This window comes from Sceloporus undulatus, chromosome 6 (genome assembly GCF_019175285.1).
Source record: "Sceloporus undulatus isolate JIND9_A2432 ecotype Alabama chromosome 6, SceUnd_v1.1, whole genome shotgun sequence".
Taxonomy (NCBI): Eukaryota; Metazoa; Chordata; class Lepidosauria; order Squamata; family Phrynosomatidae; genus Sceloporus; species Sceloporus undulatus.
In genome coordinates this window covers 127,463,978-127,536,066 of record NC_056527.1, presented here as the reverse complement: position 1 = coordinate 127,536,066, position 72,089 = coordinate 127,463,978, and the positions used below count along the sequence as shown (strand labels likewise).

At 39.7% G+C, this 72,089-nt stretch overlaps 1 protein-coding gene across 1 annotated transcript; it reads left to right on the top strand.

Moving 5' to 3' along the window:
* Positions 1 to 12,459: 12,459 nt before the first annotated feature.
* Positions 12,460 to 67,032, top strand: KCNU1 (potassium calcium-activated channel subfamily U member 1). The gene is made up of 28 exons (XM_042475997.1): positions 12,460 to 12,648; positions 13,673 to 13,774; positions 14,569 to 14,630; positions 15,867 to 15,957; positions 16,668 to 16,779; positions 17,315 to 17,390; positions 18,619 to 18,694; positions 19,996 to 20,166; positions 20,792 to 20,883; positions 22,584 to 22,694; positions 23,646 to 23,751; positions 24,217 to 24,299; positions 26,035 to 26,104; positions 27,234 to 27,386; positions 29,114 to 29,226; positions 30,127 to 30,195; positions 31,067 to 31,153; positions 32,289 to 32,386; positions 37,324 to 37,423; positions 49,687 to 49,786; positions 53,843 to 54,067; positions 55,456 to 55,633; positions 58,401 to 58,457; positions 61,120 to 61,221; positions 63,159 to 63,286; positions 63,462 to 63,662; positions 64,124 to 64,224; positions 66,792 to 67,032. Exons 1-28 carry the CDS (start codon positions 12,460 to 12,462, stop codon positions 66,961 to 66,963), a joined length of 3,225 nt encoding a protein of 1,074 aa, XP_042331931.1. The 3' UTR covers positions 66,964 to 67,032.
* The last annotated feature ends 5,057 nt before the right edge of the window (positions 67,033 to 72,089 follow it).

The window sequence follows — 72,089 nt, the reverse complement described above, 5'->3', positions numbered from 1 at the left end:
TTTATCTGTATTTAATTTAGCATGGTTACATGATTCTTTCTGCAACATTTTAAAACACTGTCGGTCCTTGTAGCATATATTACAAAGTTGGAGGATGGGATAAGGGGGAAAGAGTGAATTAAGCTCAACATCATAGAAAGAGAAAAGTTTCTTCCTCCCTCCTCCCCCCAAACTGTGTTAATCAGAAAAAGCTGAAATATAGAATATCATTTCTCTTGAATAAAACTGACAGAATATAAATCACTCTTAATACCTCCAGTCCTTCACAAGAATACAGAAGAAATAAGGCTGTCGCTGTTCTACACACACTTTGTATGCTTCAAAGCCTTTCGCTTTGTCTGGCAATTCTGAATAATAGAGGATCTTGAGCCATGTATATGAAAGTTGGATTAATGTGCAAGATTTAATCTACAGTTTGCAAGGAACAGGCAAATTCCAGGGGAAATCAAGAGTTTAAAAAATGAGACTCTTTCCTGGTTGGGAGGCACAGGTCTGACTTGTAGAAAAGGCCTGGCAGTGTCCTAGGTCTCCATTTGCTGTGAGGGCAGGATTTCAGTCCCATGTTTAGCTGAATCTGCTAAGAGCTGAACAAAATCATAGGACATATCAAGGCTTCACTTTTTCCTGTATTCAGGAATTAGTTATTTTTATTCCAGTTTTGAAGTCATTTCTTAATTTTAGTAAGTTCTAATCAAATGTGACTCAAACAAACTTCTCACCCATGTACAAGTAGGACAAAATCTTCCATCTCGCCAAATTCAATGAGTACAACTGGCCATAGCACAGGGAGGGGGATCACTTTGAATATGTCACACAGCTGTCAGGAATAAAGGAGAAGGTGACAAATTCAGCACCACAAACATCATCTGGCCCTTGCGCATGCTGAACAAATCCATTAGATATGGTAAGCACATGTATGTTGCTTAGATGTTTCCATGTGTTCCATCTACCCCTGGGATACACAAGACATCAGCTCCTTTGATAATTCCTTCACTGAGAATAACATTGTTTTCAAAACAGTATGTAACACCCTGAAGAAAGTGTTTGCAGTTCATGGGGTGCTTGTGTTGACTAAATATGATGGGGTAGCAAGCTTGACCATCAAAGGCAAAGTCAGGTTGACCCTTTTTAAAAAACCCTATCCTCCAATATTGCATTGAGAGATGGGCATTTCTTTTGCTAGAAATCACACATTCAGGAACTATGAGCATTCAATACCTATGAGCAAGAGCCAGCATGGTATAGTGGTTTTAGTATTAGATTATGACTCTGGAGACCAGGGTTTGATTCTTTTCTCAGCCATGGAAAACCACTGGTCCATTCTCAGCCCCCCAAACCCTGTTATAGGTTAACTTTAAGGTCACCATAAACTGGAAATGACTTGAAAGCACCCAACAGCAAAGCTATGAACATGGAAAATATCATCATAGGATTTTTGAATGTCCCTCGGCAGCTGCCCATACCCTCCTTCCAGCCAGCCCTGTATCTCTGTGGGTGAGATGGAATGGGGGATGTGAGTGAGATGGATCCTCCATTATGTGCTATGATAGCTGGCAAGGTGTGAGGAATGGGACTATGCTGGGAAGATTGCTTGCTGATAACTCATACTACTGCTTGGTTGTCAAAACAAACGTTTAAATAGTTCTCAAATGCATCCTGGCAAATGATAATTGCTACCAGAATGGGAAGCACTCAAGAATATTAGGTCCTTTGTTAAATTTGTCACTAACCATCACACTGATTATTGCTAAGCACAACACCAGGCTCTTTGAAATTAACCTCCAAACTAATGGATCTAATGACTGTGCCTTAGTTGAAAAGTGCTAGACAATCCTTCTAGATTTGTATATCAGCCTATGTAACCCTCACAATGTGAACATAATATTGTGAAGGTGGGATTCCATCCATAATCCTTGTAAAATGGGCACAAGAGATCCTGCCTTGAGAAAGAATATTACACCAAAAGAAAATAGAAGTCCAAATTACCAAATAAAGAGATATTAATAGGATAATGAGTAATACCATGAAAAATCGTGAGTAATGCAAAACAGCAGAAGCCTATAAACAATACAATATAACAAAAAATAACAACTTATAATGCCATATATGTGCAAATGACAACTATATAATTGGTTCAACAACAAAGTAAAAATAAGCCAATATGTAATGCACAACAGCATCCTACAGGCAGTGCAATGTGACAATGCGTAATTACAGTACAAGAAACATTTAAAATGGATTAGGAGTACCTGAAAATCCTTCGGGGTACACTTTTTACAGACCACAGTTTTCTTGATGGAGCTTGAAGGAACCCCAGCTTCTCTTTTGGGATGCAGAATGCATGTTCGGTTGAGTCAAGATAAATACCCAGATAAACAAGTTGGGTAGAAAGGCCACTGGTTTTGTCTTTTGCTTATGGAATCCTTTTTGGACACAAAATACATATCTGAATAATAAGTAACAAGAGGTGATACCACCCAATTTTGCAATCTGTTCCAAAAATGTACTGAAAATCTCAAATGCTTCACAAGCTACTGATCGTTCCATAGGCATCAAGATGTCTCCATAGGGACGGCTTTTAAAACCAGCAGACAAAATCCTGCAGCTAAGCCAGGAGCTGGTGGAAAGAAGATTGGATATCACATTTGCCCACAAAAGTCCTCATGCTACATGACCTAATAATCTCCAATGACTGATGTTGTCAAATGAGGGTTAAGATCCTGCATTGTTCTATCAGACATAAATCTTTAGCACTCTACATTTGCAATCCTGCATTTGGGAGCTAATCAACACTGTAGAAACAAAGCAGTTTGACACGACTTTAACGGTCATGACTCCATTCTGTGGAATCCTGGGATTGGTAGTTTGGTGACATATTGAGCCTGGTCTGTGAGAGAGCTCTGGTGCCTCACCAAGGTACAAGTCCCAAGATTTTACTGGACAGAGTAGTAACAGTTAAAGTAGTGTCAAACTGCTTTATTTCTGCAGTGTGGATACACTCTGGGTCATTCTCCTGCCATGGGCATTTAGTGGCCAACGGAAGATGGAATAGCAATGTGGCAACATGTGGCTGAGTTTCTGAAGCCAGACTCACAGGGACCCAGAGGAGGCCCAGGTCTAAGCCTCATGTTGGGACAAACCTGTGCTGCTATAAATGAACATAGTTGTGGCTTCTTCATCTATTTGAATGCATTTTTAAATGAAAATGAAAATGTAAACAGAACAAAGGAAGAAGCAAAGCACTGAATCATTAACATAAACACAATATGCAGAGCATTCAAATGGTAAATCAATGTATTTTTACTGGTAATTTTATTCAAGGTATGCAGACAAACTACAACATTTATTATGCTAATACTTTGTAAGTACCCAAAGCCGCAATTCTTCTTTCTAATTATTCCACAGTATTTCACATATTCAGACTGAGAAATAGAAAGAAACATTTTTTGCAAGAAAATGTCATAAATGGAGGTCAGGTCACCTCAGTCTTGTCTCTATTATTGTGTTTGTTTGCTAACCATTGTTGATGAGTCAGTTTCTCTACAACTACCACCTACTAGCCCCTGTTTATCAAGGCCTACAAGTAATCCTTACCATAGCCTTCAAGTTTTTAGCAATTTCAATTCATCTCTCTGCAAAAAAGCAATGGCATTAAACCTGGCCTGGTCTCCCTTTCTTGCACAATTTTCTGAGCAATATTCTGAAATCCTGGTTGCAGGAGGGTCCCCTCCTCCTCAGTCCCACCATAAAAGCAGTCCTAGATGAAAAGCTTTCCACTGAGATTTTGGGAGACACAAACCCCTTTTAGAACCAAAAAGTAATTATTCTTCAAAGTTCTTTGAAAAAAGGAGTTTAAGGTATTTAGTGATTAAAAACTTGATGTCCTTGAGTACAAGTCAGATAAAGGAATTACCAGGGACCTTAAAGCTGCCAAAATGGCAAACATAAAGGCAGCAATAATGAGTCTGTCTGAGGTGATTACTTTTTCTAATTAGAAGAACATGTCTCATTTAGGCGTGGTAATCTCAGCCTATCTTTGATGTCATTTGGTTTGCCCCATCTCCCATTAACTCCTTGGATTCTAAAAGGGAGCACTCACACAGGCCATCCCCTTATGAAAGTCTGGACCATGCTGCTTAATGTTTGATTTCTAAACTAAACTGTATGGTTGAAATCCTATTAAATTAATTCAACCTAGAGTAAACCTATTAACTCAGTGGGATGTTCCTATGTGTTGACCACTGAGCAATTGTTTCATTGTAGGCTAGTCAACAGGATATTAATCTATGTCTGGGGAATTCCATGTAGCACTTAAAACTGTTGAGGAGCTAGACTAAATGCACCAAACAGCTACTGAGCAGCAGTAGTAGTAGAAGGTGACACTAGCAGAGGATCTCTCAGAGACAACAGCAGTGAAAGCATAACTAACAATTCCTAATACTGCACAGAAGAAGGCATGGGAAGCCTCCTTCTGATGATCTTTACCACAAGGCCTTGAGTCTGCAAGACATGAACAGGGCTGTTGAAAATAGGGTAACTTGGAGGTCGCTCTTTCATAGGGTTATTAGAAGTTAATAAGTTAACAACAACAATGTGTTTACTATTAGGAGGCATGGTTGTGAGGATCATGTACAAGTAGGACCTGCAAAGGATTATGGGCGCAGAGGCTGTACTAAATTAAAGGTATCTATAGGAATAATTAATGTATGATAATACACATACGTATTTTCCTTGTCTTTATGTTCACAGATGTGTTGTTCCTTGTCATCATATCCAATGGCATTGAGAAGCATACAAGAAAACCAGCTATCCTATTAGGCAAAGCTGGATGGGAGCATCAGGTTGCAAACTGGAGAATGAGCTGTTCCACTCAGCTTCCAACATTTTGGAGAGTTATTTTGGGGCTACTGTAACTACTGTTCTGGTCATCATTTTTGCAAAGTTGCAAGCTAAGCTTAGAGGGAACAGGGAAAGCTTAAAGGAGTGGTAGGTGACATTCCTGTGCATGTTAATGAAAAGTTCCTTTTTGCCTTAACTCTTTGAGCCCTGGTTTTGTGCTCATTCTGGGCAAAACTCTCATCTGATTTACAGTGGGCCCTTGCTTTACGCAAGAGATCTGTTCTGAAACACACACACCCCTACATAAAGCAAAAATGTTTATGGTTGAGCTCCATTATATCCAATGGGGCTTGTGCTCACTGCATGTCTGTACACACATGTGGGGCATTCACCCATTTCCCGGGCAGCTTCAGCGTATGCTGAAAGCTGCCTATAAGGAGCCCGCGTATGGCGTGGGCTCACTGTATTTAAGGGCTGTGCTCTTCACTTGCAAAACTGTTGGGCACCTGTGTTTGAAGGATCACTTCGAAACACTACAAACTCTTCTGTGTTGTGTCTGTAACCATTTCTTAATCATATGCTTTGGCTGTTCCTCTCCCAGAGGCATTTGGTCTCTTATTATCCCTTGCAAGTGGGATTTATTTTTTGGGGGGGAGGTTCCCTCATTAGGCTTAAGAGGCCGATCAGATAAAAACACGATTTCTAAATCAGGCTGATTGAAGCAATCAAGCTGCTTGCATAAGGCTTTTTAAAAAATCCTTCATTAGCCTCAAGGATCCCTTTGTAATGAACATGGCAGCAGAGGAAGCTCATTGATCAAATGAAAAGAGCAGCTCAGCCAAAAAATCCAAAAAGATGGGCAATGACTGGTGTCCAAAATGAAAAAATTACCACAATTCAAGGAAATGATGGATATTTTTTTCTGAATGCACTTTCCCACCTTTATTGCTGAGTAACTATAGCATGGTATAATATTTCTTGGCAGGAATGGATACTTAGCCCAGAATGCTGACCAGGGCTAATTATGGGGAGCATAAATGCCCTTCTTGAAACAGTTTCACTGACTACCTGTTCTGGTCATGACCTATAAAGCCTCATACTATTTGAAAGACCTTTATCTCCCCATATGAACCTGCTAGGATTCTAAGATCTATGGGGAAGGTTTTCTTTCCTTCCCTCCCCATCACAGGCTCTTTTAGTGAGGACATGAGAGAAAGCCTTGTCAGTGGCTGCACCCACCTTCTGCAATGCCTTCCAATGGGAGACTAGCCTGGCCCCCTCTCTGCTCTATTTCCACCAGCCAACCTTTTTGTTTAAGCAGGCTCTTTATGTATAAGCAGGAAGGCTTTTATTGGGAGGTTTCATCTATTTTTTTGATTTTTTGTATGTCTTTTAAAATGTTATATTATTTTATCTGATTATTTTATTTGTTTTTATTTGTTTATTTTCATTTCAGTTTTTTAATTGACTCTTTATGGGAGCCACCTTGTGCCCTACTATGCAAATGAAATTATTAAATTTATGACATAAATCATAAAATTAATATGGGTTCTGTTCTGAAGGGAACCCCTTCCTTCTTACCAATGGTCAATGGTATCTGGATGGCCACAGCTTGAAGTGGCTACCACTTTTGGTATCCTTGCTAAGGAGCATAAATCAAGGCAGACTACTCATCTTTGAGCAAACGACAAGAATGTAAAGAATTATTATTTTCATAAAGGGAATGTGAAACACAATCTCATATTCCCTATTTGATGCGACTATATACTGATATGAGTTCTTGCCTGCATTAGCTAGAGTAATGGTCTCTTCGAAAATATATTAGCAGGAAAATTTCCCCTTGAATTCCTCTTAAAGTGGGTGCCAGGAAGATGAGATGCCTTGGCTATTAAGCTGTCAGTCTGCGTAATGCTTATTAGGGAAATAGATGATTTCTGTTAAAAAGAACTGATGGATGACCCATTAGAAATAGATGCGTGTTTATTAAATTGGAAGCTGAGGAGGAACAGAGCTGACTGGGTCATTTGCTTCCAATGGCTACTCTCTTTATTTTAATTCATGTTTTTAATCTAGAAGGTTCAGTAGCCTTTTTAGAAAAGGGAGAGAATTTAGCTGCATTTATTTTATTTCTGTATCTTCCCAATAGGAGGAAATATATAGGTTTAAAGCAAACAGTTATGGCTGCAGCTATGTCTCCAAACCAAGCCAATTTGGATCACACGTTAGCCTTCCCATGCCAACTGAAAACAGACGCAGAGTGAAGGATTCCCCTTTGACATTCCTGGTGTGAAATGATTATGGGTCTATACAGACTGTCACTTTGTGCCAGCCTTTGGGCAGAGCCAGGGCGCAGCATCCTCACTCTGGATGCCCTAACCCTGCCCCAGGGTGCCATTTTAGCTTGCACCGGTCCACACAGAGTGCGCCATCATGGCGCGACTCCGGCGCTGCATCCACATGATGCAGCCCCAAAGGGGCATCATAAAGCTCTGCCAGAGATGTATCTGGTATATATATCTCTTTCCAATTTTGAGATAAAATAGTAAAAATAACCACTTGATAAGTAACATATGGGAGTGCATCTGCCAGTAAATAGTTGATACATTCCTCTTTGGACCCTGAAAATCTTCTGATAAACTGGCTCAGAAATCTCCCCCTTATGTTTCTATTATGAAAAATATAATGTTTAATATCTTCCACATGACCAAAATGTTCTATAATTTTAAAACAATGATACAAAGGCCTAGCACTTTCCATTGGGCTTTGCAATAGACCCCCTCCCCATTCAGACTGCTTGTATTTGCAATGAAACAGGATTAATAATTGGATTGAAATGTCAGATCTGTCTGTCTTGATATTCTTTGGGAGTTTGATGCATGAACCGCCCACTCATTTACTATGCCACTCAACAATGTTCCAGGATATAACTTTTATGCTGCCAGGATATTTGCATAATCAGTTGGTGGAATTTAGATCTATAAGTCAATTTCCACATAGAGTATAAGTGTAACCAATAAATAGTTAATCCAAATAAAACATTCACTTAAGAGCATATGCAAGATACACAGTGAGAGAAAAGGGTTATGGCTGGAATTCTGTTGTTTGCATTGAGAAATAAACAGTGGTGGCCTTTGGCAGTATAGGCAGGGGTTTGCTGCCATCTAATGGTAAGGCCAAAGCATGGCATCTGGTTAGCTTTCCCAAAACAAGTCAAAAGATTATTCTGATTATCTTAGTCTTTTTTGCTATATTGGTATCAAAAGGCAAACAAACCTATAGTAGCAAGCAAATAAACAGAATACTGCAACATGACAGGTGAGAATGCAGGTGACATGGGTAGGAATGGGTGGCTCAAATGGGTGGCTCAATAAATATGTTCTGTCCCATTCCCCTCAACTGCTCTTTGCATAACAAAAGATGTGCAGGCTGAGTGCATTCATATAATTAATTTCATGTCTATTTATCCTCAGGCTAATTCAGTTGTTTATTTTGATGCTTGTTGTGCCCCTGATCCTAAGCATAAGCCAGGACTTAAATATGGAAGACAAGAGTTAGTTAACTCTGTTTCTCCCTCAAATGCCCAGCGTAGGCCCACATGATCATAAGTCTGATGCTAAAGTCTGACAAAGTGAGGCCTCCTAGCTAACGTTGATTACCTTTTGCCAATATAACCAGAGAAGTATCATGAGAAATGTAGTACAATAGGATCTGAAGGCCCCAGTAGCCTATCCAGAATGAACCAGGTGGGAAACAAAAGAGAGGAATCCAAAGTGCCACTGCAATAGCAATAGCAATAGCATTTACATTTCTATGCCACTTCATACTGAACTAAGTCATCTCTAAGCAGTTTACAACATGCAAGTTAATTGCCCCCAGCAAGCTGGATACTCATTTTAGCAACCTACAGAAGGATGCAAGTCCGAGTCAACCCTGGACTTCTGGGATAAAACTCACAACCTTGTGGCTGCAATACTGGCTGAAGCACTGGCATTTAACCACTGCGACATCAGAGTCCCATACCATAGGCTTTATTAAAAGCATAGGCTTTTTAAAAAATCTCTACTTCTCAGACTATGAAGCTGCAGTAGCAGAGGGGAAAGGTACTCCCTTGGAAGTGAATGAAGCATTCCTTGGAAGTAGGATTCTGGTAGGCTTGAGTTCCTTACTCCAACCATCTGTAAAGAGTGCTCTGAACCATATGCTGGGCCAAAGGTACACCTTTGAGAATATACCCTAAAGACAACTCCATGTTCATGTCTGTGTAGTACATCCTCCAACTGTCCCAATTTGACAGGAACCGTCCTGATTAATCATCTGTCATTGCACTTTTTCAGTTGCTTCAGCGGCTGCAGACTGAGTCAAAGTGCTAAAGTAGATTACACTCACTTAACTCAACTGTGGGGAGACAACAGGCGGGGGCAGGATCTTGCCCCCCCAGTAGAAAAATGCAAAAGCAAGCTGCTGCAGCTTCTCCTACCTTGTGTATTATTTTTCACCAATAACTTTTCCTATAGTGACCACATTCTGAAGTTGCCTGGCCCCATGTGTCTTAAGTTTCCATCTGTGAAATGTTGGGATGTATGACATATTCACAATTTACAAACCCTTCCAACAGATATTGGTTTAGGCATTAATTTGTGTGTGAAGGAGATCTGATTATAATTGCTCTGAGTTAGCCAGAAAGGACACACATATGCAAACACAAATAAGAAGACCTACTTTGCGAAAATTGCAAAATGGCCACCCTAGGCCCATTGTTTCATTGCTATTCAGAGCTGCAGCTGGCTACAGCTGGGGCCCCTTTGGTTTCAGTTGGGAAATGATGGGCATTTAATAACTATTTATTGAAAGGCCATGATATTGTATTTTTTCCCTCACCAGCCCTCATGCCAGTGAATTGATGTTTTGCTACTTATTTTTCCTGGACATGTGTCCCCTTTTCAGACGAAATCACCACTTTCCCACTCAGCTGCTCTGATTGCGTGAAGAGGAACCTGATTGCATTATTATTCATCCATCACTTCCATAAAAGATTTTTGAACACTCTTCATGAACCCTAGAAGCTGTGATGAAATTATATTTCATTGGGGAGTGAACTGTTGGGATAACTAGCTAGATCTGATCCCAGCAGGTGCAGAAGTGGGTTGCAAGGCCTGCCACTGAACAATTTGCAGAAAATTGTCCTTTGTTTTTCTCTGTCCTTTCCCTCTCTTTGGGGCCTAGTCTATAAGTGCCAAACTACACATGGCACAAGAGATCTATGAACTTTGTGAGGTCTTGGGGGTCTGTTGATGCAGCTGTAGTTTCACCGAAGGGGGGTGGGTTCAGGAAAAGTCATTCCCTTGTCATCCCCCCACCCCCATTTTTCACTTAATACAATTTATAAAACATTCTGTTTACGAAGCAGTTTGGAACAGGATACAATAAATTAAGACAACCAAATAGGGGGAGAAACCATATATGCACATTAAAAATGTGTACCTTTTGGGAAACTGGTTTTCTGGAGAAGCTGCACAGCTGTGTGCAGCTGTACAGTTTTCTGTCGCTGTGGCAGAAAATATCCCCAAGTGCACCAAAGCCATGGGATGAAAAACTGCTTCCTTTTTCTTGACATCTCCTGGGAAATCAAGATTCACCTCTTACCAGATTTATTTAGCAGATTTATTGGTACACTGCTGAAGACCACATATGACAATTACATAGATGGCATGCAATAATTTTTGACTACAGCTCCCCCTTGCTGTGGCCTTAAACAGAATAAAAGGCATGCATCATTTCCTCTTTACATAAGGAAAAGGGAATAAAGATCTCCTGAATGTTTACTCAAATCCTTACTGGCATAGTTTCTTTCTTCTGTTTCGATCTCCATGTCACAGATGTTTAGGTTGCGACCTGGTGCTGGCCTTGTCTATTTGGAGAGAAGGATTTGTCTCCTGGAGTGTGATCTCACACCACTCTTACATATATCCCTGTGGTAACTGTCACAGAAAATGACTGTCCAGAAGCACCATGGTTGGAAAAGTTGGCGTCATTCACTTACTCCTTGAACTTTTTCACTGCTAGGCCTAACTTCTTAGTGTAACAATAATTGGCAGCTTCTTCAAAATTTCTCTTTAAAGGTGTCCCTGTTCCTTCTCTCCATATGTGTGTATTTGTGATCTTATCTATGGACATCCCCTGCCTGCCCCCCCCCCCCCCCGTGCCCTGTGATGTAATTGTCACTCAAAAGGATTAACTTTGCATTGATTGACCTCTGAGATATATTTATTTATTTAATTTTATTTAATCCATACCCTGCCTTTCTTGCAAATGGGACTCAAAGTGGCTCTCAGTGGTTCATGACTCCATGAGAATCTCAATTCATTCCAAATTTGAAAAATGCTATACATCTACATGAATGTTTTTTGGGCCATACCCAAATGTCCACACCTGGAAAACGCACGTTCAGATATGGTGTTCTGAACAGCTGAAAGATTATCTAGGGTAGGGGGGAGGTAGCCAAAACAATTTCTACCTATTAAAAATTGTACTCCAGTTATCTTCCCTTCAAATTGACAAAAATCATCTTTGGAACTCACAAAATTAGGAGCATAAACACAAACCCTGAAGGAATAATATATGTGTATCATATGAATATATATAATGCAGCCGGGGGGGGGGGGTCTTTTTTAAAAATAGTATTTCTGACAAGTTGGTTCTAGATTCCTGAAGGATAGAGAAAACCTTCTGGAGGGCAAAACCCACCATGGCAAATGGTCCATGATTTGGAGAGATTCCAAACAATCAGAAGATTGGTTTCCAATTTGCTTCAGAATTGAATTTAAGGTGCTAGTTTTGACCTACAAATCCATAAAGGCATAGGGCCAGGATATCTGAAAGACTACCTCTTCCCATAGGAGCCTGCCTAAAATCTGAGATCCCTGGAGGAGGCTCTGTTGTGGGTCCCAACATCTTGTGAAGCTAGGTTGGTAGGTACACATAACAGGGTCTTCTCTGTAGTAACATCACAACTGTGGGACTCCCTAACCAAGGAGGTTAGGCTGGCTCCATCTCTTTTAGGCTTCCAGCAAGCAGTCAAAGCAGTGTTGCTCTGCATGGCTGCTAATGTATGAAACTGGTCTATTTTCAAATTGTTAGGATTTTTTAAAAGTTGATTTTTAAATAATAATAATAATAATAATAATAATAATAATAATAATAATAAATAATAATAAAAATTATTTTTTTTATATCCCGCCCATTCACAGGAAATCCAGGCAGTTTACAGCAATAAAGAATACAACTAAAAATACAAGTTTTTAAAGAATATTTTAATATGTTTAAAAACTTTGTGTACAATTTTGTTCCTATTTGTTCATTGATTCAGAATCTCCTGTGGGCTGGGGAAGGATCCAGAAATCTCTTAAATTTAAATAACAAATAAAACACTGGGACAACAACAGGTTGTCTACCTCTCCTCAATGGTTTCTAGGTAATGTTTCCAGCCCACAGTCACACTAGGATTACTATTATGCCCTACATGTTGGCAGTGACATCACAAAGATTCTGCCAAGGCATAGGCCCTTTCAGAACCTGTAAGTGATCAGTTGGGAGGAGAAGACAGACAGGAAAGGAGGAACCATGGCTCAGTACATACCAGAAGAAGACTGGATTGAGGAGATTGCATCACACTGTACAGATTATGTCCAAGTAGCCTTTATCACTGCCTGTCTGTCTATTTTTGTGGGAGGCCTCATCCTCATCATTTTGTATAGGATAGTTGAGAGCTTTGTGAGCTACATCTTCTCTCTAATTGCTAATCATTTTAAGGTAAACAGATGCTGGGAGGGAAGGAGAACTCACAAATATACAGCGACTAACTAACAACTTAAAGCCGGTTATCACTTAAATTAGAAAGCTTCCTACAAAAAGGGGGCAATTTCCATTTATCTTAAAGCTTAATTGTTTGTCTTAAATTGTACTTTTTAGCATTCACTTCTTTCCAAGTTAATTAAGTTATTAATTGGCTTTTGATTAAATGTTTCTTTTCAACATTGCCCAGCTGGTTCTTTAATAATTGCTATAGGAATCATTGGCCAGCCAATATGTCTTGGTGATATATGGAGATATAATTCCAAATTATGCCTACATATTATCTTTTTTTTAGTTACCGTGAGTGGAGTTGTCCAGCATATCTATCCACAATTACCTCCCGGCCACACCACAGACATATAGGGCCCATACAGACAGGCCAAAATAAAGCTGCTTTGGGTCACTTTGGAGGTATGTTGTTTAAATGACACATGCATCTTAGTTCTTAGGGCTGGAGTGTGGCTTTGGCATGGCTTCTGGCCTCTTAGGACACATGCATCATTTAAACTGCATAAATCCAAAGTGACCCAAAGCAGCTTTACTTTGTCTGTCTGTACAGGCTCATAGCTTCTCAATGGGTGGTGCAGGCATCCTTGGTGAACCTATTTTTCAAATGTTTGGCTTTGGGTGGGTCATTGGATCCAGGGTTTCTATGGAAGTCTAGCTTGAAAATCACCCATATGTTAGGGCAGGTGATTTTACAAACCAGCCTTATCAAAACACCCAGGATTCAGAGAGTCACAAAGAAGCAGGCATTGGATAAATGGGCTTTTCATGATCAGCATCCATTTCTTCCCACTACTCCTTTTTCCCTCCTTCCTTTGCCATCATTGCATGACTTCTATAAAAGTGTAGCTGCTAGTGTAAATGACAATGAAGTTAGCCTAGTGCATCAAGAAGATTCAAACTTTTGCTCATACTATACATCAGTGCATAGAAAGGTACATTACAAGGACCATTTCCCCCTTTTTACATTGCATAGATACAATCTGTAAAATTCCCTCTCCTGGACCGCTGGAAGGGATACTTTCAAGACTGGGTGGTGAGGATGCTCTCAGCTCAGACTTCTGTAGGACGTGTTGTGGTGAGTAGTTCCATGTGTATATATTCCCTTAGTGCATATCTGAAACCTATCGTGGAAAGCATCATCATATGGTAATTAAGTTATCCTCTATATGGATCCAAAAATTATGTAACCAACAGAGCATACTGTAGGAAATTTGTTTCCAATCTTCACCCTTAGATCTTGGACTACAGACTTGGAATCTCTGAGCATTGGTCATGCCACCTGAAGGTTTTGGTTTGTTTGTTTTAAGCTGAAGTCCAGGAATGTCTAAGAATGTCGGTTTGGAGACCACTGCTCTAAGAAGAAAAGGCTGGGAGAAAGACATGTTGTGGAATGTTCTTCCTTCTCAAAATGTAGATGGGAAGAGAGTGGACAGTTCAGTCTGGGGCGGTTCTTTTCTTTTACAACAGTTTGCACTCATGTTTTTGGGATAGATGGCTGACAGAGAAAGGAAAAGCAAGCATAAAAGGAAGACAAATGATCCTAATCCCTTTCTGCCTAAGGCATCCCATCCATAGTGAACAGGGAAGCAGCAAGAACAAATGCAGAAGCTGCTGTTTCTTCCAGCAATTCAATGGTTCAACAATTCAGTGTTCAGTGATTACTCCCTTTTGGTTACATGTATTACAACATGTTCATCTTGCATTAAGACAGTGTGATGAACCTCTTCTTTCAATCAGCAAGGTACCAATCACAATAAAGTAATCTAAAGTAGCATCCAATTTAAAACCAATTTGTGTGGCTCTACCCTTCATTATTGGGGAAAACTTTAAGGAGATCTAGTATGACTGACATACTGATTTTTGTTTCAGGTAATACTGGTGTTCCTCTTTAGTATTGGATCACTCGTCATTTACTTTATCAACTGCTACGGGTAAACTGAACTTTAACACTTCTAAAGCTTTATTTTAGTTTGCACACTTTATTTCCATATTTCTCTTTGTGTGTGGAAACTCTTCCCAACTCTCCAAGTCATCAGAAAGATGGTGGACCTAGGGCACTAGGGAAGACACAAAAGATTAGCCAAACTGCTAATCTTTTTGCAATTTGTTTTGGTCACTCTTTGCCAAATGGCAGCAGCTACAACTAACATGAAAGAACGAAACAAACTGTTCCCCCGCCTCTGAGAAACTGTTAATGAATTTCTTATTCCTCTTGCTCACAAATAGGGTAGGTAATTTCAAAAGGGAGTCAGGGTTTGGAGACCGCATGATGCATGCCCTGACTCCATCCCTGGGGTGGTCTGGCACTGCACACTTCTCCATACAGTACACGGCATCACAGTGTTCTTCTAGCGATGTGTCCACATGACGCAGTGCTAAAGGCGTGCCTTAAAGCTGCAGCACTGTGGCTATCACACCCTTTCCAGGATGCAAAAAGGAGCTGCTTTTTGTAGTTCCTTTTTGCTCCTTGGAAATGCCAGATCAGGGCTGCGGCATGAGGTTACCATAGCCCCATCCAGAACAGCTGAAGGTGGCTGCAGACCGTCCCCTGGGGTGGTCTGCACAGCCCCTGAGTATCAAAGGTGCTACAAGATCTCTCTACTTATATATTATTATTGCTGTTGTTGTTTTGACAAGTTACATACACCATTAAGGATGCCATTCGTTTTCCAGAAAAACCTCCAGAGTAGCCCAGAATATCCTGGTCCCACAATTTCCCCAGTCTCCCCCATTACCTGGTCTTCCATTTCAGCCACTGTGGTGGCTGCCTGCATGGGCATCCCACTGTGTGATGTTGTGGGTTGCTCACTTCTGAGGTCAGCATGAGATAAACAGAGACAAACATATGTTGAGCACCTTGTTCTGACCTCAGAACGAGAGACTCTTGGCAGCCGCAAACATACTGGGTGGCTCAGAGGGACATCTGTACAGACAGCCACATTGGTACAAGAACAAATTTTCCCAGAAGATCCAGAGCAGCACATCAGGGGTGTGTGTGTGTGTGTGTTTGTAAATTGTTTAAGGCTCTTATAGCCCAGTTCTGGTGCAGAACATGTTAGATGTTGTCCAATACTGATTTCAAGGGTTGTTTGGAAACCTTATATCTATAAAAGATAATGAATATTTGATTAATTAATTAATTAATTAAAATATCCTGTTTCTTCCAGTGTTAGTGAATTCTGTCTCACCTTTGAAGACAAGACAATTAATATAGACCTATTCTTCAATGTATTCTTCCTCCTTTACTTTGGATTACGGGTAAGAGATCCTTGTTGTAATAACAACAGCAAACGTCAGTAACAAAAATAAATGTCCACCTAATGCAAATTTTAATTCTCTGACTCTTGCTAGGCTGCAACTCCCAACAGCCGTAGTGTGTGATACAAGTTGCAGTCCAACAAAGCCTGGCATCACCTTTTCCACCTTTAATCCTGTTATTTAAGGGTTACTCCTGGATTTCATTACAATCATAACTATAGCTTGGTATTATTATTATTATTAAGCAAACATTTCCATGTTGAAGAAAAGAAACACTAACTTTACTCTGGAATCTTGGGAGATCTTCTGTGCTGGAAATAAAAGTACTAGATTGCTCTCATCTTTATAGTGGGAGACATATACACAGTGTTTATATCCATTGTCTCCATATGATGGACAGAGGGCAGAAGGGGAAGCTGATGTGATCATAAAACTATGCTGACTTTGTGTGGAGAAGCTTCTACAAGCAGAAACAGCAACCCTTTTAGACCTTTCTTCAAGGTACAGATACTGAGCTGATGCAGTGGCCAAGACATGCAATGTTTGCAAGGAGTCCAGAAAGCATGTTCTTACTAATCTTCCATGCTTTCTGGCCCCCTTGCAAACATGAGCTTTTAAGTTAAATTTTGTGAGAGACTAGTTTGGAAATAAAGGAAATTTAGGGAGATAATGACTATTGTGTCATCTGATTGTGTGCATTTTTTCCCTAGTTCTTGGCAGCAAATGACAAGCTGATATTTTGGCTTGAGCTTAATTCCGTTGTAGACTTCTTCACCATCACTCCAGTCTGCATAGCCTTCTATTTGGAAAGAAATTGGCTTGGTGAGTACACATAGAAACAACTCTGCATCTTTCAGGTGTGATCATAAAAAAGTGCAGGTACTCATCATGAAAGGTTTGCCATCACTACTGTAGCCTAAAAACTACCAGCCAATCAATGGGATTTATATAGGTGTTGACTTCATACAGCAGTTGAGTCAATTGGTCTGCTTTAACTGGGATTGTCAACTGAATTTAAACGTATGAGTTAGCATTCCATTATTCAAAAGAGCCCTGTCAAACAATCATCTGTACAATCTGTGAATAGTTATAGGGTCCAACTGAGAATCGTCCCTGACCCCTTCATATACTTTAAGCTAACATTCCTCGAATACTCTCACAACAATGCCATCCTCTTCACAGGATGGGATATTGTGGCTAAATACTTTTCTCAGAAGGAACTATAAGAATTCAAAGGGACCTTCACAGACATAAATATAGGGGATTGACACCTAAATGCTGACTCCTTGATAACAAATGGAGTGTTAGTGCAAGAAGGTTCTTTCTCATATGCGTCTCCTCACTTTCTCCTCTGTAGGTTTGCGGTTTCTGAGAGCACTCAGATTGATGGAACTTCCCAAAATAATGCAGTTCCTTCACATCACCACAAGTGGGTAAGCAAAACATGGACTGGGTTATCCAAGGTTGGTGACTATGGTCTATTTCTGTCTCACAACCCTCTGTAGATTACAAAGACCACCAAAACTGTGGAGAGGAAGAACCCACAAATGAAAGCAGAAACAACTAAAAGTCTACTTTTTGGAAAAACAGTTCCCCCCAAAATAAAGCTATACAGAGGGTTCACACAATCCATTTAAAATGTGAATTACAGCTCCTAGAGGTTCCAAGAAAGAGAGTTTATCTCATTTCCCAGAGAAAAATGTAACCAGGATTGTCGTTGGAGGCTAAAGGCTACAGAAAAAGCCAAGGAATGCTGCATGTTCTCCTCTTTGATAAACAAACCATTCCAACCCCCACTTTGAGTTTTCTCTTGCTTGCTAAGTAGGTCATACTCTTACATGACCACTGAATGATATGATCTTCTGTGCTGAAAAACAAATAACTGCAAGATAGGGTGTGAGGATGTTTTATGATGGAGAGAAACCGTACTGGTTTTCTTTTCATCAGCAAATCAGTAATTTGTGAAAGATGGACTGTGTTTGTGTGGCTTCCTCCTCCTGACATTGTCATTTATCCTGCTGGAAACCTCGTCTGCACTGAGACAGCACCATATCAAAAAATCTCAGCTATATATACTATATCGCATGAGTGCACAAAGATTTTTTTTTAAGTGCATCAAAGACAGAGGGGAGAAGATGCAAATAAGAAAAAGTGAACTGTTGCAAACTCTGTGATGACTGTGTGCAACATTTAGACATTAAAACCACAACAAAGCAATGAAGAACGTCTAATACATTTGCTCCATTTCGGAGACAAAAGTAGGATACTTGGAACTCCAATCTAAGGAGAGAAACTAGAATGAAGATAATTTGCTGCAATATGTGTGACTGTTGTTGGGAAATTTATAATTTAATATTATTTTTGATAGCCACTGTGGAAGCTCCACGATCAAAACACAGTCTGAAATATAAATCTAAAGGGAGCGGGGAGATTTGGAACAGGGGCCTTGCATCTGTGCTGGGAGAAAAGGTGTGGCTCTGAACACTCTTCCATTTGATGCACAATACACACTTTTCTCAAATAGGGCTTAGAGCAGTTGCTAATTGATAATGCAATGTGCATCGCAGCATTGAGCTAAGATACTGGGAGGACTAAGTAGATGTGTCATTGGTGTCTGTCCCTGTTTTATCACTCACACTGTATCTTTCCTTTCCTTTCCAGTACTGCAATCAAGTTGACCAAACTACTAGCTGTATTTGTCAGTACCTGGCTAACTGCTGCAGGATTTCTTCATTGGGTATGTAATAGGGATGGAAAGAGTATTTGAAAATATTCAAGAATTTTTTTTAAAACAAAAACAAACCCATTTTTTAAGTGTTGGGAAACCCTGATGAGAAGAATCTTTGACTCATGAAAATATTAGTAGTCTATAACTTATATATACTTTCATATTGCAGTTAAGATTTACTTAAGGTTAAATCCATGAATGCCTGTGTTTCACAGAAGCCCATTAGGGTTGTACAAATGCTCAAATGGATAAAAATGGTTAAGAATAAGATAAAAGACAAGACGGAGAATATATAAAAGCCTGTAAGAGTTGTTATAATAACATAGCAGACACTATGGAAAATTATGTGATTAGGGAGAACCTAAGGACAATGCTAACTGTAAACTGGTTTAGAAGGCAGATGTTCTACATGAATTATTCATTGCCAAACCTGTTAAAAAACTGAATAGATGGATAAAGCCCCTATATTGTTTTGATGAATATGACGTCTATATGACTTAAAATAAGAGAAGCTATATGTAGTATAACAGAATGGAATAAGAGAATGGCAATGGCAAACCCCCTCTGAAGAAGCTTGCCATGAAAACTCTATAATAGGTTCTCCTTATGGTTCCTTGAAGGAACGCAACAGCAAACAAGATAATATTATGTGTGTGTGTGTGAATAATAATAATTACATTACATTTTTTTTACATTACATTACTTTATTTCAGCCAACAGGCCATGAATAATAATAATAATAATAATAATAATAATACACATTTTAAATGACATGAAGGCAAACAATACCACACCACAAGGTAGAAAAGGTAAAGTAATCAAGATAAATAAGGTATAACTGTGGGTCAGTGGGTCAGTGGTTAAGACATTGATTCTGATGGTTGCAAGATCGTCAGGTCAGCAGTTCAAGTCACTAGTCCCAGCTTCTGTCAACGTAACAGTTTGAAAACATGTAAAAGAACAAGTAGATAACTAGGTACCACTTTAATGGGAAGGTAACAGCATTCTGTGCAGTCATGCTGGCCACATGATGACAGGGATTTCTTTGACAATGCTGGCTGTTCATCTTAGTAACATAGATGGACACTGCCTCCTACAGACCGACACAACTTGAAAACCTTATCAAAGGGAAAACCTTTATCTTTTACATTAAGGTGTAACAAGAGTGCTAAATACAGTCTGAGTTTCTCCTATTTAAAAATAAAGTATATATATACTTAAGGAGTGTAATGCAATTTTAACAAGGATTGCTTATACCAGTTCTGCATCTTATGTTTTCTCCATTTTTGTTTTTATTGTTTATTCTGTAGATGGAAAATACTGGTGATCCATGGGAAAAGCAGAAGAATTCCCAAAACCTGACTTATTTTGAGTGTTTATACCTGATTATGGTGACCATGTCTACAGTTGGTTACGGGGATATAATTGTCAAAACCAATTTAGGACGTGGATTCATCCTTTTCTTCATCGTTGCTGGTTTGGTAAGAACATATATTAGGATTTGAATTAGCAAATAGATTATTTTCACATATCTCTTCTGTTCTCTCCAGATGCCTGTGAATAGTTTCCCAGTGGAAGAGATGATGGGGCTTGCAATTAACAATATGGGAAGCAATGTGTAGGCAGCCTAGCACATAGCTACCTCCTTTCAGAGAGGGCAAAGAGACAGTTTGTTGGGAAATTGAGAAGGTCTTGCCCCACTACAATGTTTTCTTCAGATACATATCTTTATTGACCCTCAATTCATGAGCGGCTAATAATTATCACAAAAGAGTTCTCTCAAGTACTATGATAGTGTTTCTCAACCCTTGACTCTCAGATGTTTGGGGCTTAAAATGTTTTGTTCCTATGTTAATGAACTGACATCCCAGCCTAAGGGTTTCAGGCTCTGCATCTTCTTCATGTCCAAAGGAAGAAGCATTGCCTTTTCCATGCAGTTTTCCAATTTAGGTGTGTGTTACTGTGTAGAGATTTCTTCATAAACATGTAATGACGTTGGGCCATTGTATCCGTTTTGCATAGGCAGTTCCTTGAAATTCAACTTGACTTGTAAAAATTATGTTTGCATTCAAGAAAATAATCATGTTTATATCTCCGTTATCCAAGATCCTCTTTGCAAATTTGGTTCCTGAAATGGCAGACATTGTTGGAAGCACTAGGATTTACAGAGGGTCCTATGAGGCTGTGAAAGGCAGGAAGTAAGTGATTTCAATTTCATTTTCACTGCAATAAAAAGCAAACCCTTTGAAAGGGAACAGGATGGGTTAGCCATGCTGATATGGGATTGGTCCATCCGGCCCTTGAGAACAATGCGGCACCACTTCACCAGGTGTGACCCAGTATGTGCAGCTGCTATTGTGGCCAATTCAGTCTATGTTCCAGTGCATAATGCTCCTGTCTTCAGACTTTTGGCCAATGCAGACAGGAGGACCTGAGACTCAAAAAATTAAAAGGAGTGGATGAGGGGCTTACTTTTACTACATAAGAGAAAGAAGAAGTCCTGAGCAATTCTCACTGAACTGCTCTCCTTGTTACTTCTTTTGCAAATGAAGTACCATATTTACAAATTCTCAAGCAAGTTGGAATTGAGCATCAAGAAACCCCCAAACCCCATATGTTTCCTGAATGGCAACAATCTCTCCTTATATTCTGTAATCCTTGGTAGCCCCTATCTGTCATGTACTGGTTCATAAAAAAAGAAACAACTTTATTCAGAAACTAATGATGTTCACCACAGAAGTGTGTTGTCAAGACTGAGGATCCAACAACAGTACAGTATAGTTACACTATACCAGTGATGGTGAACCTTTTAGAGGCCAAGTGCCCAAACTGCAACCCCAAACCCACTCATTTATTGCAAAGTGCTGTGTCCCTCTGGCTTTCTAGTAGCAAACTCTGGCAAACTCGGTGCTGGGACGATGGCACATGTGCCCATAGAGAGGGCTCTGAGTGCCACCTCTGGCACACATGCCATAGGTTCACCATCACTGCACTATACCATACCTCAGATTTTTAAGTGGGCTTGCACCCTATTTGCCCATAAACCCAAACAGAATTCTTTCTTCTTCTTTCTCATCGTTATCCCTCTTTCTGCTCCGTACCATTTGTTTTCATGGGACTGGCCTTGAGTCTCCAGCTAGAGGCTTTCCGCATCTGTTCCTTAGCCAGTAAAGGAATGTGAGCAACAACACTACTAATTAACTTATTAATTTGTCCCATTATTTTAGTAACACATAGTATATTATATGCAAGCAAAGCATGTTCACCATGGCAGGCAAGCTGAAAGACTCAGCTCCTGACACTTTCTTGGGGACTTGAAATGTATATTGAGCATTTCCCATCTGTAGGCCATTGTTTCGTTTACCAGGTGCTAAAAGAAAAAGGATGGGGCAAGGGAATAAAAGAAAAAGGGGATGACAGAGAAAAATTCATGTATCAGCTTTTAAAAAGACTTCATATGAAAATAGAAATAATTTATATAAAAATGTAATACCCAATCTTTGAATGGTGTCAAACATTTGAATGGTGTTGTCTGTACAAAGTTCTGAGGCAAACACTGCCTATCAAAACATCTTAGATTCTGCATGCATTTTTTATAATTGATTTGACACAGATGGAATATTTAGACAATTTATAGAGAGAATCTATTCCGGAAATATACATGTCAATAATTTATATTTTTATATAAAATCTTTTCAAGTCGAACATTCAACTTGCGCTTTTGGTTTGGACTTCTGCATTCGCCTACACATTTGAGGTTTTCCTATTACATTTTAATATATATATAGATATGATGTCATGTAGCTATGAAGCTCTACAGGCCAGTTCTGCATTAGAGATAACCATGTTATTTTTTTCATACAAGGATATGAGCTTCAGACATTTCTTCTTCCTGCAGGTATATAGTTGTCTGTGGTAATATCAGTCTGAACAGCGTAACTGCTTTCATAAAGGACTTCCTAGCTCAAGCTTCAGGAGATGTTGCCACTGAGATGGTCTTTTTGGGAGAGTAAGTATTATCTCTTTTATGTGGAATATCATGTTCCGAAATGGAAGCTAAGTATAGATGCAATTGGAGTTGAAACATAACTACACATGAATGAGCTACACTATTAAGGGTTATTAGTCATGACAGCTTCCTGTGACTATAAGGATGAGAGCCCAACAGCATCTAGGAGAAACAGTCTTTGGTTTGTATTCTATTAGAGATAGATGTGTATGTCATTTTGTTGAATGTGACACCTCATTTAAATGAAGCTATTCTATAGCCACTTGCACCCCACCCCAAAACTTCCCCCTTTGCAGCTGACTTCAAGGCTGCGGTCCCTGTCTCTATCAATATTTGATCCCAGGTATGAGAATTCTTTTACTGCTTCTATTTCTTCATTGTCTAAGTTGAATTGGTGAAGATTCTGCATGTTCTGTAATATCATCCAATGTCCTTCTCCTTATGAGTTCATAAAAAGAGCAGAGTAAGATATAATTTTTAATGTCCTTCACTTGTCCCTGACTGTAAGGGCAAAAGTGCTGCTCTATGGTGACTTTGCAGAACCTGTCCCCAAGATGTGCCAAGGGCATAGTTTGAAAATGTAAACTAGTAAATGCCTTCTGTACTGTTGAACTGACATAGATACCATGAAATACATTCTTTTTCTTAAAGGGTGAGTACCACAGGATAAATTTTGAATGCTTAACCATGTCATAATCTCAGTTGCATCTTATATCTTTCTTATATGCAATTCCATTAATATAATGACTTTGGCATGAACTGGCATGAACTGGCATCCTTCAGGTGACTTATAGAAGGTTGAACCAGCCTGGAATGGACATAGAAATGCAATTTCTGCTGCTCACTGGCCATATTCTTTATTAAAAGACAGTTCCAGAATGAGGAAGACTTACATCATCACAGTACTAAAATGCCAAAATGTTTACCCTTGTTTCTATTTCTCTTATGTAGAAATCCCCCTTCTCTGGAGTTAGAAACTGTGTTCAGATGTTATGCTGCATATAGCAGTTTCTTCCAAGGTACTGTCATGAAGACTGAAGATCTTCTGAGAGTTCAGGTAGTTATCGTCATCTGTAAAAGTAGGCTTTATAGCCTCAGCTATGAATAAATGTTCATGGAACTAAACTAATGATGGGAAGGTAGGAACCATGTCTTATATCAAGTCAGGCCAATAGTCTATCAAGCTCACTAGTGTGTACACCAACAGTAGGCAAATATGGCCCCTGGCTACCTATTCCCCTCCTTTTTGGTCAACTCAGTACCTCCCTCCCACTGGTCCTCTTTTCATTTCTTCGCACCAAAGAAGAAATGTTGCCTCTATGTTGCCACATGGGAGCTGCCATGATGACACAAGCGCCATGCAGCGTTTGCACATCGTAAGTTATAGAATAATAGAATTATAAAGTTGGTATGGATCCTGAGGGTCCAAGACCCTGCCAATGCCAAGTATGTGATATAAATGTATAAGAATAAAATTTATACAAACCAAGGTTACAATCCCCTTTACTGTCTTGGGAAACAGATGCATAGTGCTGAAGCATGTCTCATCTTGGCTGACACATGTTCTGTTGAGCCTTACATTGAGGACACGTCCAACATCATGAGGTAAGACAGAGTGTGCAAAGTGGTTTTTCAGTCTTGGGTTTCGGTAGTCCAGCCTTCCCATTTCTGAGATCTTCCATTGTGTTGGTCTATAGCAGGGGAAGGCAACCTTTTTGAGCCTGGGGCCGGGTTGCTGTCCCTCAGACAACTGGGGGGCCGAAGCCAAAAAATAAATAATGAAATAATTTTTAACAAAATGAAATAAATAAATAAACCGGGACAAATGTGGGACAAAATTTTCAAATGGAGGACACTTTTTTTTAAAAAAAATGGAGGACACCCAAAAAAAAATGCTGATTTTTTTAAAAAAAATGTTAATATAAATGCATGTTTCGGTGGCTTCTATAGACAATTGCCCCCCTCGCCCGCTGCTTGCCCCCTTGCCTGCCGCTTGCCCCCCCTTGCCCGCCTCCTCCTGATAGGCCAAAGGCCCCACGCCCTTACGCGAGAGACCAAAGGCTCCAGTGGCAATCGGTGGCAGGATCGGGCGGGGGCCGGTCCCAAGGCCTTGGCGGGCCGCATCCGGCCCGCGGGCCGCAGGTTGCCTACCCCTGGTCTATAGGTTTCATCATCCGCAACCATCATGATCATTGTACTTTACAAGTAGCTATGTGAGGAATTCAGCCTAGTTGTCAGAAAGCTCTGGCACCCCAACTTACAAATCCAGGGATTCTATAGGACAGATTCATGATAGTTAAAGTGATGTCAAACCACTTTAATTCTGCAGTGTGAATATATCCTAAATCATGTTAACATGAAGATGTGAAGTACAGATTTGTTCCCATGCACTGCAGGTGTAGGTGTAAGTAGCATCTCTTCTAGCTTGGTGCAAACTCTAGTCTCCTTTTCCTAATCTTTTCCCCATTCAGTCTCATCCTACACTGCACAGTATCTGTTTATTTGTATGTGTGCATATGCAAGTGTGTTGGTTTCAGGGTGTTTTTTTGGTTTTTTTAAAGTAGCAGTTTTATTAGTGGCATTTCCTTTACACCCATTTTGGCCCTAGTTTCTAGGGTAGGGTAAGTTTTTCACTTTGCAGCAAAGATGGGGTTTTATAACAAACAGCAGGAGTTTATTTCAGGAGTTAAAAATAGGTTAATATAAATCTGTGAGCAGAACAAACAAGCTACCCTGACCCTCTTGTAGCATCTCCATCCATGAGTACAGAACTCCTTTTCAGACTTTCTCCCCATAAGAAGTGTAAAGGACAGAATTTGCTTGCTGCTTCTGCTTTATTTTTCACACATGCCCTAAACCACTGAACAGTAATACATTTCCAGCCATTATAGTTAAGCTAACTTTAAAAGTGGGTGGAACAATCCAGGTGTTTCAAATTCGGATTTCTGGATTATTATTTTTTTGGATCAAAATTAGGTTTGATCATGTCTGAATCTCCCGGAAAAAAAAAAAGGGGGGGGCCTAAATTGGAATCATCAAAGTAGATTCCAATCTGATTTAGGTGTCATTGGCACACCCTAAACTGTAGGATAGTAAGACGTTTTGTGTTGACTTAGAATACGATTAGATGATAATATAACGGGAGAATATTTTGCATTTAGAAGACATTGGCCTCAATAGCTACCCAAAGTGACCCAATGAATGATTTGTATTAAATGACCTGCACTCAGTGAAGATGAAAATATCCACTGTGGTGGTCCTTCTCCTTAACATGTGTTTATTATCCTTACTAAATCCTAAATGCAAAAAGCATACTGATCAACACTTTTTTTCCATGCAGGGTCCTATCCATCAAGAATCACTTCCCAAGTACCAGAGTCATAATACAAATCCTCCAGTCTGCTAACAAGGTTGGCCATGCTTTCTTTAAGGATAAATTATGGTGGAGCACAGCTTTAAAGACTGGTGCTCAAACTGAACTGAAATCATTTATGCTCCTTAATTTTCCTACTGTGCCTTGTTTCAACTGCAGCATATCATTTTGTTGGGTAGTCCAACCCCAAAGAAATGGTGGTTTTATATGGGGGAGTGTGTAGTCTGCAGTCAAAAAGTGGAGGTGGGAAAGTCCCAGTCAATGTATGCAACAACATTCACAGAAGTTAGTCACTTTCTCTCATACCATACATTGGTGACAAGTGTCAGGAGAGACAGAGCCAAAAATGAAGCCAATGAGCAGTAAGAGAGAGGTGTTCTCAGGGAAGTCCCAAGGTTGCAAACAGTATTTTTGAAACATGCCTAGGTACTTTGATGGGAGACCACCAAGAAATACCAGGTGCTGTAGGCTATATTTCAGGAGAAGGAACTGTCAAAAACACCTCTGAGTGTTCCTTGCCTGAGAAACCCTATGAACTTCGTGGGGTGGTCATAAGTTGACTGGAGACTTGCAAGCACACAAACACACACGCAAACACACACACCAAAGAGGACAAACAATTGTCTTTCCCAACCCAGTGAAAAACTGAATATTCTCAGTGGTTATGGACTGTTAATGTCACTTGGAAATGAAAAAATGGAAAGCAGAGGTTAAGATGGAATAGCATAGCTTTGATATGAAAGCAATAGCAGCTGGATGGAATTCTGAACACTTCTATTTGGGAGGTGAAGATAACATGGCAGTTATGTTGAAAGAACAGGTGCTGTTCACTTCCATTGAATTTTAGACTAGTTATATTTTACCTTCAGTATAACTACACAAGGAAAGTTACTTAGGTATCATGAGGATGAGTAATCTACAAATCTATTTTTATTTTAAAAGAAAATAAGCAAAAAGCAGAATTAAGGATTGTGAAATATTGAGAATTTTTATTATCTCACATCCTTAGACTTTTCCTTCCCTTCTTCTTTCTTTCTTTCTTTCTGACGGTGAGAGAACAAGTGTTTACTACTGTCTTGGAATGCTATTGTCATTGTTTTTAATGGAAACTGCTGTTGTATGATTTCTCACCCCTTTGCATGTCTCTTTGTTTTACCTGGAAACAGCTCTACTTGCCAAAGCTTCCCAACTGGGAATGGAAGAAAGGGGACAGTGTCATTTGCTTTGCTGAACTCAAGCTTGGGTTAATAGCACAGAGTTGTTTGGTACCTGGTTTGACGACAGTGTTGACTAGTCTGTTCGTCCGGGAAAGTTTACAGGTGATTCTGTATTTCTTCTATTTTATGGGCTGTTGCTTTAACCAGGAGGCAAATAAGAGAGGTCAAAAGTGAAGATCCCTTTGTGTTGAAAACTGTTCCATGAATTCTTTGGAACCAAGAAATTCCAAAGGACCTCAAAACAAACAACCGTATCCTGGAAAACCCACTCTAGTCATTAGCTCCCATTTCTACTTCCACTGTCATATTGCCTTCTCTTTGAAAATCAGCATGGAATAGAGATAGGCTAGTTCTCCCATGCAAATGGGAGAGGAATATAGGGTCTTTGAACAAGAAAACTGAAGACATGTTTTTTTGGGGCGGGGGGTGTTTTGTTTTTGTTTTGTTTTGTTTTTGGTTACCAAGATAATCTGAAGGTTTAAAATAGTTCCACCCCACCATGTGTTTCCATTCCAGTCAATGCCATTGCTGCCTAGGACTCCATTTCTCCAAATACAGTGGGTCCTTGGTGTGTTCTGGGCTTTGGTTCCAGCCACACACACACCAAGGATACCAAAATTGGACAACCAGTTTCCAAAATATACCCAAAAGCCAACTGAACTGGCAGCATCTGAACCAATCTGCAAAGCATTCTTGAGCTTATACTCCTCCCTCCAAAATGAAACTTCATTGAATTCATTCAAAAATCCCATCTAAACTTCAAGTCCTCTATTTTATTTTATTTTATTTGTAAGTTTAATTCTATAATGAGACCTAGTCACACACATACCCAATAATATCACAGAGGCATTGAAGAAAAGGCTTACTACCACTGAACATGAAATTTAAATGTTCAGTGAGATCCTGGAATTCCCCTTCTTACACATTTTAAAACGGACACCCTAGCGCTCAAATCCTGCAGGACCCCTAATTCATTTGCCAATGTACTAAAAACCACCAACAGGACATCACATTGGCCTATGCCATATTATCTAATAATAAAAAATCATCTAAATTGTGCACAACACCTCTATGTCCAGTACTAGTCTTGATGGCTCATTCAAGGAAACTACTAAACATCTCAAAGGCCACATGAGACACTGAACAGCCCCATAGGAAGGGCCCAGTCCATAGGCAAAGGGAGATATGAATTATATTTTTGTTGCCATCATTAGATTGTGTTACTGAAAGGCATGCTAAATACTTTCTTCCTGAATAAATATTGCAATCCTAGATGTGTCTATTTAGAAGCAAGTCCCCTTGAGTTCAGTAGTTCATTTGGAAAGGATTTGCAACCCAAGAAAATGAAATGCGCTGTGGTGCTGCACCTAAAAGAGTAAATATTTCAGGTACAAAAGCCCATCCCCTTTCTCAAAATTGTTTACACATGCTCTACAAATATAATTAATTCTACATGTTCATGAACTCTTTCATGTTAGTGTCAGGCATATGTAGCATGAATACTGATCCAGCAGAACATATTTCTGGTGCTTATTCATTCCATGTATAAAGGCTTATGGACTAGAGGTTGGATATTTCTTCAAAACTTGCAATGGGGTGACATCCTTTATTATATCGAACAGCAGCATGCTAATAAAAAGAGAGTGCAGGGCTCTTTCCCAGCCTTACTACCACCACCCAGAAACGTCTGTTCAAATGACTGCCTCATTCTTGCTATTAATAGGACAAGCCCTAAGCTAACCCATGAAACTTCAGAGCTCACAAGTCTAGCAGAAACTACAAACTCAAGCTTCCAAATAGGGCTCAAATCATAATTATATCTGTTGCAGCAAGAGGGTCTTAGTTTTGCAAGCCAATACGAAGTAGAAGGCGAAGAATATAAGGTGATGACCCAGCTTTTCTCCACTGAATTCGTTGACATGTCTTTCAGAGATGCTTGCCGGTAAGTACTTTATTTTTTCCTCCCCCTTAGCCTGATTTCTTAGCCCTCACTCATAGTTATCAACCCACACCGTTCACCTATCCTCTCCTTAACAGATGGGCATACCTGTCCTTTCAACAGGTAAGCATAGTCCAAACCAGTTAGCTGAAAACCAGGCTTTCCCTCATACACATCCCATCTAACCAATGGTGATCACCATGATGATGCTGAGGGGGATGGCAGAATTGTGCCTAGTGAACACCCATGGTTATTACTATCTTTATGTAATGCATGTACTTTCCCTCTGTCATACATCATGGAACTCAACACAACATGTATGGGATTCCCAAGGATTCTATCATCCAGATGATCAGAGCTAACATGACACTGAGTGCTTCAGTCAGAAGATATTGGAGATCAGAAGTGGTGGCCTCCTAACTGTTTCTCCTGTTGGAAGGCAACCTGTCCTGGAACTCTTAAACTGGTCTGCTTCTGTAGGCACGGTTGAGGAAACTCATACTGCCAGTTGCCAGTCCTGTAGGCCTCTGAGCATGGGCTGGTGGGGAGATAACATCTTGTCCTTCACCTCAGCCAGTAATTTCTTAGACCAGATCTGGAGAGGATGACCAAATACAGACCCAGATTTACATAGATTCAGCAGAGTGTCTTGCACAATGTGCCTGGGACCCAAACATTTATCAACATTCTGCCTAAACCATCCTGATCAGAATATGAAGTCTAGAGGTGACTCTATAACTTTATTTTTCAACTGATATTCACAAATTTCCATCAGTCCCACCAGGGAAGAGGGGATATTTAATATTCAAAAACAGATAACGTAACGCCGAATTTGCCAGGTTTTTAAAATCCTTGTTTATTTGCACATTCATGTGTTTAATCTGTGCTCGTTTCTTTTCTTAGATTGTGCTTTGTGAAGCTTAATCTTATACTCCTTGCTATTGAAAATCAAGCTGGTCCTCATGCAAACAGGTGAGCAAACCTATTACTGAACACTTCTAAATATAAGAAATCACACAGATACTACTCTCTCACTGTACTTTGAGTGTAATATACCACAAGAGCCATTTGTTCTGAAATTTAGCAATAGCCCCAGCTAATCTAATGGTGATCTGATTTCTGTAAAGAAAGGTGAAATCCTCAGGTGATGCAGGATGGTAGTTCTGCATTCCTGTCTTTAACTGTGAATTCTTTTTATCTTTGAAATGGGCATCAATGACCAACCACGAAATAATGAGGTCATGCACAAATAAATGGGTTAAATAAGGGCTACTTTATTGACATATACCCTATTTAACTCAATTTGGATTTGGGGAAAGCAAAGCAGGTTGGGGGAGCAACCAGATGAGGGTCCAGTTGAGGCCCAGGTGGTCAACCTGTGACCAGCCTTCCCTACCTTCCCTTGGGAGAAACATCAGACCCTGTGGGCAATCTAGAAACCATTGGTTGCTGCCCAGTCAGTCATTTACTGGGAGGCAAACCCCTTCCCCCAAGTTTGAAGACTTCATAAGAGACAGTAAACTCCTAGGTTGGTTCCAAAGACCGAATTTTTCTCCACCCCCTCAGACCCAATGATCCATAGAGGTTCTAGAGCCCAACTCTTCACTAACAGGGTGCCACAGTGTATACCAATCTGATAAATTCTCCCCCTGTAACCTGCCATGGAAAAAGGAGAAACACCTGCTTAGTCCCTTTCCCACACAGGCCAGCCAATATGTCCCTCATCCCCATTTGCCCATCACCACCCACTTCTAACCTGTAGCTATATGAGTGACAACTTTTATTCAATGCACGAAGCAGAAATTAACCTGTTTATTATCATTCTCAAACTGTTTGACCACAGCATTATGATCAACCCATCATCCAGTACTAAAATTGATGTCAGCACGATGGGTTTTTTCATTGCCAGATCTGTAACGGAACTCAGAAGGTAAATGCTTTCCATTGTAGGCATTCATGATTTGAAATTAGCATTATATTCAGAATGTTATTCTTTGGAATGGATTACAGCCAGTGGCATGCCATGTGCGCTTTCATGTATTTGCCCACTTGGGAGTGGAAGTGGGGCAAGAGCTTCAGCTAAAGAAATAAAGAAAAGAACCTTAGAAACAACAGTTAATATTATGTAAGTGAAGACTGAATAGAATTTATTATGGTGGGGATAAGGACAATGAATGAGGAGGAAGGAAACTATCCTTTCTCCTACTTTTGATCTTTCTGTAACACAAGGCTCAGCTTCAGAAGAAGGCAATGCCAAACCCTCTCTGGACAAGCGTGGCCAGGAAAACATATTTGGACTCAGGTCCAAAACACATTGCAGAAATAATCCAATTTGAGACTGCTTTAACTGCTCTGGCTCAGTGCTAATGAATCTTAGGAACTGTAGTTTATTATGGTACCAGAGCTCTCTGACAGAGAAGTCTAAAGGTCTCACAAAACTACAGTTCCCAGAATTCCCTAACATTGAGCCAGGGCAGTTAAAGCAGTGTCAAACTGGATTATTTTTGAAATGTGTTTTGGACCTTAGAGTTACCATAAATCAGAAATACACACTATAGTCTCACATGTACTCTCACATGCGTCCTGAATGATTCCATAAAAGTATACCCCCTCCACACAGAAAATGCTGCTTTCTAGGCAAATTGACCATGTGCTCATTTTGCAAACAACAAAACCCCAATCACAGCTTTTTTTTTCTAGAAATAAAACATTTTCTGCACATGAGTTAATATTTCTACTCTGAAATATTATTTTACATGCAGAAAATGCTGTTTTCTGCATAAAACAAACATGTGCGAATTTTGTGCAAAACAAGTCCCAAACTGCAAAGATTCTCGTCAGTCCAGGATTCTTCTCATAAGGTTTCTCCATACTTGAAAAATATGTTTTTTTGGAACATTAGAAAAGATTTTTGAATATTTTCCCATCTCGAATCCCGTTGTATCCAGAACCTAGAAATCAGGCACAGGATTGTTCTGGCTTATTATTGTTGTATCAAATATTTATACTATTTACTACTGTGTTAAGTTCAGTGCAATAGTTTTGACTCAGTTTTTGTTATCCAGGGTTCGAAATTATTGCAAGATTTGCCACGGTCACATCATGAATCCAGAACTAATTGGAAAGTGTCGTTGCAAAGGGCGAAAGGTTTTCTCAATTGCGGGTAATTTTGCATTCATTTCAGAATAAGCTAACCATATTTGAGAAAAAGAAAGTTTGGATCACTAGACTTGTTGCCTATCAACTATCAATAGGGTGTTTATTGCTGACACTGAGGGAAAGGTATCATAACAGCTGATGCCCAAGGTAGGATGAAGGTGTACCTTTCCTAATATCTGGATTTATTTATACCTTCCTCCTAATGTGTGCTTTTTTATTCACCATTTTTAACATCGACAAAAGCATTTTTTCATGTGCTTTTCATTTGTGTTTATTTTAACTGCTCACAATTTTAAAATGTACAGTTGGTTTTGCTGAAATTCTTTGCAAATATCAGAAATGTGAGCATATCTGAGGCAAGGTATGCTTTGGCTAGTGAAATGGATACCTTTGTTGAGAGCCTAAGGTCAAATAAAGTAATTTTGTAGCCTTGCTTCATATTGGCACTACCAACAATGCCCTCTTGGAATGATGCGCTTATGGATTGTCTTTCCAGGGCATTAGTCATTTTAATATGTCAGAAAGAAAGAAATGATTTTGTGCCACATTGAAGGTTAATGTGGCAAAGTTGTGTGTGTGTATGCACCAAAGGACCTTAGGATTCCTATGCAGAATACTCCAGTAAGCATTTGTAGCTCATCCAGCTCAAGTGTATGGCCAGTGTTTGTCAGACGTTGACCACATAGTTGCACTGGAGGACCTAGAGATTCCTAGAGAGGTGTTCTCTCAGGTAAAACATAGTGTTTGTGAATGTTTCCCCATATACCTGGGGGTCATGTGCCCCTAACCCCAGTTAATGTGGAGAGATGAGTGTTTAAAAAAAGTGTGTACTAAAATATGAATTTTGTATAGGAGAAGCAATAAAGTCTTTTAACCTACAGTGTGCCCTTACTTTACGTGGGGGATCTGTTCTGGACTCCCCCGCATGAAGCAAATTCTGCCTATGCTCGAGCCCCATTTAAATGAATGGAGGCTTGTGCAGGCAGTGGTGCGGTGGCATGTGCGCACTATGGGGCACACTGCCCCTTCTCCCCATGCGGCTTTCAGCATATGCTGAAAGCAGTGTAAAGCACGTGTGTGTATGATGCGGACGCACTGTATAACAAAACTTGGACACAACTGAGCATGATGATGGTAGAAACAGAATAAAAATGAAAGTGACACATTTTCACATCCTTCGTGAAAAACGTGAAAGCATCCCTCTCTGATGAGAAAGAGAATGTATTATTTCACTCCCCTCCATCTGCCTTAATAAGCACACATATGCTGTTTGAATATATATATATATATATATTAGAAAATTCATCACCATCATTTATTTATGGTCATAGAACAATAGAAAATTGATTTATGTAATTTTAGCATCCTTTCTATGCCATTCTGATGAGTGGCTACTCTCAATATGCGTGGAAAGGCACAGTACCAGAGCAACCCACAAGGTTGCATTGTTTTAAAGGGTGCTTTTGAAAATCAGGCCAAGGATCTTAGAAAATTGCAAACTGCAATAAATTTGACTTGTACTGTTAACCCTAATCGGCAGCTGTCACTTCTCATTTTGGAACCACTTTACCAGCGCTTGTGCTGCTAGGCATGATGCCAGTCGTGTCTCACTTTCCATAAGACCTCTGCTTGGGCTCACTGATGTACTGAGCTGATACATCAGTACAGAGACCTACAAAATAGAGGCTTCTATCTCCAATGCCATTTCAAGTTATAGCTAACGTCATTTCCACTACACAGAGAATTGTTACTCACCTCTTGATACTGGCTATGCTTATTCAGCACGGCACCCTTCAAGAGTATATTCCTGAACATCTTTATTTCTCATCTCAACAGCAGATGGCAGGCAAACCCTGCTACTAACTTAGTTGCTTTGCTCCTTTGAAAATTACACAGGCCTGGAAGAACCGAGTTACCCAGTGAGATTTCAGAATAACACACCTGTCAGCTTGCCCATACATCATATTCATGATAGATTATTATGATATGCTTCTGAAGGTCTTTCTTGCCATTGCAAGGGGTGGGTGGAGAATGTGTAGCTCTTCAGACGTTTAAGGTCTACCACTCCCATTAGTCCAGCCAGCATAGCAAACAGTTAGGAATACTGAGTGAACTACAATATGAACAGCCATCCTTAACCCCATCCCTGCTGTAGTGCTAATACTATATGTTTGTATCAATTTGGAAAGGGTACCACAGGCCATCAGGTCTACACCCTGATCAGTGCAAAATCTCCAGCACAGCGGTTCCCAAACTTTGGTCCTCCAGATGTTTTGGACTTCAGTTGCCAGAATTCCTGATTGTTAGCCAACTGGCTAGAGCTTCTGGGAGCTGAAATCCAAAACATCTGGAGGACTAAACGACAGCATCCCCAGAAAGTTGCTGTCCAGCTTCTTTTTGAAGATGTCCAGAGAAAGATACTCTACCATCTCTCTAGGTAATTGGTTCAATTTGATGAACCACTCTTACTATCAAGAAGTTCCTTTTAATATTCAATCAAAATCTACCCTTCGTTTACTTAAATCTATTAGACCAGCCTGCTCCTTCCTCTTCATGACAGCAGTCATGTCATCCCTCAGTCTTCTCTTCACCAGGTTGACCATGCCCAACATGCCCAACTGCCCAACTGCCTCAACCTTCATATGCTTTTTTCCTCTTATCATATCTCTTATATCTCTTGACCTTCTCTGACCCCTCTCCAACTTGTCTATATCCTCCTTAGAAAGAGGCACCCAAAACTGAATGCAGTAGTTAAGATAAGTCCTGACTAGCACAGATCATAGTGAGCCTGCTGCTTCCGTCAACATTGAAACTATATGAAGTCGAAGGCTTTCATGGGTAGCCTCCATCATTTTTTGTGGGTTTTTCGGGCTATGTGGCCATGTTCTAGAAGAGTTTCTTCCTGACGTTTCGCCAGCATCTCCCACCCTAAGGCCTGCCATTAGCAACAGAGCAATACACATGAAAATCACTCCTGCCTTTCCAGGTCACACAATATATATACCCAACTCCTTTCCAGGCAAGCATTCTCTGAAGATGCCAACCATAGATGCTGGTGAAACGTCAGGAAGAAACTCTTCTAGAACATGGCCACATAGTCCAAAAAACCCACAAAAACTATTGAAGCTATAGTTCTACTGTTGTGTTCTTTCAAGTTGTTTCCAACATATGCTGACCCTAAGGCAAGTATATCATAGGATTTTCTTGGTAGGTTTCTTCAATTCCTCAAGGTCCTTTTCACATATGCTACTACTAAACCATGTATACCCCAACCTATACCCATGCATTTGTTGTTGTTGTTTATAGTCTAAATGTCGAATTTTGCATGTAGAAGTTTATTCTATTAGTTTCAACATAATTTTCTATTTTATCAAGCTTTTTTGAATTCTGTTCCTATTTTTTTTTATGGGTTAGCAACCCCTCCAAGTTTTGTATCTTTGGCAGACTAGATAATAACCTAAAACATTAATAAATAATCTATGTCATTACTAAAATAATGTTGAAGACAGGTGTAGGTCTTATCTAATTTCTAATTAGTCTTCCCTATTCTCTAATTGAATAAAGCAATGAATAACTTTAGCAACTTTCTTTCACCTGCGAGTTTGTAGTTAGTTTGTTTTTTCAGTGCAAAATTCACATGTATTGTGCTTGCACAGAAAACAGTATTTTCTGCTCAGAAAATAATACCATGTGTAAATTTTGTGCAGAATAAATCCTGGGTTGTGTAGAGTTGTATAAGTCCAGGATTCTCCATGTAAGGGCTTCCCAACATTCGAGAGTCATATTTATCAACCCTAGTAATGTCTCAGTGTGTTAGATATGGCATAATAAGTACCAAGCATATAGTATACACTAATTAGAGTTGCATCAGTTGCCTGGCAAGATCTTCCAAAGAAAATCTACTATTCACAAACTGCAGAAAATATGAAAATCCATCCATATGAAAATGTGTGTTGTTTCCCTTTTTTACTATATCTTACAAGCAAATTATATAGACTGACATCTTGCCAGAGATATTTGCCAGTATATGTCTTTTTTATAACCACTATAGAGAAAGGTATCCACTACCTTCCTTGCACAATGTCCCTGAGCCACTTCAGATCCACCTCTACCTGTAGGAACTCTGTCAATATGGCCATGTAGAGGCCAGAGACAGCCAAACAGTCTCTGAATAGACCCCTATAACCTGACACACAATGATAACATCATCTTCCAGAACCTTAAGAGGACTCCCTGGTATTCCTGGAGTATGCCTTTGTTGTTGTGCATCTGGCTATAGGGAGATCAATAGATGCTTAATGGCCATGTCTGTCCACAATATGACTGTATTGGGAGGGAAACACATGAGAAAAGTAAAGCCTGTGGGAGAGGGACAAAACAGATTTCCACCTCTATGGAACTTTGTGCTCCATTTCCCATGTAGGATCTTGGCTATTGTGAAAAGCTTTTTAACTAATTTCGCTAATACTGAAAATCAACCACAATCTTGAATCCCATTTTGGAAGAAAGGCAGGATAAAGGCAGGATATAAATCCCAAAGCATAAAATAAACAACCTGGTTATTTGACCAAATCAGATCATTGGTCCATCTCATTGGACAGTGTCCAGGGCCTCGGATAGTAGTCTTACCCAACCCTAACTGGAGATGTTAGGAACTGAAGTGGTATTTTTTCCTAGCAAAGCATGTGCTCTTCTTCTAAGGTGAAGCTTCCTCTTCATTAATGGTTCTGCCTTCCCACTATTATCACCATAACTTGACTTGACAATAACATTGGATTTGACTTGGCAGCTATCATAAGTCTGAAGCAAATGAAGAAGTTATCGGCATATACTTGTTTTCTTGCATGAGGGAATGCCCAAAATGACTTTGTCTAGGCTCAGGTTTTTCTAAAGATAGTTGAGAAAACCTAAATAATGACTTCTTAATTGTTTTTATTTCAGATCGGATTAAAGCTATGCAGGATTATTTGACCTTTCCGGATCAAAGCGCAGCAAGAAGAACCACTGTCAATGAGACAGATTTGCTTGGTGACATTGACAGGTAGAATAGCTGAGTCTATTTCTTGTCTATGCAGGTTTTCTGGAAATTTTTATGTGGGAATGAAACCAAAGAAAGATGGTTGTCTTTCTTGTAAAACCAGGATGAAAAATCCCTTTGGTACCTTTCTTACCATCGCAAAGGGGATAGATTTGCCTGGCAAAGGTTTGTCCTTGGTAATGGAAATAAACTGAATATATGAGGATTCCAGGCCAAATTATTCCACTTCACACTGAATTCAGGTCTGGAGTTCTCCCTTCAACTGCCCCCCATTATCCCTCTGTGCTAGTTTTTTCCTTCCTCCTTCTTTGAAGAGGCAATGGTAAATGTAGTAGGCAAGACTTGCTACAGACTTTTGTGTGATTCATCATTAACTACATTGGACTGCTGAGCATGTTCAGGAACATCATTTCCTGCAAAGTGAATGGGAATTATAGTGAATGAGAAACAATACTTTTCTAAAGCGCTAGATCCAGTTCGTTCTTTGCGCAGATCAGGTTTGACACACATGAGCCAGAAAAAAAGCAGAAGGGTACGGCTGGGGTTTGTTTCTCTAAAACTATTATGTCAGCAAAGCACAAGGGATTTCACATTCTTAGTTTCAGTTCAGTGTTGAGAGCAGCTTTTGAAGCATGCTTTTTCACACCTTTATCACACAGTTTTTGTGGTGTCCTACATGCCCTCCCCCCCATTTTTTATTTTCCTGACCAATTTCATTAATTTGCGGCAAAGGGGGGAGTGTTTCCTAATGACTGAATTAATTTTTGAGAAGAGGGTACAGACAACAAGTTTGGTAATTCTAATAATGGTAGTCTTATGGCTAAAAATATATAAATGATTCCCCTCCCTTCCTCTTCCTCTTCCTCTTCTTCTTCCACATTCCCTCTCTTTACAAACAAAACCTTCTGCTATCCATTTAAGCAAAAGGTCCTGCCTGAAGATATACATACACACACACACACACACACATACACACACACACACACACACACACACACATATATATATATATATATATATATATATATATATATATATATATATATTTCAATCTATCAGTGTTTTATTCAAAACAACTGTTGAGAAGTAGATTAGTCTGAAAAAGACTAACTGGCACATGGGCAATTCGTAAGATTTTTGTTTGATTGGATGTTTGAACCTGAGTTTCTCTGAATCCAGTCCAGTACTTCAACAGCCATGCTACACTGATGATGTTCAAGGAGACCCATGTTTTCAAAGCTTAGCAAAATAAAACCCTACAAAATCTATAGACCCTTTCTCCTATGAGAAGGTGGTATCCACAACTATAATCTTGTACTGAAAGAGGATTTGAACTGTATGAAATATTGTAGCAGAAGAATATAATGCAATGTTTGGATTACTGTAACACTCTCCAGCCACTGCCAGACTCAAGAATTAATACATTTGATGCTGCTTTAACTTCGATGACTCCCTCTTATGATATACTGGGATTTGTGGTTTGTGGGACACCAGAACTCTTTGACAGAGAAGGCTAAATATCTCACAGAACTACAAATCCTATAATTCCATAGCATTAGGCCACGGCAGTTAAAATGGCATCAAACTGCATTAAGTCTGCAGTGTAGAGGCCACCTCTGTGAGTTTGGCTGCCTTTGAAACAGCTCTGAAATTTCAATGGGTTCAAGACCCATTGATGTGTCTTGGGATGATGGGATAATGACTATGGCTGGTTACAATAACTGCTTTGTTGAAACAGCTTCACTGGGTACTGATCCATTTCTGGGCAGAATTCAAAGGGCTGGTTATGATCATTAAAGTCCTACACTGCTTGGGTTCAGTTAATTTGAAATATGGTATTTCCCTATGCACCCCTGCCCAAATTTCATGTTCCTTGGTGGTGGGTTTGTCTTGGACAAGGATCAGATCAGGACCATAGTATTGGGAAAGGTCTTTAATAACTTTCCCTTTGATTGCCTAACTGAAATTCCCCCTCCCAAAGCTTCAATTCCCCCCCCCCCCCCCCGGTAAACTGAATTGGTATTATACAGTTTTGTTGTTGTTGTGTGCCTTCGATTCATTTCCAACGTATGGTAACCCTATCACTGGGTTTCTAGGGCTGAGAGTGCGCTACTCACCCAAAGTCACCCAGTTAGTTTCCATGGCCAAGCAAGGAATTGATGCCTGATCTCCAGTGTCATAGTCAAACACTCAGATATCTTCCTAAATTCAGTTAGGGCAGTGGTAAATACTGGGGTGGCTATGGAAACACACCCTTCCCATAACTTAGAAACACATAGACATTCCCATGGCATTGCTCCAACATTGTCAGAAGGGGAATCATAATTAAGTTTATAGCACAGTCTTCCAATCCCCTCCCATTCCCTATAATATAATTTGAAGAAGGAGGAAAGGTCCTCTCTCAACCTGCTGAAATATCATTATTAAAATGAGCATGAAAAGTCAATTATGCCAGAGGGAGGTATTTAAGAGAAGTGAGTTTCCATACTGTGGGATTACACCTTGGGGATTACAGATACTGCTGAAATCTTTGCAGCTGTTTAACTTGAAAGAGAAGAGGATTTTCACTCTCAGATCTTACACAGCCCTCACAAGGGGAGGGCAAACACTGAAGGATGCCATTGTCCCTTTGGTCCTTGAAGCTAACTCCCACCATCAAATGGCAGAGAGGACGATTACTACAGTGAGGGATTATTCAGTATTATTTACTGTAGGTGCCTCTCATCCTGTGGAACGCAGTACAGAGCTAGTAGCATTTGTGAAAGATAGACAATCAAGATTTTTCTTTTCCCAAAATGTTACCAGGTTTATTGCCTTGTGTACAGATACAGCTGGTGGAGGAGCATGGATGACATTGGAATCAAAGTGCTATTTCAATTTTGCGCATAATATAGTAAAGATGCATTCAGGTTTATCACATTTAGATCCAAGCCTTTTACATAAACTTCATGAAATAGATAAATAAATACAGTAGAATATGTTTTCATCAATAGTTTTAATAAGTTTGGCAGACGTTTTATTTCCCCTTATAATAATTAAACTTCAGTCTGGATCACCTTCATCATGGCCCTGTTTGTGGCACAACCAATTTCCATGTTTAGATCACTGCAACTGGTCTGAGCATCTTGCTGTACAACATTAACATCTAATTGAAAATTTCAGTGGAGAAAATAGAATCATAGAATCATAGAATCATAGAGTTGGAAGAGACCACTAGGGCCATCCAGTCCAACCCCCTGCCATGCAGGAAATCCAAATCAAAGCATCCCTGACAGATGTGGGTTTTTTCCTCCTATTGAATGATACAGAATGAAATTTAAAACTGAACATACAGTATCTTTCACTGACTAAAGATGAACAAATCTGTCAATGTTGCTGGCTTCCTAGGTAAAAATTCAGTGAAACATATTTATTTATTTGATTTTTAAACTCTTTTTTTAACAACCAGGGTCCAGATTCTCACATTCTTTCTATCCTGTTTAAGAATAAAATTGCGATTTCACATCTCTAGTTCTTTGCTGGACAGCGCAGTACCATCCAGTGTACAGCTAACCCCAATGAATAACTTCTTCAAAGGAGATCAAAAAACATTTCATCGATCAAACATTTCATCAGAAACTTCCTTCTTAGGAAACAGTGGCCATGTTGCTGGAGAAAATGAGAGTGGGTGCTCTGTTAACAATTCATTAAAACTGATTTGCAATCCTTCATCTGTTAAACATTTCACTGCAACAATTTCAAAATGTGTTATTTTAATCATTAAATACCAATAGCATGATTTTTGAGCGTCGATTAAAGGTTCTTATTCCTCTCTATAAAAAAGGCAAATGAAAAGTTATCAATAAATCTCATCTGGCCAAATTCAGTATAATTATAACCAGTATGAAAACCAGTATGTACTCACCTCCCATATAGTTGCCTAAAAGGAGGAGTCTATCAAGGAGGAAGAAAAGATGCAGCAGCTCTCATTCAGTAGCACAAAAATGCAGGAGTACACTAGGATTTATATCCAGATATTAAGACCTAAGCAGTCAAGGTACATTGCCTGGAGAGTGAAGAAGAATTGCTTCCTCCACTAACTCCAGGAAAAATTAGACAGCCATGCTAGTGAATCAAAGAATTGACTTTCTTGAAACAAATGCTTTTCTGTCCCAAATCCTGACAGACCAGAATCTGAACAGAATGGAGGCCCTGAGTTCAGCCTTTGTAAGCTTCAGTTCTTGTTGTTAACTGTCCTTGAGTCAACCTTGATCTGGGCCTGAGCCTACAAGACCTGAACAGAGGAGTAGAAGACTGGGTAGTAGATAAGACTATCTACTGTCTTCTCCTGCTCTGCTCATTTCCATGACCTCTCTCATTGAGTGCACCCATCTGGCATGTAAGGCGTGCCATGGGAACACGCCCCATTAGTCCCTATGGGATGAGCTGCCCCTTCCTCCCCATGCATCCCCACGGGGCTTTCAGCATATGCTGAAAGCCATGTAAAGGGTGCACACGTATGATGCGAGCGCACTGTATAGTGTTTGCATATCTGCAGGTGAGTATATTCACCATGTTTTCCTTTGATATCATAACTTTAAAAAAGTGCCTCCCTCCCTTTCCCTGCTGGATCTTATTTCTGCCTGCACATTTTGGCCACTTTTTCCTTTTCACTTCCTACATTGACCTGATTTGCTTGAAAGTCCTTGAACATCTTAATAAATATCCGCATGGCATGTTATATTGGGGGGAAAACCCATCTGCTGCTGGAGGGTGTAAGGGAGCTGAGAGGGGTTTAGCATTTAGTTTTCATCTATGTTCAGTCTTTCCTCCATAGTGAATCATAAGTAGGCTTCCCAGCTTCTTTCCCATCAAGACATCGATCAAACCAAATCCCAACACGATTTCTGAATGCTGACTGCATCATCTATGTTCAGTTTCTTGGGCCTACACTTTCCTTTTACCATTCATGATGTCCATATCTTCTGTGATCATTCAATATTTTTATTGGTTGTACAGCTGTTTGAATGCAGGACTAGGATGTGGGAGCTGAAGGCCTGGAGGTGCAAGTCTCCAATGGCTAACCTTTGGCCAGTTACTTTTAGCCTGGTGTATCTTTGAGAGTTTTTCTGAGCATGAAGTGGTAAAGAGATTCAAGTATATTCCACTGAGCTCATAGGAGCAAAAGAGAAATATAAACTTTATTCTTTTTCTTTGTATATTAGTCAATCTCCTTTTGCTGTTGCTATAATGTCTTGCATTTCATTTTGGTTATTTTTTCCTCCATTCACACTGAGAAGATACACTTTTTTACATAAGATTCCACATGAAGGGGATACGCCAGCATACAATTACAGTATGGAAACTGTCATTTCATATAAAAAGGGGATACATGAAAGTAAAAGAGAGCAAGAGATCACTCTGGTTTTTTTAAGGACATAGTAGAAAACAAAACTAAATTGATGTTTCTTCTTAATTGAAACTTACCTAACATGTGGTTAATTGCTCATAAATACCTGTTTAGTTGCCAAGGTGCAATTACGGCACACCAGTCTTTCATAAATCTCCAGGACATAAGATCTTACTCTTTGATGCTACTCATCAAACCCTGGTCCAAAGGCAGGATGAGCCAAGAAAAGGACATCCAATAAAACTAAGCACTCCTGCATTCACTTAATCTGGCAGAATGCATTGCACTCTTTATTAATGCGTAGGAGAGGCTGCGCAGGAGTCTGCAAAAAGGTCACTGATATTTTTGCAGTAATAAATCATGGAGGGTGGGGGGAAAGATTTGCATTTTGGCTGTATAACATTCAGGGACGGATTAGAGAGAAAGGAAAATTCTTTGAAGTAATATTTCTTTGCTGACTTGTTTTATTAGCTCCCTTTTAACATGTTACATTATTGCTTATAGAATTTCATTTACTTGGATTGGCAGCTTGATAAATATGTCTATTGGCGATGATTTGGATTGCTCTGGGCATTAATATTATTAAAACCTGTCACAAGGAAATGTCTGAAAGATGAGTTACTGTAAAGATTACAGCACAAAATAAATCACACAGTGGTATTTGTTACCGTTTATGGCCTCTTGGAGCCAAGTCAATCCCTTTTTATGTTGCATTATTTTTCAAGTTTTTATAGCTTTACATTATATATCGCTGTCAGAAATGAACAGATGGGGTGTCAAACATGAGCTTTCTGAATAATTCCCACCCTCGGGTTATTTGTGTGAAGGACAAGTGTAAAACTCTGTTCTCCAGAAAAGGGAGACAGGCAGGGGTGGGTGAAATGTGTTGTTACATTAAAGAAGGCTCCGCTTTTCTTTGTCAGCTTGGACAAGGTGGTTTTAACTTCTGACCTTACCTGGCTTCTACCTCGTAGTGGGGCTTCTGAGAAACTCTGATATTATTTGCTCGAGGAAACTCTTTCTTGAAAGCTAAACAAGCCAGAAGGCAGCACCTGGCACATCAGACAAGATTCTTTCCCGTTTCATTCTTCCTTTCTAGATGAATGGAAAAGCCTGTCCTTAAAATCATGGATGCTTTCCCTTGTTATAATTAAGTATAGCACATTTCTCTGGTGCATAATGGAATTGAATTGCATGTACCGAAGAACGGTACACTCCTTCTATCTGGGATGGTCGTCCTCTTCCACCGAGCGCGCAGCTTCGGGAGGGATGCACATGGAGCGGTGAGGGAGGAAGGGGACACCCGCCTAGCCAGGCAGATCAGCCGAATCAACCCTGGCGATCAATGGGGTGACAGATGTCACAGCCAGATCGCCCTCACATAATTACATGTACCTTCCCTCAGTGGTGGCTTTTAAAGGGGTGGTTGGGACAGTGAATCTGCAGTGGGTTTTTACACTGAACTTGAAAGGAGATATCCAAGGTGGTGAACCCTATCAGCAAAATTGGGTGCCACTATCTTTTCTCCAAGAATAAATATTTTCCAACACTTTCTTCTCTATTTACATGTCAGCCTAAGTGGCTTTTTGGCTAAGGTTAAATAAATGCAGGCTAATTTTGTTGGAATATTTATCTTGGTTACATCGCAAAAGAATTAGCAAGAAAAATCAACCAAGGCAACAGCTAGGAATTAAAGACATGGGAAAAACAGAAAGCAGGCACACAGAACCAGAGGACAAGGCTAAAGGCAACCACTTGGGGAGGACACAGACCCAAGGCAGCAAATGTTGCAGATCAGACAACAACAACAACAACAACAACAACAACAACAACAAGCATGGAAGACTTGGTATGCAACAACAACCGTAAACAACCATTATAGCTGAGTAGGAGCAATGCTATGGTTTTGAGATCATGGCATGCAAAATCTAAAGAGTGTATGTGAGGAGGTGGCTTGGTCTTTCATATTCTCTGCCTTCACTCCCATCATATATATCAGCTTGGCAAGTCACACTAAGAACAATGTAGTCTGGCCTTTATTATGAAGACCATCAAATTGTCCCCACACTGTTGTTAGTCATGCAGGTCCAGGAAAGTAAAGCAGAAATACAAGAAACAAAGGGAAATCATAAGGGAGATGATGAAATTGTACATAGATGAGATTACTACCCACATCACAAGAAGACACCCACAAATGAACCAAAATGTGCAGAACTTATCACTCATATTAATGGTGGCTTAAAAAAGCATGAAGAAAATGTCACAGTGTGAAAGGTGTCTCAAGAAGATGTGACAGCAAGCAATATTAAACGGCAGAGAATTGTGTGATACAAATTGCTACAACAAATGTTCTGTAAGACCCCTTAGGCTATCTGAATCAGATTACAGGAGGAGGGAGAAAGCTTGTTTTCTGCTGCTCCAGAGAACAGGACCAGGAATAATGGATCCAAGCTACAGGGAAAGAGATTCCACCTCAACATTAGGAGGAACTTCTGACAGTAAGGGCTGTTTGACAGTGGAACACACTCCTCCCTCGGAGTGTAGTGGAGTCTCCTTCTTTGGAGGTCTTTAGGCAGAGGCTGGATGGCCATCTGTCAGGGATGCTTTGATTTGGATTTCCTGCATTGCAGGGGGTTGGACTGGATGGCTCTTGTGGTCTCTTCCAACTCTACGATTCTATGATTCTATGATACGTTTGAAGTATTTTACAAACTAGAACTATTTATTTATTTCCTAAATGGGGACTATATTTCCTAATTCAAGCCCACTTTAAGTCCACTTTAAGTGAATGGGAAGTCCACCTATCCTTTTCGAGGTTTTGTCTTTACAAAGAATAAATTTAGAAAGCAGGACACTGGAAGAAGAAGAAAAAAGTGATGTGATGTGATAGATGTAGGGTTCCTGCATATCAATATTGTATAGATTGTACAATGGACTTCGGGTATCTACTGGGGTTTGGTTCTAGGACCTCCTGTGGATGTCAACATTTATGGATGCCCAAGTCCTGTTAAATGCAATGGCAAAATAAAATGGTCCCTTATTTAAAATGGAAAAATCATGATTTGCTTTTGGGATGTTATACATATTTTTGTAATATTTTCAAGCTGTGGATGGTTGACTATGCAGATTTTTTAAAAAATCTGTGGATATCGAGGGCCAACTGTACAAAGCATACAGAGATCAATGTGAAGTCCCTATTCCCTGTACCTATTATGTGGAAAGATAGGGAATCTTTGCATCTGAGACCTAGTAATATATTTGGATGAAATCCTAACCCTTTAGAAGCAGCCATACACCAGGAAAAATCTACAAATCTGAATCTTCCCTTCCTAATCCAAGTGTCTAAGAATTAGTTGTTTAATTAGTTTTGCCCTGTGAGCCTTGTGTAAGTGAGTCTATTTATAACCTGGTCAGTTCTTTACTCTGGATTGAATATGTAGAGACTGACTGAAGCTTTATATTTTAATTACCGACAATAATTCTAAGAATTGCAAGTACATCATAAATCATGTCATAATGATCCTTATTTAATTGCTGAATGGGGACTCAGATTAAACTGTTGCAAAGGGTATTAGGAAGGAGATCTAGGTTCTCATAAGCACAGGCCTGCCATGTACCATTTTATAGGTTATGAAAAGGAAATGTGTGTTCTCTGGAAGGACAAAATCCTGAAGACTGTGGTGTGAATAGGATTTGCCCCATACATTTAATTAGCATTAAACTAACCACAAGATGTTCCATTTCATTCTTCTTAAAAGCAGCACAGTCTTTTATGAAGATATTTAGGGATATTGGAAAATGATCCTAACAAATAAATGGAACAAAACATTCACTCATCACTTAGTCAGTGTTGAATGAAAACATAACCAGAGTTGTTAGGTTTCCTTGTGAAAAACTTGGCTATTGCAGCCTTTGCTGAACCTTTCTGTCCATGTATGGTCCTGTACAAACAGGCCAAAATAAAGCTGCTTCGGGTCACTTTGGAGGTATGCTGTTTAAATGATGCATGCATCCCAAGAGTCTGGAAGCTGTGCCAAAGCTGCACTCCAGTCCTTAGGACTGGATCATGGCTTTGGTGTGACTTCCGGACTCTTAGGACGCATGCACCATTTAAACAGCATACCTCCAAAGTGACCCGAAGCAGCTTTATTTTGGCCTGTCTGTATGGGGCCTATATTTCCCACTAAGCCTCTTTTCTTCTTGCTCCATGTGCCTGAAGATACTCAGTGTGGATTCTCTATTCACTAGAATAATATCATGATCACTCCCAAAAAAAACGTAGATTCCTGGACAGCTCACATCATTTGTGTGGAATATGGCAGATGGGAACATTAGTTAAGCCACAAAGAGATAGATGAGCATCCCTTCTTTCTTTTATTTTTTTCATTCACAATGCTATCTGGAGAAGGATGCCTTTGTGATGAAGTGTGTTTCAAGCAGTCTTGCCTTTTTATTTTCCTACCCAAGGCTCTGACAGGTGTTCCCTCTAGGGCATAGATGCTTCCTATAATGTTTGAGTGAAGGGAGCTATCATCTGTGACAGCTTGTGTACATAGATCATGGTTTTATGATGATGGAAAAGTGTGCTCTGATTGATTTGCTGAGCTGGGCTGAGTTAAAAGAGCTTGCAACAAGATAGCTTCCCTCTTGCCAAAACACAATTTAATCAGCAGCTGACCGATCCATCATCTGGGCAGGAGGGAGGATGTTTCAAATGCTGGGGAGGTGCCATATGACTAATGGACAGAAATGTATTTTGTTGGCGTTGGTGTACTGTGATATGCTGGTTTATTTATTCTCCCATATTATCCACTAATGCGAGTCTCTTTAAAGAACCCTGTCTTATATGGCAAAGAACATGGCCCTGCATTGTGCTTTCCTTCTTGCCTTGTGAACTTAATGCACACTTTACACCAGCTATTCAGTGAAGGGCGGAAAGTGTTTTTGGCAAGGCGGGGACCACTGTTCATTGAAGGCTTTAGTAAGGGATCAGCCTACTGTAGCATGTATATGTTGGCTTGATGATGGCAATCTGTATGTTAACCTTAAAAATCATTGGAGACAACAAGGTGTTTAGCATTTCTTGGTGTATTTTCCTAGAAATGGAACTCACAGACTGAATCGTCTGCTTGTATTTTGGACATGAACTTTAGCTACAAATGCACAGGAATGCAGTCTTGCACAAGGCTATGGGAGGAAATGGTTTTCAGCTCATGACTTGACAGACCACATTTCAAATGTGCACTAAACACAGCTTCAACAGACTTCAGTCAATGGGGGAAGGGGAACATCATCAAGCAATGTCTATAATTTAAAACATGTTCCATCAACATGAACTTCCATAGATATGGACTTTATAGATGAGCACACCTTTTGGAAAGGAGAAAGACCATCTAGCCCAGCCTTTTCTGCTTTGCTTGACATCTTCTTTGCTACTTCATTAACTGGGCAAAAAGAGTCATTTTGTTTCATAAAATTCTTTTTGCATCATTTTTGGTATTGGGCTGTTTTGTTATGTTGTTTTGTTTTGGAAGGGGAGATGCAGGGCTGGCACAATATTTTTTTGCTAACTGAAGCAAAGAGCAACATTTCCCTGCTCCCCATTACATGTATATATGTACAACTGAGTATCATTTCAACAGGAAGGAACAAGATAATGCCCTGTATTGCAGTTGTGCACAGCAAGCTAATTTAGAGATTGCAGGACAGGTTGTGCTGCATACACAGCTCTATCCTCCAAAAGAGCTGAATGGCTGGGTGGTCAACAGAGATGAATGCACACCATTGAACAGAGCTGAATGTCTTGTTGGTTGTTGGCCCCTAACCCCTGCTTCTGATGTGGTTGTCTCAGGGGCATCACTAGATGGATGGGGGCCACACCAGCTAACACTCTAAGGGAAGGGGGTGACAAAATGTCTACCTTTTGGCTGAACTAGACTGCAGAGTTTGCCTGTGTCCTTTTAAAATCCTGGAGCTCAATGGAAGAGAAGGCATGAGTGGGGTGAGCCTTATTGGGGGAGAAAGGAGAGGGCTCATGTTTTATAAAAATATGTCTGTGTTGTGTGTTGCTAGTCTTCAAGTCCTTTCTGACCTATGGCAATTGGCAACCCTGAGACCTTTGCTTGTTTGGTTTCATCAGTTGTCTTAAGATTTCCTCTTCACTGAAATGGCCCCTTTCCTATCCTGTATGCTCATAACTGTCTCCTAGAACGTAACTGTGTGACTGCCTCTCTTATTTCTTCTACCTTTCCATTTAAAAATATACCTTTTCTATGAGCTATTTGAAAAATGCCATAGGGTTGAAACAGATGTGTTGAAGAGGTGGCTTGAAGCTGCCCCTCCCAAAGACAGATTGGGACCATGGCAATCACATGCCATTCCCTCAATCCACCTTGAAGCCACTCAAACAGAAGCGGCAAAGATTCACTCCTTTTTCATGAAGAAAAGCTGCCTTTTCCTGTCCTGCCATGACCTATGGCTGCTTCAGGATGCTCTGGCGGCATGCGGCATGTAAACATTGCCCCACTGGAGCATTATGAAGCCATCCACGTCTGGACATCTTCTAGACATCTTGGAGGCCATATCCCCAAGCCACCTGGAAATCAACATTTTGAGTTGGTCTGTTTTGGTCCTGGGTGACTTTATAGTTTTTAAACTCTAATGAACAAAGCCCAAGTCTCTCTAACTGAAATAATAATAATATATCCTCTACCTGTTTAGATTTTCCTCCATTTATTTTCCCATTCTTTCCCTTGTATTTAATTCTCGATTTTTAATTCCCTGGTAGGAGGAATTATTTTGTTCTTTATAAAGTGTCATTTACATTGTTATTAACATATTACTACTTATCGTTGCCATTCATTATCTATCCATTCAGACCTCCTGAAATCATTCAAGAGCAGCGCAGTAAAGTTTTGCTTGATTCCACTGGAATGTTTCACTGGTGTGAAGCTGTTTCTTTCCCAAAGGCTGTCATAGTAAGTATCATCAATACTGTGGTGTTATATTATCATCTTTTAAAAACAAAATTCCAAGGTTGCTCCGCACCTGCATGGATGAAGAGGTAAAACAGCATACTTTCAATCCATGCCACTATCGCCATGTGTGGGCAACATTGTGAATCCTATGGCTGTCTAGATGTTGTTGGAATCCAATTTCTATCTGTGCGGCCAATGGACATTGCACATGGGAACAGTAGTCCAGTAATAGCTGAAACAGGTACAGGTTCTTCATTTCTGTCCTGAAACATTGTGTGACTCCAGTAACAAAACTAATGAATTTTGAACTCTAAAATCTGAACTCTAAAATATTTGAAGCAGCCTTTGTTCAGAGCAGTACACATGTGTTAAAACCGCTCCCATGGCACTTAGAGTGCACATTAGTCTTCATCTTCAATATACTAAATGCATATTTCTTCTTATATCTATTCTAGCCTATTCCCTATCATCCAGTAGTTCTTATTAAAAGGTTATAGAAAAGATCATTTCCATTGTTTAGCACCACTTGACAGACTAATAATTGGATTTAAGGCACGTTCTGCTAAATACAGCTTAAGGTTTCATTATTCAATTTAGACTAATCCAATTAGTTAGAGATGATCATTTAATTTGCCTATGATTCTAATCACTCATCAGCAAAGTTCCCCTGACATGAATCTTTTATTTCCCACTAAAGAAAAACCTATTGTGAAGAGATTGTTTTATGAAGGTACAGGACTAGCTTTGACAGCTCTTGATTGGGAATGTGAACATAGACCATGTACAAATCTTGTAAGATTTTTCTCAGTCGCACCTAATTAGTAGTCAACTTGTCATGTCACATGCACAGGCCAAAAATGAGCACTCATGATGCAAAATGACATTGTCAGGTGCTCAAAACTAAAGCACATAACAGGTCCTGTAGTAGGAAAACTACTGTCTTCTACAAGAACAACAGACTGGGTTATGCTATATGTTGTGTTTTCCATTGTATACAATGGCAAAGAAATTCTAGTTGAGTGCTAAGAGCTAATTCAGACAGTGTATTGGAGTCCCTTTCATTGGGTGCATGGATATAATGTTCCCAGATTTTCAAAACAGCAATAGCGAACAGTCAAAACTCATGACATGCCAGGCTGCCAATAAGGAAATTGCTATTAATAAGCTTGTACTCTGTCTAAATACCAAGTGAAAGCACTGATGTCAATTAACGTAGTCATGTAAAACTAAATTTGATGATTTAAAATTCATTTTAGCATTATATGCCCAATGAATTGTATTCCAAATCCCTGATCATTTGCAACACGCATTGCATAAAATGCAGTGACACAATACAAGAGGTATATTTCATTGCCATTGTCTCTTTCTGGTCCTAATCCAATTGGCTATAATTGAAAGGACTCAAATCTCGATATCTTGAGATTTCAATATCCAATTATTCTATACAATGATTTAGTTTTTGAAGGGGGGAAAACTCATCAATAGCTACATCCCAAAGGTGCTTTATTATTAATAACCATTTTTGGACAAGAGAATGAAAATCCTTTGCAAGAGTGGGAATGCTCTATGACCAGAAGGGGAATGCATTGGATGACCAAGTAGAAATAAAAAGATGATGGAAACAATATATGGAAGATATATTCATCTCTATATAAAAGAGATGAAAAGATGACAGATTCTTTCAAAGAAGAATGATACGAAGACAAACCTCCAATTTTAGAAAATGAAGCAGAAGCAGTACTCAGAGAACTTAGGAGAAATAAATCACCAGGAATAGCTGGTAAACCAATATAGCTGCTTCAGGTTAGAGAGACAGAATCTAGCCTAATAAAATCTGTCAGCAGCTATGGAAAACAAAAGAATGGCCAAAGAATTGAAAATGCTCAATATACATTCCAATCCACCCCAAAAAGGACACTAGTGATTGCAGTAACCATGGGATCAATTTTCCATGCAAACAAAGTGATGCTCAAAATTCTGGAACAAAGATTGTTACTAGAGAGAAATGCCAGGTGTCCAAGCTGAGTTCAGGAAAGGAAGATGCACTAGGGACTATATTGAAAACAAACACTGGATAATGGATTTAAACAAAACTCCACCAAACAGTGATACCTTTATTGGCCAACCGAAATGCACAACATACTTGCGGCAAGCTTTCAAAGCTCCATTGGCTTCTTCATCTGGCAAGATGTTACAAACCAAACAGGAGAAAAAGTGAAGATGTTAGTAAGATGCTTGCATTTTGTTGTTTCTGTCTTTGGTTAACCTGGTATAGGGAAGGTAAATTTAGCAATCTGGCTCCTCCTCCTTCTGGAAATGTGGCAATTGGGAGATTTTCAAAGTCCAGGAAATTTAAAGTCAGTTTGCATATCAACACAATATTGGAGTGTACCAAACAATTTCAGGGGGAAATCAGTCTGCACATTAAAGATTATAGCAAAGCCTTTGACTGTAGAAATCATGAAAAATTATGGATCGTTCATGAAGATATGGGTGTGCCACAACATTTTGTTGTTCTGATGTGTAACCTATACTGAGGAGAAGAGGCTACTATTAGGACAGAATATGAAGAAATTGAATGGTTTCCAGTTTGCAAGGAGATCAGGCAAAGCTGCATTTTATCACTCTATCTGTTTAACTGTATGATTAACATATGATACGTAAAACAGGATTGAAGTCAATGGTAGAAGCATTAAAATGGCTGGAAGGGATATCAACAGTTGAATATATACAGATGACACCATCCTACCAGCAGAAAATAGCAAAGACCTGGAGCAATTATTGAAGAAAGTTGAGGAAAAGAGTGCTAAGGCAGGCTTAAAACTGCATATTAAGAAAATACAAATAATGAACACGGATGGTTTACATAACTATAAAGTAGATGATGAAGACAATGAATAGTTCAAGAATTTCCATACCTTGGTCCAGTCATTAATCAGAATGGAGAATGGAGTCAAGAAATCAGAAGATGACTTGGAAGGACAGCTAGGAAGGAACTACACAAAATCTTCAAGTGCACTGCATTGTCCATGCCACTGTATTTTCAGTTTCTATGTATGGCCGTGAAAGCTGGACATTAAAGCAAGCTAATAAGAAGAAAATCAACTCTATGATAATATGGTGTTGGAGAGGAGTTCTAGAGATACCATGGACTGCCAGAAAGACAAATAATCCCATGTGGGAAGAAAGACAGGACATAAATCCAATCAATCAATAAATGAGTTGTACAGCAAATCAAACCTGAACTGTCTCTAGAAGCCAATTTACAATAAGTAAACTGAGATTCTCATACTTTGGCCATATCATGAGCAGACATGACTCACTAGAAAAGACAGTGACACTGATAAAACAGAAGGCAGTAGAAAAGAGGAAGACTGCATTGCAGGTGGATAGACTCAATAAAGAAAGCCATTGCCTTAAGGCTGGAAACCTGAGTAGGGTTGCTGATAGTGGGTTGAGCTGTAGGTCTCTCCTTCATGGGGTCACCACAAGTCAAAGTGGAATTGACAGTGATTAATACCAAGAAGCAATAGCATAGTGCAGTAATGCATTGAAGCATATTACCACTATATTTTAAGATAGACATCTCTATTTTAAAGTGGTTTACTGTACTTTTAATTTAAAATGTTCATGTTTGGTCATTCTCAATTAATAACTGCTCTTGATGGTTCCAGGTTTTGGGGAAAGACATCCCTTTCTCATCATTGCTTGACCATTCATTTTACATTATTCTCTGGATCAAGTGCACATTATGACCCTTAGGAAGAAGTACAGCTCTTTCTCCTTCCTCCTATCATTATATTGTAACTATGATGTTTATTTTGATTTACTTCATACAACACTCAAAGATCTGCAGTTGTCAGTGTACAAATCCTGTTGTTGAAATATTACTTAGGATCTGAAGTAGGTGACTCATATGATTTCACATGTAGTCAGGCATCTGACTTAAGCTGTTTCCAAGCATAAGACCTGTCCAAGTTTTACTGAGTTATCCTTCAAGATTTGAACAGGGAGAATGGTTTACTTCTACAGATGATTGCCTCTGGTCTTTTTTAGAAGCGAAAGAAGAAAATGGTCATGAATCTAAGTGATCACATTGTCGTCTGTGTTTTGGGAGATGCTACCTCAACACCAATTGGACTCCGCAACTTTGTGATGCCTCTACGAGCCAGTAACTTCTCACTGAAAGAACTGAAGGATATTGTCTTCCTTGGATCTCTTGAGTATCTGCAGAGGGAATGGGACTCCATCCATAATTTTCCAAAACTGTATGTCTTGAAGGTAGTATACATCTTATTTATATAATAGGTTCCCCCCAATTTTTTCTCCCTTATGGTTTGATTATTTTGAAAAGAAGTAGCTAAGTAGATGGTTTCCCTATGAGAGTCAACCCATATCTTTGACGTCCTTCATAGTTTAACCAGATGTATATGCACTTTATGTCAGAGAAGGACACCCCATGGCAACCACAATCTTTATGTCCCTGTCCACCGTTGGGATACATCTACAATGCTCTTCCTACAAAAAAAAAATGTTCAAAAAAGGCTATTACTGCTCTTCAAAGGCAAATCTCCTTTGTAGCCTCCTCTTACTTAACTGAAAATATTTATTTTTCATTTTGTTTTACTGGGAAGAAATGTCTGCTCACCTCCAACTAAAAAATAGCTCCTCCCTGAGGAGCAAAACTGTATAGGGAAAGCACAGTGTTAGATATGTATCCTAGGTATGCCTTGCACAACCTTTCCTATTATTCCATACCTTCTAACATTTCACATGTGTAGCCAAGCACCATCAAAGTGTGGTCAAGACGGCAAAAGTTATTCATGAGCTAGGAGAGATTGCAGCAGTTTGCTTTTGCATGAGTTTACAATGAAGGGATTCTTCCCCTACCTATATATTTCCTCTCCCTATCGCTGAGTTAACTGAGTGCAAATTGTTTTTATACTTCAAACACACTCTTCAGTAGTCCAAGTAAGCTGAGGACAAGTGAATGGGTGGGAGCAATAAAGAGAAATTGGGACATTTTAGAAGAAGCTGAAAAAGTGAGATAACAGTGGATTTAGCAGGACTGTTCTTGCCAAAGAGGGGGAAATGGTGTGCTATCCAAGCTTGTTTGGGTGAGATATCTTTTATTGCTATGTCACAATGCCAACTGGTGATAAATAGCATCTGAGGAAAGTAAATCCAAGATTGTTTTGTTTCCAACCCGCATGTCTATCAGATTTTTTTAAAAAAAACCTCCTTGGAGTTTAGTTTTGCTTTTGAAGCTGCTGCAACATTCTTAGTGTCCTCCAAGAGAAACCTTGACATCTTATAGGGAGGACTTATCAGTGAAACACATACCATACAAAATAAATAAAAACTAAATACCATAGTCAAAGGTTTCTTTTTTGCGTAGGCTAAGGAAGGAATGTGGAAAACCCTCTATCAGTCCAATTCTCACTAGTCATCAGCTATTTTTTTAATGTGATTTTGTTTCGTATCTATAGTACAAAACATGGTTTATTACATCATTTGACCAGGGTCAAATGGGCTGAGCTGTGTGTAGGGGACCAAAGAAACCTTGGAAGAAATTTTAAAGCTTCTGCATATATGTTTCAAATGAAGCTTAATTTTTTTTGGTGCTCCCAGTCCTTTGACTTTCATGCTCACTCTTTTCTTCATACCAGGGTACGGCACTTTCATGTGCAGATCTGAGGTCAGTCAACATCAAGCAATGTTGCATGTGTGCCATTCTCTCAGCCTATGCCTCCGGGGGTCCTGGTGATCAGACATTAGTGGACACAAAATCTATCCTGGCAACTCTGAACATACGTTCCATGCAGATGAAGCTAACTACAGCAACACGTAAGAAGGGGATAAGAGTCAAAATACCATAGTGAGGTGGCTAAATGAGACCTAATTTCTCACCTGCCTGAGATTAGGAAAGGGAAAGAAATTAATCTCAGTGTGTCTTAATAAGAATTAGCCCTCCCCCTCCGCCTTCCATGGATACCAAGATCCATGGATGTTCAACTTCCATTAAATGCAATGGATAGTAAAATTGTGTCTTTTATTTTAAAAAATGACAAAATCAAGGTTTGCTTTGGGGGATTTATATATTTTTGGAATATTTTCAAGCTGTGGGTGCTTGAATCCATAGAGAAAGAATCTGTGGACACAGAGGGCCAACTGCATTCAGCCAATGAAATGCATGAGATGAAGAAGAGCCCAACCTACCCAACCATCACTAGAACCTAAACTTCGAACAATCTTGCTGCAAGACTGAAACGGGGGCCTGTTACAGACTGCCAAAATAAAGCTGCTTCGGGTCTCTTTGGAAGTATGCTATTTAAATGATGCATGGGTCCTAAGAGTCCGGAGGTCGCGCCAAAGCCACACTCCATTCCTAAGCACTGGAGTGCAGCTTTGGTGCAACTTCCGGATTCATAGGATGCATGCATCATTTAAACAGCATACCTCCAAAGAGACCCCAAGCAGCTTTATTTTGGCAGTCTGTAACAGGCCGGGGTTTCATTTATCCACTCTCATGGTGTCGATCTGGTTGTTTAATCCTCTTGCCTGATATCATCTGTTAAAAAAAATAAATTAAAGAAATAATAAATGAGAATGCCTTCCAATGTAAAAAATGTCTGACACCAGCCCTTGGTGCAAAAAATCCAACTGTGTGCCTTGACTGAGGGAAAGGCTGTAGAAATCAGTCAGTTTCATGCTCATGGCTTTTCTGAGAATCCCATTGGCATACTCGTCTCAATGCATTTGGTTGCTCCCACATGAGAACTAATGCATATTTTAGTATGCAGTGTTTTAATGCATTCCTTACAGTGTACACATTTCCCCCATTGACATAAGCACGTTTGTGTCATTTTTCAAATGTATGCATGGTTCTGTGCACTTTTTTTCTCAACCAAAAGGCTATATCAGAAATAGGTAGCTTTTCAAAAGCAAGTTCCTGGAGATGCAAATATGGATGATTTCATAGGGAATTGAAAATGCGGTAAATGTATTTCCACTCCCGCTGGAGAGATGTCATCGTAGGGGCAGAACAAGAATGGGTAAGAAATAGCTGTTTTCCTAGGCAAAGGAAGGAAATTGTTTTTGGGGTTGGCAACATATGGTTCCGCGGATAATTTGCCACATTGCTGAAGGAGCTTTGTAACGTGAGATGAACAATAAGAGACAGCATACTTTTTAAAGTTAACTATATATAAATGATAAGGAAGGGGAATCATTACAGGTGACATGTTCCTGTCAAAAAACGATACCATAATGTCACCCATAGAGAAGGTTAAACTGTGATATGAAGAGAAAGAAATGCAGTAAACTAAGTTCTTTTGTGCTGGGACTATGAGATTTCTAAGATCTAGAAACACATTTACCATTGTTTCCCATTTCCCTGGGAGTAAGCCACATTTAACACAGTGGGGATTTATTCTGATGAAACATGTATAGAATTGCTCTGTTAATATGCTTTTTATTTAGAGAAACTTCTTGACTCTTTTGTTTTTAAATGTAAAGACAATTAGAAACCTGCCTTTTAAACACAATGCTTCCCAGATACTGACAGACCAGTTTTGAGTTGTTTTGACATACTGTCACCCTGCTGTTCCCATTCAGTTGTTATTTTAAACTTTGCAACAGTTGATAAAGTCTCTTTGTTTCATATCAAAAACTTAGCCAAAATTGTTTTTTTGTTTTGTTTTGTGTGATATAGACTCCAAATGCAACTCTCATAAATAATTCTGGTGACAGTGAGATGTCAAGAAATGTTAGATTTCCATCTTGGAAATGATGATAATTAAGATTGGATTAGGTTCGATGTAGAGTAAAGGAATGCAATTGTGGTCAAACTCTTCCATTGGGGGAAAATATTGTTAGTTTTCTTCTGAAGATGTCAGCCACAGATGCTGGCGAAACATCAGGAATAAACTCTTCTAGAACATGGCCACATAGCCCGAAAGACCCACAAAAAAACTATGGATGCTGGCCATGAAAGCCTTCGACTTCACAAAGAAAAGAGACTCTGAGAAAGAGACTTAGCTCAATCCATTCCCAGCCCCATGCAAACAGATGCTTCCATGCAAATGAATGCATCATCAATGAGTTAGATTAACACAAAAATTAGCATCCTCTTGGGTCAGTGTAGGAAGCTAGTGCTTTCCATGGAGGGAAAATGTAGATTCCTTGGTATCGCTCTAATTAGTGCTCTGTCATGAAACATCACAAACAGGTTGGCAAACCTAGGTACTGAACTAAATAATCTGGCTTAATCTAAACACACAACAGTAATTAAGTCTGACAATTTAATATGCTACTGCAATTCAAATATACAGTAGAAGTATGCAATTAAGTAATCTTTTGCAATAACAACCTGCCAAGAGGAGATATTTCAGGTGCAGAGCTGGGTAGGGTTTGAAAGCAAAAATATTGACACACACACACACACACACACACACACACACACACAATGTAGCCAGCCTGTGACTGGTGGCAGTTTCAAAAACTGCACAGTCTCATATGGTATTTTCCATCTGAATTTGTCACTGGATTTTAGCATTTGCTATATGATGCTTTGTTATAACCTGGCTAATTTTTTCTTGTCTTTCTAATGCAGTATCTTCTAGTTCGATGCATCTGCTTTCTGAAAAATCCAAGAAGGATAAAAAAAAAGGTAATGCTTGCCATCTGGTCCTTTTACTGGGGATGATGGGCACTGGATATGGGGCCATATCCACACAAGAAATACATTCTACCACTGAATCCTTTCATATATAATATGAACAACATTTAACCTAGACTCCATCTGCACTGTGGAAAAAATTCAGTTTGATAGTCACTTTACCTGCCATGGCTCCATGCTATGGAATCCTGGGATTTGTAGTTTCCTGCAGCACCAGAGTTCACACAGAGAAGCTGAATTTCTTTCACAAAACTACAGTTCCCAGAATTGCACAGTACTGAGCCAGGGCAATTGAAGTGGTGTCAAGCTGCATTATTCTGCAGTGTGGATGCAGCCCTTCACATGTAGCCTTCAACTTTTTTGTTTCACCTTAACCCACCAAAATCTGACTTGGATCAATTATCTGGGCTTTCTGAGATAACTAAAGCCATTAGAAAAGGCAAAGGTGAGATACGTGATATACAATTAATACAATTTGACATCTGAAAAGTGTGGCTCTCCTTAAAACATAAAGCATTCCCCCATCCTCGAGTACAAGGATTTCCTAGCTTGTCTAAAACACTTTCTTCTCCTTGGTTCATCCACACAATTTGCTGAGTGACTGCTATAGGCTTCATTGACATATAAATTGGATTAACGACTGCATTAAAGTTCCCTCTGTATCCTATAGGATTGTATTAGTCTGTGTCTGCTCCAAAACCTTTTAAAAATGCCTTTATCTTATGACATAAATATTCTAGCAACATGTTTAATACTACCCAAATTCTTGCTTATACAGCCAATTCAATTTTTAATCCAATTTAGTGCCACCTTGGCAGTGTGACCTTGTTTTCTTCATTAGCATATCGGAGGGAGAACTAAATGCAGTCAAAGCTTGCTGGAATTAAATGAAGAAAGGGGCATTCAGTTCTTGATTTCTTTTGCTAATTCACAGGTATATAAACAGGGCACTATGTATTTTACGTTATAAGTAACAATTGAAAGTGATTATAGCAAGCAATCCAATTTTTCAATATTTTTATTATTTCATATAATTGGTCCAGGGAATGATATAACTTTCCAGATATTGATGGACTTCAGCTCCCAGCAGCCTTAGCTACCATAGTCAATGGTGAGAAATGCTGGGAGTTAGAGGCAATGGCACTCTGTCCTCCTCCACACTTGAACATAAGGGACACAACTGTCTACACCATTATTTTGCTCTTTGCCACCCAGGCATACTCTGCCTCTCACCATTGTTTCACATTATCTAATGATGGGGATGGCCTGAGCCAGCTTGTTACATATATCAGTTATTCTACTACCTCAGAAATCTTTTGAATAAGCTTATTTGCTATTGATCAACTGACATTACATATTTGTCCCTGTAGTACCCCTATAAGTAAAATGACTGCTTTGATAAAAGCATTCGGAGAGATGACATTGTGTGTCTTTGGGAAAATTACAAGCCCACTCTGGCTGAAGCCCTGTTTCCAACCATCCTTCCTTGAAGGAAGAAAAAAAGATGTCTCAGTAACAAAATGAGCAAATTTCATTTACCAGACATTTAAAATGTTATTTGGAATGGGTGAGGACTGCTTTAACTTTGGGTTTTGACTTTAAAAAAACTTTTTGAGAATTCACATACTTCTTCATATACTTGATGTACATATGTATGTATAAAAGAATCTGTAGTGGGAGAAGGCAAAGCTATTCTTTAATCTGCCTTTCCATACTTGTGTAAACAATGACAATCCCAACAACAGAAGGAGGAACCTAGAAAGCAAGCAAAGAATAAGATCCATAGGACCACTGACAAAGCATTAATCTCCACTAGCCTCTTCTTTCTGATGCTGGAGAGACCAACAGCTACTTCTTTCCTAGATCCATGATGGAAGGTGCTTGGAGTCTTGCAGGCTCCGTTTCATGTGCCCAGCACAACTGGCCACCAAAGTACCATCTAAATGACATTGCATTCCCAGGGAAGAAGTAGCCATTACATCCCTGGAGAAGAATGGAGGCTGCATCTTCTTTCCCAGCAGTGCAGGACTCTTATACAGATGGGCAAGTTACAAATGGCAGACATTTACAATATTCATTCTACATCTCTCTCAGTGCAACAGATTCGCAATGTTAGCTTGTGACACATTGAGTCACAACTTTATTGAATGTTGGCCTCTATATTTTTAAATTGTACAAAATACACTATATTTCATGAATTTCTCCATAGAGTGCACAGTTTGCTATACAAAGTTCCCCTAAAATAAACATTTGGATACAATTTTTCCTTAAGAAATATTTGGAATGCCTTTTTCTGAGCTCAGAACTGCAACATCCAAAGGATAAATGAGTTCTGATCTACATATTCATCCAGAAATGCAAAGTAGGTCAGTTTGCTTAAAAGCGCAGACTGAACAAAAATTCTTCAGCGCCCTTCCAAAGGATATGATTAATATTGGTGTGAATTCAATAAACAGCTTCAGGGAAAGCTATCCATTTGTAATACCTAAAACCTATAAAGATAATGATGCTTGGAAAAAACAATATGGGACAAAAGGAGTTGCCTTTTTCTCTTGCATAACAATAGCACCCAATAAGTATTTTTTGACAGTCTCCAAACCCGTTCTCTTCACTCCTGACTTTATCTTTTTCTTTCTTTTCTCTCCCTTTTTAGGAAAAGGCAAGCCTGAAAAAGGCAAGGGTAAAAAGGGAGGTGGCAGAGAGAGAGGGAATATAACACAGCGTGTTAAAAGGATCCCCCTCATTACTGAGCTGAGTAAGTCCTTCTCTGGAAACAAAATTTCACCAAAGCAATATGCCTACTGCATTATTTATTTACTCCAAGCCTTCTTTAGAATTCAAAGACAGAAAGTGACAGCATGCCGTGTCCAAGGAACATTAAAAGGTTTGACTTAAATGTTAATTCAGTGGCTTTGAAGAAATCTCGATGGCTGATCAGGAGAATAAATATAACAAAGTGTTACAAAGACTCAGCATGAAACTAAAACAATTTTTTCATCTCAAGAAGAGCCTTTCCTTTCTTCAAGGCTGGGCACATCCACACGGATGTTTTTAGAGGATTCAGAAATGCTTTTGTATGTTGATGCATTCTGAGTTCACTGGTAAATTTTCTTGCATCACGCAATACTAGAACTTGGAAAAGTTACTTTTTGGATTACAACTCCTAGAATACCACAGTCAGCATCGGCCAGGATAACTATGGTATTCTAGCAGTTGTTATCTAAATATAACTTTTCCAAGCTCAATATTTCATGGTATTGGTTTTGTTTTGTTTTGTTTTCAAGTAGCAATGCTAGATTTTGAAAAGGTTGCAAGATCTTGGAGTTTGCTGGCAAAGCTGGCTTGTGGTGAATTTGGTTGTGTCCGATGTGCTAGACAGGTTAAAGAGATTCCTTTCACTGGGACATAATCACACCAATTTGCTTTCTTTTTTAGAAAAAGGTAATTTGTATTAAGAGAAATACATTGAGATAGAAAAGGAAGAGAAAATAACTAGCTAAGCTAAAGAGGTATGGATCGTTCTTGCTTTTTGCTCTTGGAGCAAAGGTGTTTACAAGATCAAGAAAAAGTTGGGCCCTTTCACACCACACATGGGCAAAATATGAAAAATGCAGACAAAACACGACATGTAGTATCTTTTCTATAACAGCAGTGATTACATGAATTGTTCTTCTTTTTCTTTTCAGCGTTTGTAAAGCCACTCTCTGTGCTTTACATCCAACATATTTATATTAATAACAGCCCAAGGTGAATTTGAATGAAGAAAATTGGATTAAAATTTAGACATGTTTTGTTTTTGCGAACCGCACACGGGAGCTTGGCCTTGTTGTGAGGCATGACAGATAAAATCAGGTTTCTGATCTGTCCTTTGTCAGCAGAAACGATGTCATAGAGAGACAGTCCCACCTCGTTTGCTTGTTCACCTGCATCCTTACCAAACATTATCAGAAGAAGCAGCCCTAAAAAAAACCCCTATTTTCTGAATTGGACTTAACTCCTGGCATAAGTAAATACAGTCCGCCCTTTTCTTATGCAGGGGATCCGTTCCAGACCCACCCACCCACTCACCCCCCATGTAAGAGAAAATATGCAGATGCTCAAGCCCTGTTCAAATGAATGGGGTTCATGCCCACGGTGGTGCAACAGCGGCACACGGGGCACACACCACGGGAGCGTGCCCCATTCATGTGAATGGGACGTGCCGCCCCTTGCACCCTGCACGGCTTTGAGCATATACTCAAAGCTGCATATAACGCGGGCACACTGTAAATGTGTTGTTGGGGTTTTTCAAATAGTTTCCAACTTATTATGACCCTAAGGAGAAGTTATCATGGGATTTTCTGGTGCTGAGTCTGGGAAATCCAGTGGGTTTCCATGGCTGAGCATGGAACTGAACCCAGGTCTCCAGGGCTGTAGTCCACTGCTCAGATCACTACACCACATTAGCTCTCTCGTTAAATAAACAGGGCACACAAAATGAGGAGAAAAGAAACATAACCAAAACTCCATCATTTCCCCACATTTTTACAGCAGCTTCTCCTAGTTTGATATCCTCCAGATGTATATACACTACACTGTGACTCTCATTGGCTCCATTTGGCATGGGAAATGTTGGAAACTGTTGGCTAATGCAGCCTTGCTGTCTACATGTAGCTGATCTTCTGTTTTTGTTTGTGTTTTATTGTTTTACAGAGATAGCTTCAAATGCACAATTCTTTCAACAGAGTGGTGGAGATGACTATGATTTTATAAACTACGCAGAAAGTATATCTAGAGGAACAATATTTTCTGACAGCTTTTTGGATTCTTTGCTGTGCACTGTAAGTCCTCTCCCAACGTTGATGTCTTATTAGGTGGTCCATCTCTGGGAAACTGCTTACTTCCATTATTAAGTCCTTAATACTATTTTGATCAAATAGAAGTTTTCTACCCTTTGTTTCATTTGAGAGAAAACAATGGGATCTTTTCTTTTGCTTTTTCACTATTCCTTTGCAGACCTACCATAATCACCATGTGTTAGCGTTGTTCCAGACCCTCGTAACTGGAGGAACCAGTCCAGAACTAGAAGAATTTTTGGCTGAGGATAATCAACTGAGTAGCAGTATAACTAATGTGATACCCCTTGATCTCAGGAACAGATGCAAACTGTCCCTTTTGCCACTGACAAACAATCCAGCTACCGCAGAAGGACTCACGGTAAGTTGTGTTAGGTGCAAACTGATTTCCTTCATGCTAACACAGTGGAACAGTCTCACTCACCTCTTTATCCCACAGTCTTGAGCACCATGTTTTTTCTGGGGTGCTTCCCCATATTCAGGAGCAGATTTGGAGGGTGCACATTGGGGTACAGTGGGAAGGGACAACCACACCTTTCTTGGTTTTGCTGCTTGGAAGCTGTTCCATCAGCATAAGAACACAACTGGATCTTTGCTTGCACTAGCAAAAACATCTGACCACTTTAATGTGTTTCAGAATTAATGGCATACAGTTCCATAAAGCCCTCTGCAGCTCTGGTTCAGGCTATATGGCAGACCATATGTATCTCCTTCTATGAGCCTGCCTGGGCCCTGAGACAATCAGGGGAGGAAAAACCCTTCTCTCAGTCCTACATTGGGGTTATCAGGGAATGTAAATCTCTTCTTCTTTTTCCTTTGTAGGTCTACTTCGGGGATGTGTTCACTAAAGCGCTTAGCAAACTGGGAATTCTTTGCTTTGCCATCTACCGCTTGAAAAGAGAGCCCAACCCATATGAGTTTCGGGAAGTATAGTTCAATTGAAACTTATAGACACAAAGCCATTTGGTTGTTCAGTTTAACACAAACTCATTGGCATTCATTTGGATCAAATATTGATCCAAAATGATCAAAATTCACAATTCAGTCAAATTCTATAGCTTGATTTTTTTTTAAAGGTGGGGCGGCATTAAAACACAGGGAACAAACAAGCTATGCATGGAAATAAGTTATGAATAGAAACAAGTTATGAAAAGAAATATGAATTTCTGTGTCACATGATGTTCATTGTTCCATCAAAAAAATGTAAGCTGAGATCTTGCATTGTCAGATGCAACTACAATGGTGGAGTTCTGATGAAGCCATGCCCAAACCTTTTCAGCCAGACAGCACTGCATCCAAAGGGATTCTGAGTTGCTGCAGTTTGGGGCTCTGAAAAATGACATCTGCAGTGCTCCCTCAGCCACAGAATGCATTGAGAATAGGCAACTGGAAAGACCCCTTAATATCCTTCCACAACTACTTGTCTTGGGAAAGGCAGGTGTCATTTTGCAGAACTCTGATCTCTAGCATCTTGGAAACCCTTCAGTTGGACAACTGTAAGCAAAACCATCCCAAAAGTTATGAGATTTTAAGTCCATCCAATGATCTTGTAACTACAGAACATATTGTCAGCAATAATATTTTAGGCCATCTCAGCCAGCAGTCATCACTGTCAGAAAATTTTACAAATTAATTGTGTTTTTATAATTAATTAATGCATATCAGTGCCTGATGTGGTGAAGGCTGCTGGATAAGAGCTCAGTCCAGTGGTAGATGCCATTAGAGTATGTGTGTATGTGCCTTCAAATCGCCTGTTGCCTTATGGCAACCCCTCAGAGGCTGTTTTCAGGCAAGGAACACACAGAGGTGGCTTTTGCCACTTCTTTTCTCTGCTTTTTTAAAAAAGCCTACAGCGCATGGTCTTTGGTGGTGATCTCCCAACTAAGTATTAACCAGGACTGACACTGCTTAGCTTCCAATATCAGACAGGATCTGGTGTATATCCATTGAAATGAATATAATGCATGATTCTTGTAACAAACAGGTCCCATTTATTCCAATAAATATACTCTGTCTCACATTAAATTTAGCAAATCCAATAACATCCAAACAATGATACCTTTATTGGGCCCACCAAAATGCACATCTTCTTTGAGTTGCAAATGGACATTAAGTTCCCTTGACTTTGAAAATCTCCCAGTGACTGCATGGCCAAAGGGGGGGAGGATGCCAGCCTGCAGATAGCCCTTCCTTTCATCTGAACTAACACCAGAGACAGAAAATGCATGCCTATGACTAACATCTTCAATTTTTCCTCCTGTTTGCCTGGTGAAGAAACCAGTGTAATTTCGAAAGCTTGCAGCATTTAATTGTGCATTTTGGTTGTCCCAATAAAGGTATCATTGTTTGGATGTTATTGGATATGGCCAACATGGTTACCCCTTCGACCGATTTTTAAAGGGAACATTTATATGCTGCCTTTCTCCTGGAGTAGGACCCAAGGCGGCTCACAGGGGGGAAATCACTTAAAACCAAACAATGCAATTTTAAAACAACTAAAATGATCACATTTAGAACAGCACAGCATTGTTTTTAAAATCATACAAATGTATTGCAAATAACTAAAGCAAACACACTAATAAGACGCCTCTCTGGGAGTCATTACATAATAAGGCTGCTTAACCGAAAATGTCTTTTGTCATTCCACAAAACATGATAATGACCCAACTAAACAATACCAAACAATATTCCTCAGTGTTTAACATCTCAGAAAAATAGCAGCAATAGAGCCAGCTGAAGAAATCATTTTACTTATGTTGTTGATGAGAGCAGCACACATGCTGTAAAGCAGAAACATGCTATCTTCTAAACTCATTTCTGCAACTCTCTCATGCACAAATTACACCACCAAATTTCAGAGTCAATCCAGAAAAAAAGCACTTGAAAGCAGGGGGAAAGTCTGCTATTACTGTTGTTGTTGGAGGTTGTATTTGCTGCTGCATGCGGTGGTGAGCAGCTCCTGGACAGCTTGAGGGAAACAAAATTCTCCCCAAAGCTAGAGCCTTGTTGCATTACAAAAGTAAGTTGAGATGCACTGGCAGAGAAGTTCATCTTCTCACCTGTCTGCATGCCCACAAAACCCTTCCCAATAGAGACAGTTGCAAAAGGGTGTCTTTTGTCATACTGGCAACATTTGTTTGGCAAAGGGCACACTTTTCTGACCATCTCCCCCTGAAAGGAGAATGGAAGTGTTTCAAGAACGTGGAAAGAGGTAAGCAGAAAGTGCTTCTTTGCCCCTTCATTTCAGCTTACTTTTGTAATGTGATAATGCACCCAGTGAAGATGCCTACCCCTACTATTAAAGATGCATAAGGATCCACTGAATATTTCTGGATTGAGTGATTTCTTGGTAACCCACATTTTCTATTACCAACATTGTTTACTCATCAGTGCTCAAATTCTTTGATATACTCAAAACCCAGTTTTTTTAAAAGTCTATTCAGTGGATAGGTGTTTATAATCTGATATTGCTTGGTTTTCTCCAAAACAGGTTTGTGATTGCTCAGCCACCCATCGATTTAGAGATGCTTTCTACTGATCAGATGTTTTGTCTTGTTCCATTCAACATTTTAGTAACTGATCTGGTATCTGTGTTGAAGGCTGTTTCACAAGTCAAAGTAAAGGAACCCTCAAAGACGGACGAAAAAGTGATTTTGCCATAAAGAAAGCCACCATATCCGTATAAATAAAGACTTTATTCTCTGTTCCATGTGTGGAAATCCCCCCCTTTACCCCAGGATATTATATAGGGATAAATGTACATTTCTGGTGATTGCCCCGATAAGAGTCATGTGAATGTGACAGAATACCATATTAAAAAATCTTCCAAAATGGGTAAAGAAACAGGTGGCATTTATGACTACAGGGAGCACACAACTCTTTTGTTGCAACAGCTCCATTACCTGCTGATCTGTTTCCGGGCACAATTCAAAGTGCCCATTATATACTGTAAAGCGTTATACAGCTTATGTCCAGGCTATCTGGCAAACCACCTTTCCTCATATGATCCTATTATTATTATTATTATTATTATTATTATTATTATTATTAACCTTTATTTATGAAGCGCTGCAAATTTACACAGCGCTGTACATGCAATCTTTTAGTTAGACGGTTCCCTGCCCTTGGGCTTACAATCTAAAAAGACATGACACAGAAGGAGAAGGGAGTGGTGGAGGGAGAGGGTAAGAGGTCCAGCAGTTCCCTCTCCAACCTCCGAGGCCTGGAACCAAGGAAGATGGACTGGAGGGAGGGCTTGGCTTCAAAATGGAAGGTTAATCTTCATCCAGGGAAAATACATACATTCAAGTAGGATAATACATATACAATACATAGCAATACATAGCAATACAGGAAATGGTATCCACAAAAGAAACCTTTCTCAACAACTTCAAAGGTATGGATGGTGTGAACATAAGAGAAGGCCTTCTTGGTGGCTGCCTCTTAGACTTGGAACTCTCTCCCTAGAGAGGCTAGCATGGCCCCCTCCTTACTATCCTTTCTTTGGCAGCCAATACTTTTTTATTCAGACAGGCTTGTAGAATTGAAGGCTTTTAAGAAAAGGTCAGTTCTGGAAACAAGACTATTCTCAGACTGTTGTTCTGTGTACCTTCAAGTCATTTCTGATTTATGGTGATACTAAAGATGCCAAAATAAAGCGACTTACCCCTGCTAGGGTATAGTCACTTATATGATGTAATCGGGAAGTATTGCATGAAAAATGTGCCAATGCTCTCTCGGCAGCATTGGCACCATTTTTCATGTGATACTTCCTGATTGCATACCGTAAGCAACTGTATCCCAACAGGGGTAAGTCTCTTTATTTTGGTATGTGATAAGCTTCTAAGATAAACCTATCACATGGTTTTCCTGGCAAGATTTGTTCAAAGGTTTGCATCAATCCAAAGATACTATATTTCCCTTTTAAAAAAATTAATGTAATCACATTGTGAATAAGCCAGGGAACCAATATTCTACGATATGCAATAACTTCTGGGCACCAGCTTGTGGTCTGCAGGTGATTCTTACATGATGGGATTGCAAGAGGCAAGGATGGAAAGACTGAGCTACCCAAAATTGGGGGATGCTCAAGAAGAAAGTAATAGAGACGTTGGGAGAAACAAAGAGGAGAAAGAAAAGTGATTAAACTGCCATCAAGCAGTAAGAGTAACAAGGATGATATGACTGCCTGTGAGTCTAATCTGCACTGCAGCAATATTGCAGTTTGACGCTGCTTTAACTGCCAAGGCTCAATGCTATGGAATCCTGGGCTTTGCAGTTTGGTGAGAAATCTAGCCTTCTCTGTCAGAGTGCTCTGGTACCACAGCAGACTACAAATCCCAGGATTCCATAGCATTAAGCCACGGCAGTCAAAGTGGTGTGAAACCGTATTAGATCCAAGACAGGTTAAGGAGTTCCACTGAAGGGGACATTTCCATAAACTGTGTACAAAGAATGGCATGAGGATGCAGGTGGGATTTAGAGAAACAAGATTAAATGAAATTTAATATGAATGTTTCCTATCCTACTCATATTTGGAAGGACAAAGTCTTTCTGCAAAACAAGGAAGACATAATATTGTTGTATCTTAAATGCCACTCTCTTCTTGTACAAAAACTGATCAGGGTAAAAAGAAAGGAGGAGTGAGTTTCCCCCATTCCCCTAATGTTAATTAGGTTTGAAAGTCTGCAGTTTGAGCCCAGCCACCACATACTGAGAAGAAAGAAGCCCAAGCAGCTGAGACAGAGTTCAGACTAAACTAACTGCAAATTCCCAGGAGATGTCCCAAGGTAAATCTGATAGTCTCTGTCATTTATAATCATTATCAGACAACCAAACTCACTGCATTTTTACTGAGGAGCCAATTAAGTGATCCCTGAGGCTGGAGACAAAGGTCTGTACTTCCTTCTTGCTTTCAAGGGAAAGCTCTATGCTTTGCTTCAAATAAAAACCAGAGATCTAACCATAGAACTTCATAAAATAATTGGATATGGCAGAGGCTAAGTTGGGACAAAGGTGAATAAAAGAAACAGCCTTGGTTCTTCATCAGGCCAACGGCTCAAATATCTAGTGTGGTTGGAAAGTGATAGGTCAGAATCACATATATCTCATGTGGTTGGAAGGTGATAGGTCACAATCACATTTCTCAGGGTCTCAGGCCGATCTCTCCCTGGCCAGCAAGTTAATTCCTGATAACAGGAAATACAAGGACTGAATTGCAGGATAGGACCCCTGTCCTAAGCCATTACCTACTAGAGCTACCAGTGAAAACATGCTTCTTGCTAGTTGCTTCTACACTGCTTCCTCGCTGCCAGTAGCAATGACCTGGGCCAGGTGCTCCATAGCCACACCATCACTACTGTTGTGGCTGGAGCCCTACTTATACACCACTTGATATCCACCACCACCATCTTCAAGCATCTTGTCAGACAGTCAGTAGAGCACCACGGTTCCGTTGCTTTCATAGCTAGGAAGAAGCTTGTTTTCTAATTCAAAGTACTGGTTATATAGCCCTATTATTATTATTAACCTTTATTTATGAAGCGCTGTAAATTTACACAGCGCTGTACATGCAATCTTTTTAGTTAGACGGTTCCCTGCCCTCGGGCTTACAATCTAAAAAGACATGACACAGAAGGAGAAGGGAGTGGTGGAGGGAGAGGGTAAGCTCTATATGGTTCAGATCCAGACTATTTGGCAGACCACTCTCATACATGAGCCAGCCTAGGCTCTGAGAGCATCAGGAAAGGACCCAACCCCACTCCCATTGCAAGCATGGTTGGTGGGGACATGAAAGAGGGCCTTTTCAATGGCTGCCTCTAGACTCTGGACCTCCCTGTCCATGAAGGCCAGAATAGCCTGCTCCTTGTTGTTCTCCTGGCAGCCAATTTCACCCTTATTTCCTCAGCAAACTTTCATGTCAGATAAATTTTCACTTAATAATCTGGGGAAATAGTTTGGGTTTTCTAAACATTGTGAGCATGCCCTCATTGAATGCTGTGAAGAACAAAAACTCTTTTTTATATTTCTTTTAATTAAAAAAGTGGCTTGTGAAATGCATATCATTAAAAGAAAGTGGTGCTCCCACTTTCCTTGCATGCAACTGTTCAGATCTAGTGTTGAAAGCCTCCTCTCATACTGCCAAAGGATCCTCACCAGAGAGGCCTTGGAGCTTATGCTGTTTCTAAAAGAGAGAAACAACTGAAAACAGCCGCTCCCTAAATACATAATGGCTGTGCAGAATACAGTCATCCCAGGTGGAGTCTTGCTTGAGACAGGCGAGAGAAGGGCGATGAAAGAAATGAGATGTAAAAGTATTTTTGAAGAGGTGCCCAACTGTAATAGATCTAATCTGTAGTCAAGGGGAAAGAACCTAATATTATCTGTCACTCAGGGATTAGAACATGACTGGGGGGACTTTCCAGTCTGTTCTGACAAGGTGGGTGGCTTGACTGTTTGCTTACGGAGGTAGATTTTTTTCCTCTCTTTCCTAGGATGTGTTTGGCTTGATTTCTTCAGCGATCTGTAGGCCAAAGAGACATCAGCTTTTAGTCTTGTCATTTCCTATCTGTCTTCGGTGGGATACCGCTGATCCATGGAGGCTGTGGTAAAACATACAGTTAATAATTGTTATGTTTACTGTACACTGCGAGACGAACAGTTGACGATGAAACTAACAAGACTAAGGAGGCCAAAGCATTGGATATGTCAATATGTACGGTTACAAGCAAAGATCACCAACAGTCAGACATCCGGTTAGACTAGAGAGGTTCAGCAACTTTTGAAGTAATTTGATCGCTGAGATTTCCTGTACAAAATGACCTTGGACCATTGGAAAATCAATCTCGTCTCTATCTCACATCAGACACAGAAGCTATTCCCTGCATGGAGTTCTAAACAGATGTTTTCTCTCGCAACCATGTGTTTAGTTAGGGTTTGAAGCTGTAGCTTGGTGAGAGAACACATGCTTTGCATGCAGAAGATGCAGTCCTGGGCATCTCCGTTTAAAAAAGAGCAGAGAGTTAATGATACTAAGTGCAGAAAATTGTCAGCTAGGCAGACAAATGGACTCACCTGGCATCAGATAAATACAATCTCTGCTGCACTTGCAAAAGGTAGTCACCTTTAGTCTTTTATGCCAAAGAGCCCTGTACTGCCTTATGGACCATCAAATTTATTGGACTTTAAACATTTGTCCATCAGAGACCTCTTTATCACATGCAGTAATACCCACATAAGTGGGTCAATATATATAAACTCTGCATGGAGAATTAGAAGGAAGAAATGTTCATGCTGTTACATTTGAAGACGGTCATTGAAAAACCATGATAGCTTTGCCATTAGTCAGAAATGATTTGAAGGCATACAACAAACAAACAAACAAAACCTTTAAACAAAACATAATTATTTACCTATAATATTATAATTGATTTGTTTCTATGTAGTTGTAATTCTTTATTACATCCCACCTTATAGCTCTGGATGGCTTACAATAAATACTGCTTATTGTGTAGCCTGCTTCTTGGTTTTGTTATCATTCTGTACTGAGTTCTCTTTCAGTCATTTTCCAACTTCTTGTGGTTTATTTGTAAATCCATTTTTGCTTTTCAGGAGATGGAAAGTGAAGAACACTCCTTATGAAAGGGAAATGCTTTACTGGGTCAAGACCCTTTTTGCATAATACTATTATGTGGAGGATTCAGAAATAATCATATTATGCATGTGCTATGGAGCATCAAAGCTAATACTTACCTTGCTTTTTGATGTTGGAAGGATTTAAGTTCTTCAT

Bases quoted from the DNA above. Each gene is read 5' to 3' on its own strand.
- KCNU1 (XM_042475997.1), top strand. From the start codon at position 12,460: ATGGCTCAGTACATACCAGAAGAAGACTGGATTGAGGAGATTGCATCA. The intron at 17,391-18,618 runs GTAAGCAAAACA...TTTCCTTTCCAG, and splicing joins CTTCACATCACCACAAGTGG to TACTGCAATCAAGTTGACCA. The intron at 32,387-37,323 runs GTAATTTTGCAT...TTTTTATTTCAG, and splicing joins AAAGGTTTTCTCAATTGCGG to ATCGGATTAAAGCTATGCAG.